Source organism: Crinia signifera, chromosome 11, assembly GCF_055691185.1.
Source record: "Crinia signifera chromosome 11, ASM5569118v1, whole genome shotgun sequence".
NCBI lineage: Eukaryota > Metazoa > Chordata > Amphibia > Anura > Myobatrachidae > Crinia > Crinia signifera.
Genome location: NC_139227.1, coordinates 99856477 through 99912742, shown reverse-complemented (window position 1 = coordinate 99912742; position 56266 = coordinate 99856477). Strand labels below are relative to the sequence as shown.

The window sequence follows — 56266 nt, the reverse complement described above, 5'->3', positions numbered from 1 at the left end:
GGACAGCAATTGCCGCCAAGTGGGCTTTGGACATTCCCCAGGTGGACTCCCACATAGTCATAGCAAAGAAACTGGAGCAAACATTAAAAACACTACACTCAGCCATGCTCCAGGAGGTGCATTTTTAAGACCCTACACAGGGCATACAGCTCACAGTCGCAATAAAAGTACTTTGTAGCGGGCGATTTAGGTCTGTGTTTAAAGTGCAAAAGCACACACTCAGCATTTTATCATAATATGTGGGACTGTGGGAGGATACAAAATTTTGGGACAAGGTGATGAGTATGATTAATGAGGTATGCCATTTAAGATTGCAGAAAGACCCACTGGCCATGCTGCTGGTGAACTTCACAAATTGGAATATGGAGGGGAGAAAAACAGTGTTGACCCCTTTCCTAACTGTCGTCGTCACGGTCGCCAAAAAGATTATATGGAGATGCTGGACATCGTCAACTCCGCCATTCTTGGCGGCTGTGAGGACGATATTAATGCAGCTCCTATACATGGACCGGAAACCTGCGCTTATAGATATAGAAAGGGAGGAGTGAAATTTTATAAAAAATGGGGTACCTACATCGATTATGTGGATGAAACTGTGCGCACGCAGATCTACAGAGTGTTTGAGGGTACAACATGGTATCATTAACAGTATAGAGTGTCCCACTGAGCTGACAGATCTTTGTTGGGAGGGGGGGAGGGAGGTTGGGATAGAATAGGTTTGGACAAATCATTCAGGTCCACGCAGTTTATCAAATTCAATAAGAAAGGGAGTAACATTTAGGAAACATAGGCGTTTTGAATGTCCTGGTATGTGGTCTGGTGTAGTACAAAATCAGATACATGGTAGAGGTTAGGTTTTGTTAGTTTATTTCAAGATACATGCCAGAATAATAATCGATCTGAGTATTACATTATTACATTGTAAAATGTCTGTCAAAACCATGATGTTCAAAATTACTTTCTCATATTTGATTTACCTTGCATATGTACCAATATGTGCTGACTGTATGTTCATAACAAAATTATGCACAAAATAAAATAAATTGTTTTGAAAAAAAAATAATAATATTGGTAATGGCAGAAGAGGAGGTTGAAGTCTCCCGTTTCCATGGAGATGAGCCACGTTGCATCACTTCCGCTTCCAGCGTCATCAGCGTCTCCTCCTGCTTTTGCCCGACCACCAAACTACTGGGAGCCGCCCGCACTGCCCTCAGACGTTAGGGATCATCTGACACTGGTGGAGGAAGCAGCGCCATTCATTTTTCAGGCGTCCGAGGGAACCCCGGACACAGTACACAGCCAGCGGCCAGCCACAGAGGGACCCAATTCCTGACCGCACACTACTCCGCCGCTAATCCTGAATATAAGGACACACATAGTGCTCACTTCCACTAGTAAAGGTGCCCGTACACTGTGCAATGCCATCTAGATCAAAGGTACGGGCAGCACATACTTTATGTACTGTTCGATGTAATGTGCGTGGGAGATATCGGATCTTAGCCAAATGAGGAGGCGCCCGCACATCGCTCCGTGTATGGGCAGCAAAAGTATTGGGATATTTCAAATTGAGAGGAGGGGTAGTCATAAATGAAAAGCCTGATCAAGGGGTACGGGAGAGAAAAAAGGATGGGAACCGCTGATTTGGAGGATAAGAGAATCCGATTGGTTGTTAGGGGCAACATTAGTAAATTTAGCCCAGAAGTTGATAACCCTAAACTGTATGGATCCTATGGCTGGTACCACCCGTTGCAATTCTGTAGAGAAAAAGCTCCACGCGCAGGACGCCACGTGTCCATTCAGTAATAATAGGAGGAGGAGAATCAGGCTCATTACTGAGGCACAGGATAGACCTAGGATCTGTCCTGCAAATAACCTAGCGGTCAGGAGCTGCAGGACACTGTACTGTCCAGCTCAGTCCATGCAGACAGCACAGAGGAAGAACAGAGGATTGTTTTTATTGTTGGGAAGCCCAGGATCTCTGCTCTCATCCCCGCCCAGTGCGCAGAAAGCATCAGGGGTTGGGGGGGAAGGGGGGATGGTAGGGCTGTGGGGGAGGGGCTACTGGGAATCACATGATCCTCTTAAGAGGAAGTCATATTAATGATGCCCTCACTAAATGAATAGGGACTGTAAATAACTATGGCCCATGGCCCCTGGCTGGATATTTGAGCATTGTTCTGCCCAGCCAGAGAGTCAGGTCAGTGCTGCCAAACGTCCTACCCAGCTCTATCAATGAGAGATAAGGAGGAAGTGAGGACACCTGTGCAACTATAAATTATCCCCCCCTCCAAATGACATTGGCCTAAAATATGCCCTCTCGGCTAAAAGGGGAGGGGGTGCACAGGCAATAGCAAGTTCTGCCCCAATCAAATTGTAATAAAAGAAGAAGCACGTGTCTCGGGAAGTCCCACGTGGTGCACCCACTGAAGACCCCAAGAGCCACCACAGTATCAGCCCAGGATCTGCACTGCACCCTGCCGCAGCGGCATTAATAGTCTTCCTCCATAACATGAACATTTCTGTACTTAAATCTGTTTTAATTCCAGTTATCTGACATCATTAAGACAAATGGTAACGCCGCCGGCACCCTCCTCCGCTGCTGGTCTGCTTCATTATCTGCCATCAGGTTTTCCCATTGTAGTGTAGGGACAGTGCTCCAACCACAGTGTGTGTCCTGGCTGCGCCCTTCCCAGAGAGCTGACACTGGGCAGCGGGAGAACCTGGCAGCGGGGTCCAGCCCACCGGTATGTTAGTGTTAGAGACGTGGGAGCTGTAGCGCTCCTGTGCTGGGCGGGATCTTGTGCTTAATGGTAGGAGCCAGAAATCCAGGACGGGAGCCCCCATTCTGCTCACTGCTTCCCCAGATACTTGCTGTAGACTTGGAAGACCTCGGGGTTCTGCTGGGCAAAGTTCTCCGCTGTGTTCCGCTGCAGCCAATCCGACGAGCGCATCTGGTCCTGGAGTTGAACTATGAGATCGCCCAGGTTGGAGCTGGAGGAGGGCTCGTGGTGGCTGGATACGTAGATGACCTCATCCGTGCTGTCCACTTTGCCGTCTTCCTCTGTGTGGTTACGCACCACCTGCAGTTCCTTCTCCCTCTGTTCCAGCACCTTGCGGATCCGCTGCATCCCTGAGAGAACAAAGCAACGGTTGTGGATTGGTAAATGGTCCTATTAAATCATAGCCCCCTTAACCCCCCCTCCCATATCTGAAAGGCAATCTCCACGGTAATCAGGTGGGTGTTCCACAGAATGGTTTTAAATTGCTCGAAAGAATAAAAAAGGACAATACTACTACATAAACAAGCAGGATATTACCCTGTAAAATCCAAACGTCCAACGGCTTTGAAAAGTAATCTTAATTAAATATAGACCCTAGCGATTGATAAGCCGCCATCAATTCTGAATAAAAGACATGAAACTTGTTCATCAAGAAAAACAAAGGTATAATCTGTGCAGGAGCCCAATGAATTTGGTGAAAAGGATTTCATGGATTATAAATGTGGACCCCCACAAAGCTGTCCCCTCAGGCAGGTAGAATCCCAGAGCCACCCCCATGGGTAGTAATGCTACCAGAACTGCTCCTCCGTAGGTACCCTCAAAGAGATGCCCCCTCCTGTAGGTATTCCCACAGAGCTGGCCCTTGAGTGGGTACACTGACAAGAGCTGCTCCTTGGATAGGTAACACTCCCAGATCTGCCATCCTTTTGCAGGAACACTCACAGAACTGCCCCCTCATTTGGGTAAGATCACAAAGTTGCCCCTCAGATAGGTACATTAATAAAGCGGTCTATTGTCTTTTGCAGGCAAACATTTTCCAGGTACCATAGATGACCAGAAGTTCATCTGTCTTCAGCTTACCGGTCCTACTGAAATACACCTGCCATACCCTAACACCAGCCAATAAGGGGCCACTCTTCCTCCAGAGACTGACTACGAAAATCCCAATGTACTGAATAAAGGGGAATACTCCAGCTGCCTTGGGCTGGAGAAGTGGTTTAACCTGAAGAACGGCCCAACCCTTATGAAATAACCCCCGCTCGGAGGCACCTCCAAGACGGAAGATGGTGAGCAGTGCCCATAGCTCGTCATCAGAGTATTTAACCCCCTCCCCTTCACTCGCCGTTTCCACCCTTGCTGTTTCCCTGAGGTAAGGTGGAAATGGCGAGTGTGGCCATTAAAACGGCGGGGCTCGCCACAAAATGCAGCGGATACTGCCCATAATAAGGACACACATCGGAAGAGGAAAGTCAACGGCTAAACCAATGGGAATATTCACCGCTATACAGTATTACCAGAATTGTCTTCAAATGATTAATATATGAGAATCTGAGTGGCATCACTGCGTCTACGCTGCTTGGAAGATGCAATATTGAAAGAGAAGTACATTTGGCTCTCCCTCTCTAGGAGCATCTCAGCCATACCTGGCATCTTGCACCCTATGACGTATAGACTCTACGTGTATGAGGGCGCATCTGTATGTTTTATTATGTTCATGGTATTTTATCACAGATCTTTTTTCCCATTATAAATCCTATATATATATATTTTTTACATTACACTGCTCGGCCTGGAACTCGCCTAACAGAAGCGAAGGAGAGACAGATCACCATCTTCTATCCCCTCGGCCATCTGACGGCTCTGCTAGGAAGAAGCGGAGCCAGGAAGGCTGTGGAACCCAGAGCTACTCACTTACCTAGCTGCAAGCGGTGGGTCTTGTCTGAGAATATAATCCGGAACCAGCCAGGCTCAGCACATTCAAAGGCTTTCCCACAGGAGAGCAGAACCTTATTATCCAGGAAATGTCTCCAGAGGATGATCTCCTCCTCAAAGGTGGGAGCCCTCAGGTACTGCAAGAGATGGCAGAGCGAGGGATGAGCAGGGGCATGACCACCACATGAGAGGAGGAGCAAGATAACAGAAACAGTAATAGCAGCCAACAGTCCGCCCTCTGTGGGTAAACTCTCAAGTCAAGACAGGACTTGTTGTAAGGCTCGAGAAAGGGGTACACAGGGACAGTGTCATCTAGCGTTACATTATAAGGATTTCACTTACAACCAGAAGGGTCTTTTATAGCAGCCAGTACTGTGGAAATGAATCTGGCAAGTTAAGCTCCAGCATTAGTGTAGTAGCCGTCCAGGTGCTGGTGCGGTCATGTAGTTGTGGTAATATACACGGTCAGTGTGATAGGTCCCTGATTATGACAGGCCTGCGTGTAACACATAGAAGGCATTACTGCCTCACAGCACTGAGGGTTCCATTCCCACCATGGCCCTAACTGTGTGGAGTTTATATATTCTCCTCATGCTTGCGTGGGTTTCCTCCGGGTACTCTGGGTTCCTCCCACAATCCAGACATATACTGGAAGGTTAATTGGCTCCCAACAAAATTAACCCTATGACGCGGGTGCCGGGGGTGGCAGCTGACATCAGCGGAAGTCAGCTGCCCGCCCGCTTCCCATACAGGGAGCTGCAGATCTAAGACACCAGAAAGTGTCAGCAACCATTGAATGATTTTACACCCGCACGCAAGCTGCGAATGGATGGTGCAATCTGTGTGCGGGCGGGCCTTCCTGTGGGTGGCGTTGCGAGTCAACCTGAATGACCTCCATAGAGTGTAAGCTCCATTGGGGCAGGGAATGATGTGAATGGATAAGTGTGCACTATACAAATAACTGGTAATAAATAATACATTAATGTAGTTCCATAGTTATATATAATAGAAGCTACTTTGAGTCGGTCACCTTGCGGAAGTCGATCCAGATGAAGAATCCTGCGCTGCACTTGAGGAAAGACACCCCGAGAGAGCGGAGCTCGCCCGCTACAAATGCCAGTGCTGCCCGCAAGCGAGAGTGGTTTACCCGCAGGTACACCTGGTTAATCCAGTCTAGGGAGGAAAGGGAGAAAAAAGTCAGAAACTCTGCAATAGGGAAATTACCGCATACAAACAAAAGGGCACAAGAACTAGGAAATGTAGGCGTTGATATGATTTATTTTACATTGTTCGATATAAATATTTTTACTGCTTTATACCTATTACATCTGTATATATGTAGATGGCTAAACATTATAAAACATACAAATACACTCAGAGACATCACAATAACACTGAAGGTTTTCAACTGAACTAAACACCAAGGAGAGTAAACCACAAGGGGTCTCTATAATGTGTTGCAGATGTTTACCCTTTATGATTGAGAATGTTAGTTGTGGTTTTCTACTGTCCTATAGGATTGTTAGTGGAGGAGTTTGTGGAGTCTCAGCTGATGCTAGGCAGAGTAGCTCTCTGATCTGGGTTCACCCTCCCACCCCCTCTACGAGGAGTTTGTGGAGTCTCAGCTGATGCTAGGTAGATATAGTAGCTCTCTGATCTGGGTTCACCCTCCCACCCCTCAGGGAGGAGTTTGTGGAGTCCCAGCTGATGCTAGGCAGATTTAGTAGCTCTCTGATCTGGGTTCACCCTCCCACCCCTCTGGGAGGAGTTTGTGGAGTCCTAGCTGATGCTAGGCAGATTTAGTAGCTCTCTGATATGGGTTCACCCTCCCACCCCTCTGGGAGGAGTTTGTGGAGTCTCAGCTGATGCTAGGCAGATTTAGTAGCTATGTGATCAGGATCACCTTCCCACCCCTCTGGGAGAAGTTTGTGCAGTCTCAGCTGATGCTAGGCAGATATAGTAGCTCTCGGATATGGTTCACCTTCCCACCCCTCTGGGAGGATTTGTGGAGTCTCAGCTGATGCTAGGCAGATTTAGTAGCTCTCGGATCTGGTTCACCCTCCCACCCCCTCTGGGAGGAGTTTGTGGAGTCTCAGCTGATGATAGGCAGATTTAGTAGCTATGTGATCAGGATCACCTTCCCACCCCTCTGGGAGGATTTGTGGAGTCTCAGCTGATGCTAGGCAGATTTAGTAGCTCTCGGATCTGGTTCACCCTCCCACCCCCTCTGGGAGGAGTTTGTGGAGTCTCAGCTGATGCTAGGCAGATTTAGTAGCTCTGTGATCTGGTTTCCCTCCCACCCCTCTAGGAGGATTTTGTGGAGTCTCAGCTGATGCTAGGCAGATTTAGTAGCTCTCGGATCTGGTTCACCCTCCCACCCCCTCTGGGAGGAGTTTGTGGAGTCTCAGCTGATGCTAGGCAGATTTAGTAGCTATGTGATCAGGATCACCTTCCCACCCCTCTGGGAGGATTTGTGGAGTCTCAGCTGATGCTAGGCAGATTTAGTAGCTCTCGTATCTGGTTCACCCTCCCACCCCCTCTGGGAGGAGTTTGTGGAGTCTCAGCTGATGCTAGGCAGATTTAGTAGCTCTGTGATCTGGTTCCCCTCCCACCCCTCTGGGAGGATTTTGTGGAGTCTCAGCTGATGCTAGGCAGATTTAGTAGCGATCTGATCTGGTTCACCCTCCCACCCCTCTGGGAGGAGTTTGTGGAGTCTCAGCTGATGCTAGGCAGATTCAGTAGCTTTCTGATCTGCAACAAAATGATGCTAGAACACAGAGGTCTCCAATATAAGTATGTTCCTATCCAGAAAATTTTTAACACTGATTACAGAACATACAGGGATAAATGTATAGAGGAATCTGACACCCCATCTTGTTACGGTGTCCCATGATCTCACCCCGGTCACGCAACAGTTGAGCAATCTTGTATTGAACAGGACCACAGACCCCGTGGAAGTAGCAGAGGGAGGCCACGCCATTGCAGACATCCTGGTTCTGAGAGTAGAGCGTCCCAAAACGAACTCCCGACACAGCAAAGTCCTGCAGGGTAGAAGGATTGTAGAGTGAGACCCTGTGGAGATGTATCTGGCACAGGAAGAGGAATAGGTACCTTTCGCCTCAATAGGTAATGTAATATGCATATAACGCACAAACCATGTGGCGGTTAGGGGTCCACGTGACGTAATAACAGCAGCCTAAACATTGCCCCATGTTTCCATATAGAAGTCCCCCACAGTAAAGCTGACCATATACTAGTACGATTTGGGCCCATTTCTCCCTGTAACAACGCTCGGGCTGAGAAATCGGGGGAAGTGTGTCAAATCGATCTGATTCGTGGCCACGTCGCGTCGCATCACAGCCGGAGATCTGACGCCCCAAGCATTTGACAGACCCCCCCATCACTTGCTGGGATCGAATATGATACATTGTATGGAAAAGGAGCGCATACGGTGTATTGTATGCAGTGCTGCCACCGGGACGCTACCGGGTGCATCTTCCCCCCTTGGGAAGTCTCAGCCATTTTGTGTCTGCATCCGGTCACTCACCTTACTGATTCCCCACATGATGTGAGTCCTCTGAGGGTCAGGAAGCCTAAGAACATTAATTTAACAGATTAGTGTAAATTGAACAGCAAAACTGCCCTATAATCTAGAATGAACAGACAACACAGACAGGGAGATAAATGAGGCACAAGTTGTCGTTGGGGGCAGCAGAGGGATGTGTTCATTTTGTAGATGACATGGGGGTCATTCATGCCTGATCGCTGTTGTGGGAATTTGCAAGCCAGATGATTATTGAATAAATGTGCATGCGTACGCATGTGCGATGCCAAATTTGAAATGTTATAACCGCAAGATGGCCGCTGTTTGAGTGACAGGAAGCCTGTGTTTGCGGTTGGTATATGGGAGTCAGGGGGAATACATAGGTGTGGTCATTTGTGTGAGGGGGAGTCATGTGACGTCAGCTCCGCCCCTGAACAGCCTGATTCTATGGCAGCACTGAGTAAGTCCTGGGCTACGCATACACTGCACACACTGGGGAATCATTACATGGTGAGCGGCTGTTATCTGGGAGTGTCAGGGATAATGCAGGTGTGATGACAGAACATATACTTACTTATCCAGGCTGAGAACACTGCTGAATGTTGCAGATTCATCAAATACAGACAGCATATAAATCTCATCTACTATGACGTGCAAGGAATGCCTGAAAAACAGAAGGTTAACGCGTCAGTGACAAAATGATTATTCTCTTTTATCTATCTGGCACCACCACGTGTCTATAGTACAGTCCAGGGGAAGAGAATAGCGGACACAGAGCGGAACACAGAGGGAACATAAGGGGGAAGACACAGGGGGGGGCAGAGGGGAACACAGAGGGGAAACCGGGGGGGGGGGGGGGGGGGGAGGAGACACACAGAGGGGGAACAGATCTTACAGTGAACTCTTCAGACTACAGAGTGTGAGCGACTAGACAGCTCCATGACGCTGACTGAGTGAGAGAGCCTTGGAGACAGGGAAAATACAAGGAGAGAACAAGAGTGCGGAGGGCCCTGCATGTCACAGGCTAGGATGATGTATTAGGGCAGATAACACAATCCAGGCAACATTGAACAATACAGAGTAACAACAAAACACAGACAGGCATACCCAACCTAGGCCCTGTAGTCATACTAACAGCCCAAGTGTTAGTGCTATCCATGCTTGAGCACAGGTAACTTAATTAGTACCTCAGTTATATTCATTTAACCATATGTGTTGAAGGCTGAATATGTCGCTTTGAAGATTTTACCTGCTGCAGTAAAGATTTGTCATCTATATTGGATTGGGTACCGGTCGTGTGCAGATTGTGTGCTCCAATCTAATCGTGTGACCATCCTACGATTTCAGAAAATTGCTTCACGACTGTTGCACGATCATGGTGGTTCTAGTGTGTACCCTACATACTGACACTGACAACTTGTGCTAATAAGAGCGACCTGTACACAGTGAAGGATAAATGATTGGCCGTTCCCGGTCCTCCGCTTCCCGTCTCCCGCACCTTGTAGGGGAGAACACAATGGCTTCTGTACATAGTCATCTCCGTACACACCTCAACATCCACCTTTGTCCACCCTTTAACACTGCCCAACCCAACCATTCCTCTTCTTCCCTCATTACTGGAGACACTTCCCTCTTCCTCCCACTGCAGCTGCCCCCTTAACCCCGTTCCCTGCCACCCCCTCTTTCCACTGCTTGCCCCCCACTGGTATCATCTCCTCCTCCCCTCTGCCTCCAAACTCTTGGAACAACATGTCTGCCACTGTCGCTCTCTCCGTCCTCCCCGTACTTTGTCCATGGTCCCCTTCTCTCCTCTCTCCACACATGCTCCCCATCTCATCTGCTCCTTCAGCCTCCAAATCCATCTTACTGCTGAATATACTCACACCTGCCTCCCATTCCCTGACCTCACCCCATCAGCCCGCTCTCCTATATCTCCATGGATGTCCCAGCATTTTGCCTATGCCTTTCATGGACCTTTTTTCCATTCTACCATTCTCTTGCCAACACTTTCCACGTCAATAGAACATGAGGTACTTGATACAAACTCATCAATAGATCACGTCAGTGAGGTACATGACACTAGAACACACTCCTAATGTCTAAGTACAGGTTTATACCGTTTGGCAAACTCCAGGAATTCCACCATCTCAGAAGCGGAGTACACGTCTCCCAGGGGGTTGTGGGGATTAATCAGGATGAGAGCCTTTACATTGGTGCCCTGGAAGAAACAAGACAGAATGCAGGATCAATGCAACCAGTAGAGGGCGCTGTAGCTGTGCTGATGGGATTGTTATACATTACATCCTCTCCACAGAGGCTCAGTAAGGAGTTTGGGCACTCATTCCCCTCTATATCCACAGGACTGCCATTAAGTCAGTAGTTTATCTAAGACTGCAGGATGCTGGACAAAGCGATTCAATTGTAGAAAATAAAAGCCTGTATTCTCTTCCATCCTGCCCCAAAACTGCCCCATACTCCGACCACCAATACTGGAATAATAGTCATGTCAGATCATCTATGTGATACATCTGAAATTATTCTGATCTAGGCCTAACCCCCCTGCAGGCATCATAAAGGAGCAAACGATCATTGGTATTCTGAAACTCAAACACCCGAGTGTTATCCAATGTTCTAGATAGATCCATCGGGATCAATCTGCCTCCAAGGACTGATAACTGCAGTTATAGGCAACATCCAGCAGACTCACCTCCTCTCTGGCTGTATGTAGGGCTGACTCCATCTTGGGTACAGTGAGCTGGAAAGGACGAGTTCCTGGGGCAGATATCTGAGGAGCAGAGAGATGAGACACGTTTACCCTCACAATCATCACTGTCATCGTACATAGACAGGCGGCACACATCTGAAGGCAGACTGACACAATGTAGTAATGTTGCACACCAAAGATCACTACACCATCCCACCTTACACACTCAGAATACCACTGTGCCATCACAGTGTACACACTCAGCGTACTACAGATCACTGTGCCATCCCACCTTACACACTCCGCATACTACAGATCACTGCACCATCCCACCTTACACACGCAGCATACCACTGTGCCATTCCACCTTACACACGCAGCATACCACTATGCCATCCCACCTTACACACGCAGTATACCGCTGTGCCATCCTACCTTGCACACTCAGTGTACTACAGATAACTGTGCCATCCCACCTTACACACTCAGCATACCACTGTGCCATCAGTGTACACACTCAGCGTACTGCAGATCACTATGCCATTCCACCTTACACACTCAGCATACAACAGATAACTGTGCCATCCCACCTTACACACTCAGCATACCACTGTGCCATCGCAGTGTACACACTCATCGTACTACAGATAATTGTGCCATCCCACCTTACACACTCATCGTACCACAGAACACTGTGCCATCCCACCTTACACACTCAGCATACCACTATGCCATCGCAGTGTACACACTCATCGTACTACAGATAATTGTGCTATCCCACTTTACACACTCAGCGTGCCGTGATCACTGCGCCACCCCACCTTACACACTCAGTGTACCCCATATCACTGTGCCATCGCACCTTACACACTCAGCGTACCACAGAACACTGTGCCATCCCACCTTACACACTCAGCATACCACTGTGCCATCGCAGCGTACACATTCAGCGTACCACAGACCACTGCAATATCCCACCTTACACACTCAGCATACCAGAGATCACTGTGCCATCCCACCTTTCCCACTCAGCGTGCCATGATCACTGTACCATCAAACCTTACACACTCAGTGTACCACAGATCACAGTGCCATCCCACCTTACACCTCAGTGTGCCACAGAACCCTGTGCCATCCCACCTTACACATTCTGGGGCAGATTTATTAAGCTCGGCGATAAAGTGTCTGGTTTTTATCACCGGCCAATCAGCTCCTAACTGTGAAGTTACAGGCTTGGTTTAAAAAATGACAGGTAGGAGCCAATTGGCCGGTGATAAAAAACAGACACTGTATCACTTCACCGAGCTTAATAACTCTACTCCTCAGTGTGCAGCAGACCAGAGCAACAGAATCGCAGAGCATTACTACTTACCTTGCTCCCTAGGTGCACATAGACCAACTTGATGCCACTGTACAGGAATATGCTCTGTGTGATTCCTCCATAGAATGGGGTGGCGATCAGAATGGCATCTGCAAAACAAAACATAGCAGGTGGATACATTGTAAAACAAGACAAATAATAATACATATGTCCTTATCATGTCATATAGAGTATACTGAATAAAACCCATGATATCCGGGAAATGCTGGTGGCACTCTAAGGACACCTCTGAGCTGATCCTCCTATATTATCAACTTCCAACAGATATAGAACCATAACTGTGAGGGCTGTGGGAAATGGCATGATGTTGCCAAGAGGTCTCCAAAAACTGGGTTAATATGAATGGACTAAGATATGACATGCATGGTCAGCTGCTGGAGCCAGAAGTCAGCTGTCATTGCTGCTGCAACCTCTGGTAAGATACAGGACACAATGAGATCAGCTCTTATTGCTGTTGCCCTCTCTGATCAGCTGCAGGACCCAGTGAGATCAGCTATCATTGCTGCTACAACCTCTGGTCAGATGCAGCAACCAGTGGGATCAACTATCATATTAGGTCAGCTGCTAGACCCAGTGAGATCAGCCGTTATTGCTGTTGCCCTCTCTGGTCAGCTACAGGACCCAGTGAGATCAGCTGTCATTGCTGCTACAATCTCCGGTCAGATGCAACAACCAATGGGATCTCAGGTCAGCTGCTGGACCCAGTGAGATCAGTTGTCATTACTCTCATCTCAGGTCAGCTGCTGGACCCAGTGAGATCAGTTGTCATTACTCTCATCTCAGGTCAGCTGCTGGACCCAGTGAGATCAGTTGTCATTACTCTCATCTCAGGTCAGCTACAGGACCCAGTGAGATCAGCTGTCATTGCTGCTACAATCTCCGGTCAGATGCAGCAACCAATGGGATCTCAGGTCAGCTGCTGGACCTAGTGAGATCAGTTGTCATTACTCTCATCTCAGGTCAGCTGCCGGACCCAGTGAGATCAGCTGTCATCACTCTGTCATCTCAGGTCAGCTACTGGACCCAGTGAGATCAGTTGTCATCACCCTGTCATCTCAGGTCAGCTGCTGGACCCAGTGAGATCAGTTGTCATCACTCTCATCTCAGGTCAGCTGCCGGACCCAGTGAGATCAGTTGTCATTACTCTCATCTCAGGTCAGCTGCTGGACCCAGTGAGATCAGTTGTCATCACTCTGTCATCTCAGGTCAGCTGCTGGACCCAGTGAGATCAGTTGTCATCTCATGTCAGCTACTGGACCCAGTGAGATCAGTTGTCATCTCAGGTCAGCTGCTGGACCCAGTGAGATCAGTTGTCATCACTCTGACATCTCAGGTCAGCTGCTGGACCCAGTGAGATCAGCTGTCATCACTCTGTCATCTCAGGTCAGCAGCTGTCAACACTCTGTCATCTCAGGTCAGCTACTGGACCCAGTGAGATCAGTTGTCATCACTCTGTCATCTCAGGTCAGCAGTTGTCATCACCCTGTCATCTCAGGTCAGCTGCTGGACCCAGTGAGATCAGTAATCATCACTCTGTCATCTCAGGTCAGCTGCTGGACCCAGTGAGATCAGTAATCATCACTCTGTCATCTCAGGTCAGCTGCTGGACCCAGTGAGATCAGTTGTCATCACTCTGTCATCTCAGGTCAGCTGCTGGACCCAGTGAGATCAGTAATCATCACTCTGTCATCTCAGGTCAGCAGTTGTCATCACCCTGTCATCTCAGGTCAGCTGCTGGACCCAGTGAGATCAGTTGTCATCACCCTGTCATCTCAGGTCAGCTGCTGGACCCAGTGAGATCAGTTGTCATTACTCTCATCTCAGGTCAGCTGCTGGACCAAGTGAGATCAGCTGTCATCACTCTGTCATCTCAGGTCAGCAGCTGTCATCACTCTGTCATCTCAGGTCAGCTGCTGGACCCAGTGAGATCAGTTGTTATCACTCTGTCATCTCAGGTCAGCAGCTGTCATCACTCTGTCATCTCAGGTCAGCTGCTGGACCCAGTGAGATCAGTAATCATCACTCTGTCATCTCAGGTCAGCTGCTGGACCCAGTGAGATCAGTAATCATCACTCTGTCATCTCAGGTCAGCTGCTGGACCCAGTGAGATCAGTTGTCATCACTCTGTCATCTCAGGTCAGCTGCTGGACCCAGTGAGATCAGTAATCATCACTCTGTCATCTCAGGTCAGCTGCTGGACCCAGTGAGATCAGTTGTCATCACTCTGTCATCTCAGGTCAGCTGCTGGACCCAGTGAGAGCAGCAATCCAGGAAGCAAGTTCAGGAAAAATCCATAGTGAATAGATGGCTGCCAGCAGATGACTTCTCTATTGTATAGGTCTCCAGGTGTCCCTTTTTTCTCTTATTCTAACTACACCAATGGCACCGAAACGCCAGTTACCAATGGAGGCAGGATTGCTATTCTTCTAACCTTATGTTTAACCATCAAATCTCTTTAGAAGCTCAATGGTGCAGGACCCTTCTTCCCTTGTGTCTCTCATCTTAGTATGTATGTGTCATGATACTCATTATACAGTGCTGAGTAACATGGCAGCACTTTATACAAATAGTAATAAAGGGTAGCAGTAATAATAATGATAATACAGTGTGATAACAATATGGTATTAGATGTAATAGAAAAACCAAAACACATTTCCAATGAGCCACCATATTAGCAGCAGCTTCCCCGGCGCAGGAAGTGGTCTTACCTCCTGGATCACACAGGACCGCAGCCAAACACGAGAACAGCGATCCGCAGCCATTCAGTATAACCACCTGGAAATAACGCACAATCAGCCGTTACACTGTATCAGTGCCAGATGTGGGGATGGCTTCCAACTATACAACGGCTACTTACATTTTCTGAATGTAACGGGGCTGGTGCCTTACAGTAATAAGTCAGGAAACGGGCAACTTCTTCTCTTAGACTGAAACAAAAAGAAGATTTAGCCAATCACTGCAGGTTTGGTCACAAAGTAACATAGAGTGCAGAGTAGGGGGAACTGTGGTGTGTAAGCAAACGTGACGGTCAGTGAACCTGGCAGAGAACCAGCAAGGAACCCCTGGCACTGGAGCAATTGGGAACAAGGAGTATTGCACATACTCAGTGTACACAAATTGGGGGCACAAGGCTGGCACCAACAATTATTGGTTGATGTGGAGCCTGTCTGAAGGAAGATAGCGCTCAGATAGCGGCCTAGGTGTTATAGCACCGTACCTCTGGGAGCACTGGACTTTTGACATTTGGGGACCTGGTCCTACAGACCCAATACCATCTGATCTCCCTTTGTGTACTGCCACTCCAGGGGACACTTCCACGGAACGCAAGTGCCAACAGCACATCATACCCTTCCAATCGTAAGTGTACAGTTTTCTCTAAGGACCTGTCACCATTTCAATACCTTGTGTCAAAGAGGACTTATTAGGAACAGGACTTCCTTTAACTACATAGTGGGTGCCTAAGTATAGCCATTGTTCTTCTGGCCAGAGAGAGGTGCTATATATATGTGTTAACGCAATATATTGTGACTCTGGGGATTATTCAGACTGGATCGCTAGACGGCTAATTTGCAGATCAGGTATACGCTGCCCAGCCAGAGTGAAATCCCTACTAGGAACAAGTGAGACTCTTACCTACCATTTAAATCCACATTCAGTTTTTTCCATAGGGGTGAATATTGCTAACACAATTTTATTGTTCTTTATTGCATGCAAATTATATATTTTATATATGCATGTTGTGATTTTTTATATTGTACTTATGTGCTAATGATATATTAAAACCGTTTATTATATGTAATACCCAATTACCCGGTGTGAGCTGCTCAGCATTAGATATTCATCTCTTTAGCGCCTTTCTATATTCTCTTCCATCTAGGTGGTAGAGCATATATAGCAGTCTGTGTGTAGCCAAGGACACAGACTGCACACCCTGGGGAGTCATTACATGGTGAGCGGCTGTTATCTGGGAGTGTAAGGGAATACGCAGGCGTGGCCAGGTGTGTGAGGGGAAGTCATGTGATGTCAGCTCTGCCCCCTGATCAGCCTGATTCTATCACAGCCGCTGAGTAGCTGCCCAGACACTTGTGAGATATTGCATGCAATCATTTGATTTCGACCATATCTGGCCGATAAATCGAATGATTGTATGCATTTTTAAGTTATAGATCCTATATCTATAATATCATAATATCTATAGAGTTTTTAACCACATGCGATCGCTCGAATGCAATCTGTGGGTGTGGTGTGGAGGGAACGCTTTCAGCGGCATGGGGTTTGGGGGCCGGAGGGACCGCTGGCGGCGTGGGAGAGGGCGGCATTGTAGTGTTTAAACTATTCTGCTGCCACCACTGACCCCTGCTGCCCACTAGCACTACTTCTAGCGCTGTGCTACAATGCCGCACCCTCTTCCCACCCTCTTCAAGATGGCATGCTACATCGGGTGCTGTAAGGGGGCACCTTCAGCCCAATCCAAAAGTACTGACTATCCCTTTTCCAACAGCTGCTGGGGGGTTAGAGCCCGGTGAAGCGCCTGTATTCAAATACTTGGTATTTTCTCTATATACAACATAATACTGTATGCATTATCTGTGCCTGTTATTAATTAGTTACATTTAGCCTATAAAATACAGATACAAACACAAAACTAAACTACTAATTAAATTCAATTAAACTTTTATTGTTTTTCCCATTAAGAATGGAGTAGGAATCCTCATCCCTGCCACGGACCAATGAGAATATAACACAGCAGGCATGCTAATAATGTATATAATGTGGGAGGGATCAAGAGACACTCAGCCAATGAAATGTGGCTGCCGCTTGTCATCAGCATCCATGCGGATTTTGGGGGCATATATAAGGCTGCAACGGTGATCCCGTACTCACCTGCATGGCCTCCAGCGTCTTACACTGCTGCCCAACCAAAGGGCTACCCAAGACTTGTATAATGAACCTATCTGCGATGGACTATTGAGTCATTGAAGGCAGCTTCTGGGATTTTTGCAATGTCAGGTGGCAGCGATTTTGTATATTTTTGCAATTGCTGCGTTTGTGTAATATAATAAACCAAACCCAGCAAGTTAACGAAGCTGCCAATCCGTCTCTGCTTACCTACAACCTGCTGCAGAGGATTTGTTTAGCCAAATACTTGTTACTTAAGGGGAGATTGAAATGCTGGAGAAGAGGACAGTTGCCGTTGGCGCGGCATTTAAAGGCCTGGTACATCATCTTTCGGCGGGTTGAACTGCTCCTCTACCTGCTCAGTAGTGCTCGATATCCCATGGGATAGCACAAACTTTTGAGCGTGATCTCACTGCTGTGAAGTGCAGCGGGTGTCATGCAGAATTAGCAGGGAGAATCCATCCAGCATCTATTAGACCCCCCCCCCCCCCCCATTGCATACAGTTTTCAACAACTAATCAGTGAGGAAGTGGTGCAATACTCACAAGCTGTGCCCTTTCCAGTCTGGGTACTGCAATAGCGGAGGCTCAATCACATTCATGTCGCTCTGCGTTAGCTGCACAAATGGAAACGTGAGAGGAGACGTGATCAAAAGACTACTCCATATTGAAATGCATCGAAAAGTTGTTTTAACAGAAAACATTTGGGTACTTGTTTCCTAGCACGGCGCCCAGATTTGCTACGTACGCAAACGTAGTCAAATCGCATCTCATAACGCATAGTACTAGCATGCGATGCGATGCCTGCTTATGAATGTTCTTAAATTATTTATGCTACATTAATTAAATTTGTTAGGTAAATTAGTTATTAGTTAACACATTACTGTGTCAGATGTATGAATGTGCAGGTGTGAATGTGTTCCTAAAACACCAGCACTATCCACGCCACCCCGAAGCGCGGCGTTACGCGTCCGCAGACCTTTTCATACCCCCACTATCCACGTTGGCGTGGAGTTAATCTTATATAGTGTAGCAAGCACAGCGAGCCCCGCAAGGGGGGGGGGGGCGAGGATTACTTTACATGTATTCCGCGTCCACTCGCCACGCTTCGGGCTCGGGGGCTCGCTGCGCTTGGCACACTATATAAAATCAACTCCACGCCTACGTGGATAGTGGGGGTATGAAAAGGTCGGAGTGGCTTCGGGGTGGCGTGGATACAGGGGGTCACATGTCATAGTAAGCACCCATCACATCTCATGGCATGGGTTCTTGTACAATGAAATATTGCATCGGCTCGCATCACATTTGGTGCCATGCCATCCTATGCGATATTTCATTGTATAAGCACTCCTGTGCACTTAATATGGACATCGCATCGCACAGCACTATTCACGGTAAGCGATGCGATTTTCCTACGCAGAATAGCCCACTAAGATATTTGCTTAGTGGGCGCCGTGCTAGGAAACAAGTTACTGGTGAATTTCTATAAACTGCCCCGGTGACGGGGAGGTGGGGACGCTGTGTAAGTCATCAAATATTCTGTCCCCCTTTATATACTCTCTTCTTCTTCTTGTCAGTGGCAGTAACTACTTTCAATGTATTATTTCTGCAGCGGCTCCATGTGGTGACACGCAACCACCACGGCTATCCACCAGAGCGGTCTGGACATGTCTGTGTTGTCTGGACCGTTCCCACAAAACACTGTGTATCCGCCCCCATCGCTTCTTAAACTGTGGTTGCGGTGAGACTGCAGTTAAAGTGCTCGCATGCACAGATCACCCAGTTGCGATACTTGGAGATCAGTGACCGGAGTCTCAAGCGAGTCCTCATTGAGTTTTTCCGCCACTATTGGAAGCACTTGGACAATTATGGCAGCAATAGATAAACATACAGTCTCACTATTCAGCTGGAGGAACCGCTGAGAAGGAACCATGAACTTACCCGCTTGGACATCAGGTCAAAACAAAGTTTATTTTCACTGGTGCCGAAGTTGATGATGCCCTGGAGATGAAAGCACACAGTGGTATAATAAGAAGACAATTAGACACAGGATAATACCCGAACGCTGCCAAGTGTGATAAGGACAAACCCAGGCACCAGGTGTCTACTGTATGTAGGAAAAGTACTTTAAAGTACAGCTCTGCCCACAAGAATATACCTCCAGGATCAGCGTTCTCCAAGACTGAGGAGATGCTTGTTCTCCCAACCCTTACCCAGGATTCAGCAACAGTGTACCGGCTGGTTGTGCAATCAAAAACATTACATGTCATGGTCAGTCCCTGTCTAACGCTGGTAGCAGCTGATTGGACAGCAGCTGCCGGGGATCCCGGGAGAAAACCAATGAGGATAGAGGTTTATAAAATTATAGTGTTCATTCTAGCACCCTGCTTCTTCCAAAACGGCTGCATTTCCTCTGCCCTGCCATGGGTGGTGCTTCTAGCACAGATCAGGTCTGCATATCAGTGCTGAAATACAGACCACGCTGTGCTAGATTCAGAACAGCAGAGGGTGACACCCCAGGCAGGGAAGAGGAACTGCAGGGGATTTGGAAGATGCAGGGTTCTAGAATAAGCATAAACCTAATCTATGTAAATGACATGCTGATGAGTGTAATGCTGGTGGACCTCTGGGGCTCATTCATCGCTATCTGCTGATAAGTTCTATTGTACAAACTTGAAAATCATATTAGACTAGTTCGGTTGGATAAGCTATGATAGATAAGGGGCTGGGAGAGAACACTCACATTGGGGTTCTTGTCCTCATCGTACTTGTCCTCATGATAAGCCCGGTACCCCTCCTCGGAGGATCCGCGGAAGCCGCACAGTATGTTCCCACGGTTGGAGAGATAGGGGCTGCTGTACTGGCTGCAATTGTACATCTCCCCCAGCTCCGGCTCCAGCGCTTTGCCTGCCCGCCCTCTCCCCAGAACGTCCCCATCCTGCTGAAAGCTGCTGTCAGACGAGGGTGCCTGCTCTCCTCCTTGGCGTATCATGCCCAGCATCTGGGCAAAGACCGTAAACATGCGCAGCTCGTGCTGGCGGTCAAGCTGCAGCCGGCGTTCCTCCAAGCGCAGCCTCCGGTCCTCCGCCTCCTGCTCCTGTTCCAGCCTCCGCTCTTCCAGCTGAAGGAATCGCTCTTCCGTGGACCGCTGTGCGACCAGTATCTGGGAGACCAGGTCCTCCAGCGGCTCGCGCACCTTCCTCTTCCTCCAAAACCTCTGATGCCCGCCCTGCCCCGAGGAACCGGCTAAGTTGGATTCACTGAAGCCTGGGAAAGGGGGAAGAGATGGGAGACACAGTGAGAACTCTGTGCTGTGGAACTAGAAATACCAGCATGCACAGCAGCTGTGCTCTTACACCTGGTCTACAATGATTACAGGAATAATGACAAAAGAGACAGGTTGTTTCCTCATAACCTGAGATTTATCAATATCTCTCTATGGGGCCTATTTATTATGTAATAATTGCGGCTAATTCCACAAAAACAAGTTTCAGGGATTAGCTGCAAATACTAAGTATTGCCAATGTATGTAGGAGGGACCACAGCTGGAATCTCTGCTCCCTGCTGCGATCCCTCCTGCACCGCCACAAGCCGCTTCCCCCAGAGGCTATTAGGGGTGCCTAGCTCAGAACATCACAGGGACAGGCTCCTTTCAGAGCCCTTGCGAGTGCAGGAAGGTAGATCTTGCCGAATGGATCACATATTACAATGCGATCCCGGGTGGTAGATCCCACACAGATCGCATTCTATATACGATGAAATAATGCCCCTTTCAGACCGCACTTTAAAAACGGTATATTGCCGTTTTTTTACCGTTTTAAAACGGTAATGTGTGCGGTCTGAAAGGTGCAGGACCACTTAACCGGTTAGAAAAAAACGTTTTTTCTAACCGGTTAAAATGCAGGGTCCTACCCGTTTCAGAACCGGTATTTTAGGCTCAAAATCGGTTCTGAAACGGTATTTAGGACCCAGCCAATGAGCTGGGTCCTAAATTCAGCACAGTGAATACTTAATGAGCGCTCATTAAGTATTCACAGCACTGGAGCCCCCCCCCCGCGCGTGTCGACACCCCCCGCTCGCGTGTCGACGCCCCCCCGCGTGTCGGCGCCCCCCGTGTCGACTTACCCCGTGCCGGTATCTCCGTTGTGGTTCCCGGCACTGCAGCTCAGTATGCTCGGAAAGCACTTATGAAAAAAGTGTCTTTCAGAAAATGGCTGCCCCCATACGAAAGACAGTTTTTTTAAACTGGGTTTCCTATGGGGCAGCCATTTTCTGGAAGACACTTTTTTCATAAGTGCTTTCCGAGCATACTGAGCTGCAGTCCACAACGGAGGTACCGGCACGGGGTAAGTCGACAGGGAGGGGCGCCGACACGTCGGGGGGCGTCGACACGTGCGGGGGCGTCGACATGCGCGGGGGCGTCGACATGCGCTCGGTCGACACGCGCGAGGGGGGGGGAGCTGCACGGAGGGGAGGGCTGAAGGCTGCACTGGCTTTGACCCTGTATTTGGAAAGTTTCCAAAAACGGGTCTGCCAGTGTCAAAAAATCGGCACTTAAACGGTAATATACCGTTTAAGTGCTGCGGTGTGAAAGGGGTTTTATCTGGCAGACCCGTTTTTGGAAACGTTTCCAAATACAGGGTCAAAGCCAGTTATGCGGTCTGAAAGCGGCATAATAAACAGGTCCCCGACAATAAACACATTGTACGTTTATTAATTGCTAACATGATCAGTGTTTTCTGTACGGTGCACATCCTGTCTAAGAAGTCTATGTATGTAGAAGGCAGATGTATTAAGCCCGGTGAAGTGCTAACGTGAAGGTGATTATGCAGTAGCCAACCAGCCCCAACTGCCATTTTTTTCAAACCCGGCCTGTAACTTCACAGTTAGGAGCTGATTGGCCAATTTAACACTTTACCAGGCTTAATACATCTGCCCCACAGTAACAGTGCCCCCTTTAGGCTACATGACAGTACTACACACCTCTATATCACTTTATTATTCCTTTTAACATTGAGTTCCGAACGGGTGTGGTATATCTCACACACAACGTCTAGTTGGACAGTCATTAAGACAACAACAAAACATCGACATATACAAGGTCGACACTGACAAAAAAGATCAACCACACCACAAAAGGGTCAACATTGAAAGCTTGACACATATAAGGGTCGATGTGGATTTCCTGCATTTTTTGATGTCATGGACACCAATAAGTGTAATGCGGCGCCTCAAATGGCTCACTCCACTCGCCATGTGGATCAGGCAGATGCTTCGCTCCAAAGAATCCCCCAAAAACCCCTGGACTTTTTCTTGTGTCAAAGTTTCCATGTTGACCTTCTGGTTCAAACTACTGTTGATGGTGACCTTGTGTATGATGGCCTTTGCTGTGCGAACGTATTATGAGGTTACAATGCGGTGCCGTAAATAAGCTAAACGTTAATGAATTATATGACATAAACCTGTACAATATCTTTGCCGGAAGTTACGACAATCTCATGAATGAACGGAGCTGATATATAACAGACAGAACTCGCCACAAAGCTCGGGGATGTTAAAGACTCTCATTTACCCTACGGGGTATATAAAAAGGTAGGGAGTCACCTGTATAGTGCCTGCATATACCATTGCGTTTTACACATGGGAACAAGTAGTGATAAACCTGGGAAATAACAGACATAGAGGGAAGAGGGCCCTGCTCGCAGGCTTGCACTCTATATGCGATATAAGAAACTGACCCTGTTCTGTGTTTCCATTGCTGTCCGGAATCCCCACTTACAGAACCGCAGACCGAGCGTCAGCGCCTGGTGACACACCGGTGCTTGTACTTCTGTGCTCTCCCTTCCCGGCTCAGTGTCTGCAACATTCCTCTAGCTAATATCGGGAGGTTATTCATTTACTGTGATACATTGCACCAGGGCCTGCCGGGGAGTTACATAAAGACTGATAATCCAGGCCCGAACGTAGCAGCCTGTGATTTGCTGGCTCCAAAGCTATTACAGCCTTGTAAATGCTAATTTTAAAGAGGCAATTACTTGTATTGCCCCTCAAGCTTTTATATGTCCTTGCTGGGCTTCCCCTAATCAGACGGCCACCCCTATACTGTATACAGGATGCCCTCCCTTGCACATTAAAGCCCCACCCACACTAGGCGACGCGCACCATGGCCGATATTGCTGGCATCGGTAACAAAATTGCGTGTACGCATTTAGACTTTTCAACATCACTTGGAACGCCCCTTTTGAGCCCTAACTTTTAAAAAGTCGTCTAGTGTATATGGGGCTTTAGACTTTCCTCTAGCCCCCAAACCTTCCAGCGTTCCCTGAAATCCCGCCTCTAAACCACTTGTCTGGCACAGTGCCATCAGATGCGACCATACCACACTGGGCATTCCCTGACATGGTCGTATCTGATGGGCACACTAGACCAGGCGTGTCCAAACTATGGCCCTCCAGCTGCTGTGAAACTACACGTCCCATCATGCCTTGCCATAGTTTTACTATTAAAGAATGCTACAACGATGGCAAGGCATGCTGGGATTTGTAGTTTCATAACAGCTGGAGGGCCGTAGTTTGCACATGTCTGCACTAGACGTTGTGTACTCAGCACGACCTCGATAGTGACGACAGGCCATGCTGGTGTCACTACGTCGCTGGCGTCATCCCCCAATTAAGCTGCATGTATAGATGAGGGGGAGCGTAGTGGAAACACAATGGGCGATTTTTAGAATTTGTCGTAATCAGCAAATTAATTTAAAATATTGTCTAGTGTGTACCTGGCTTATCTCAGCCCCGCTCCACTGTGCCTGGCCCTGGACCCCTTTGCTGTATATACAGGGGCCGATTCTGGACCACCGTTTGGATGGGCAGCGTCTCAGGAGCTCGGTAGGCTGCGAACTTTGCAGCTTACTGAATCGGCCCCATAGTGTATGTGTTAACACCAGTGGTTCCCAAACTGTGCACGGCTCCTAACCATCAGCCTAGCAGCGCTGTCAGCCTGACATTGGAGTAAGCCGGGTCCCCAGCACTGAGAGCAGACAGCGGAGACCCTGCTGAGTCTCCTCCCCTTTACACAGATCACACAAAACTTACATGTGTTCTCTGTCTTCACTCACACATCCCACTGACCACAGGCCAACACCACCGTGTGACCGGATCATACAGGCTCAGCAATCTGGCTGGACTAATTTACAATATGTAGCACTGGCCCTCAGGTATCACATTTCTATTTCCCTAGTCTGCAGGCAGGGCCCTCCTACCCCTCTGTCTGTATATTATTACTGTGTTTGTTATCACTTGTAAAGCACAACAGAATATACTGGTGCCGTATACAGTAAATGCTGATAGTGTTCATTGTAGGACATGTCCCAACCCATGCAGTTCCTCTTTCCTGCCTGGGGTGTCAATCACTGCTTTGGAGCATCTAGAACACTCCCGTCTGTATCTCAGTGCTAAGCTATAGAACAATTTGTGCTAGAAATTTTTTCAAATAGACCAATGGGACGATGATGCAAATTTGAATGTTCAGAGAGGGGGTGAGAGCGACACTTATTGGGACCACCAGACCCAATGGAGTACTTTTGGAAACCCCCTATTAATTGTTTAGTGTTGGGCAGAATTACCCTGTAAGACGCCATGTTCTCGCAGTAGCTCCCTACCTGAGGGAGACCCGCCCACATCACCAGTAACCTCCACCCTGGATATGGGCGAGTCTGCGGCTCCTCTGTCCATCATGCTATGCTCCTCTTCCTCCTCCTCTTGGTCAGCGCTGGAGTCGTGTATGTAGGTCATAGATCGCGGCTCGGGCGTCAGACACTGCTCATCGGACTGCACCTCTTCGCACTTGATCTCCATCAGCTCCGGGTGCTGCGGGTGACTGTACTGCGGGAAGTGAGCATGAAACCCGTCGGATATCGGGTTCTGCAGCACCGGCTGCCCCAGCACCCCACTTGGACCCATGGTCCCATAGGAGAGGGTGGGGCGGTGGGTCAGCACCCTGTCCATCACTTCGTAAAACTTCCATGCCCTGCCGCCGCGCAGCGTCTTGCTGTTGTCCTTCAGCCTCCGATACTCCAGCTTCATCTTCTTGATCTTCTCCCGGCACTGGTCCCCGGTCCGGTGGATCCCCTTTTCCCGCAGAACATCGGCGATCCGGTTGAAGACGTGCTGGTTCCGCAGGCAGCTCTCCAGCTCCATCTGCACCGACTCATTTCCCCACAGCTGGAGAAGTTCCACCACCTCCGGGTCCGACCAGTTGCTGCCGCGTTCATACTTCTTCCCGCGGAAATCCATCCTAGGCCGGGAAACCTGGAGGAGGCGGGTAACGCTGCCAGGAGGGGGTTGGACTATGGCGCAGAAGGGGTTATTCTATGCTACTCTATCGGAGAACATTACTACTGTGGCACGGGGGAGTGCGATACATCAGGGAGACTCCTAGACCACAAGGCTAACACTCATTAACGGCTATATTATTATCTGGCCAATGAAAATGCAATGACGTTCTTCTACACCCGCTAATGGGCACGTGAGCCGGCAGCGGTGAGCGTGGGCACCAGATTATACGGTGTGCAGGTATAATATAGACTTTCCAATGCGTAATACCTCATATGGGGCGACAATGACCCGGGATAGCCCAGCTATAGGGACCAGGGGGCTGCAGAACCCACCACCCCTATATAATGACCCTGGCTGGGTATAATATATAGGATCATTATTCTAATCACTATTATTATCACCACTGTTATTAGACTACATATACAAGGCTAGGAGGGGTGGCGATATCCGGGTGTATTTCCCTGACTGGCTGGCCCTGGCACGGGCGTGGCCCGGTTGGGGCGTCTCTCCCGCGTCTTCACCCCGATCTGGCCCGCTTCCGCCCGGCACGGTCCGGTCCCGCCCGGCTCGGCACAGCCCGGCACGGCTGCAGTATGAGGAGGCTCCTGGGCGAAGCCTTTCACATCCGGGTCCGTGCACATGCGTGCTGTCCTTATTCCGGGATAACTTTGGTCCGTGTCAGTCATGGCTGAGCCTCCCTCCCCCCCTTCTCCTCCTCCGGCTGCTGAGAGACGGGCACCACCGTGCGGCCAACGCAGGTACTGCAGCTCGGCCGGGACTAGCGCTGCTGCTGCTGCTGCTGCTGCTGCTGCTGCTGCTGCTGCGGAACATTAACCCCAGCTATCTGCAATATGGGGGACACAGCAACTCTCAGATTAATCCCCCTGCACATGACTATTACACGTGAGGTATAGAAGATTTACTGGATTTAGGTTGTCAAACAATAGGTCCACACCGAATGGTCAACGCATTGGGGAAAATTTACTAAAGGAAATTTGTAAAAAATAGGTGTATTTGTATCCAGAAATACACTTATTTTTGACATTTACTATCCCGAAAATACAGCCATTCGTATTCATATTGATAGCACATCAATACGACTACGAATTGCCGTATTTTCGGGATAGTAAATGTCAAAAATAAGTGTATTTCTGGATACAAATACACCTATTTTTTACAAATTTCCTTTAGTAAATTTCCCCCATTATGTCAACAGCTTCAAAAGGTCGACATAAAATTATTTTGGGTCAAATCTTGTATGGTTGGTAATATGTGACCACCATCAGTAAAAACATATACCACCTTGGAATACCCTCGTCACACTTGACTCCAGGCACGGTGGCGCACTCCCCACAGGTTACTTTTCCCAATCATAGTCTGCATGGATAGTAACTTATAAAATACCCCAAAAACATGTGTCCACCATTGTCATGTCGACTTTTGAAAATGTCGGCCTTAAGCGCTGCCAGTATTTAATCTGTCATCCTTTTGTACGCGTCGACCTAATGCATGGCTACTTATGCGGTGTCAACCTATTAACTGTCCGCCTAGCCCTAGACACTTTGGAGCCCATTTATCAGCAAGTGACAGAAACTGGTTGCATTAATTGTGTTCCAGCCAATCAGCTCCCAGCTGTCAGTTTTCAAACGCATGACTGTTAGGAGCGGAACACATGACAGGAGTGGAGCACATGATGGTTAGAAGCAGAACACATGACAGTTAGGAGTAGAACACATCATCGTAGGGAGCATATTACATAACAGTTGGCGGCATGATACATTACAGTTAGTTGCAGAACACATGACGGGAGTGGAACACATACTGTAACAGTTACAAAAGAACCAGGTGACAGTTAGGAGCAGAATAAATGCTAGGAGATGAACACATGCCAGTTAGGTGCATAACACAAGATAGGGTTGGAACACATGGCAGTAGGAAGCAGAAGACATGACAGTTGGGAGCAGAACACATGACATGCGTGGAATAAAGGACAGTTAGGGATAACATGCATGACATGTTAACACATGGCAGTTAGGAGCGGAACACTTGATAGTAGGGAACATAATGCATTACAGTTAGGAGCATAACACATGGCAGTTAGGAGTGGAACACTGGACCAGGAGCAAAATACATGATAGTTTGGAGAGAAGCACATGGCAGTTAGGGGTTGGTCACATGACAGTATGGAACATACAACATGGTAGTTGGGAGCAAAACATATGACATGATTGGGATACATGGCAGTTAGGAGCATAAGGCATGACAGAAGTAGAACATATGACAGTTTACACCTGTCCCATTTAAACACTCCAAACAAATATCCTGGTTGAGTCAGATCCATACAGCCTGGCACATATCAGGTGATGACGGGAGAGAGAGGATAAAATCTTCCTGATGAAGCCCTCACGGGGATGTCACCTGATAGAACACGCTCATTGTGCCTCGTGTCAAGAATGCCTCTGCATGAGGGACCGAGAAACTGATTCTCCAGTTAAATAAACGACTTTTTTTAACATCAAATGAATAATATTAAAATAATGTCCGTTTAGCACTATAGTTTAAATCAATGATGGCTAACCTTGACACTCCAGCTGTTGATGAACGTCCCAGCATGTCCTGCATCAGTTTTGGCATGGCCAAATAGTAAAACTGTAGCAGGGCATGCTGGGATGTATAGTTCAACAACAGCTGGGAGTGTCAAGGTTAGCCATCACTGGTTTAAATATAAATATCGGAATACAATTACTTTGCAGATGAGAGGTGGTGAAAGTGGAGCCTGCGGAAGCCAAAACATTGTTACTCTGTAAGGGGAAGAACATCACACTTAGTGGATTCTGGGTAAGAGGAGGCCAACAATGGTAACACTACCTCATGTAGAATTCTGCTAGCAGACAAACTAGTTCTGTGAAATAGCCATGTAACATGTCATCCCTCCGCTACACATCTGCAGCACATCCTGCACTGTACTTACATGTCCGGTGGGGGGTACGGTGCCTCCAGCTCCCCTCAGTCTTGCGAAATCTGACTTTAATGGCCGTCTCACTCGGGAGACTGAGCTCCACATACAGTGACGGTCCGTCTGGCCGTGACTCAATGCAGCCTATTTATTCTGATGCGCTGTCAGTCCGAGCCCACTGGTGAATGATCCGGTTTCACTGCAGCTGTGGAGAGGGACACTGGCTGAGACTCTACGCCACAGAGATGGGCAGATGTACTTAGCATTGAAGAGAGATAATGTGGAGCGGAGAGAGATAAACTGCCAACCAATCAGCTCCTAACTGTCATGTTACAGTCTGTGTTTATGAAGTTACAGCTAGGAGCAGATTGTTTGGTACTTTACCTCTCTCCAATGTGTCCCTCTCCACGGCTTAGTACATCTCACCCACAACATCCTGTGGCCCACAGAGAATGGCCTTATGGGGTGAGATATGCCATGGATTCTCTAAAGCATTACTAGAACTTATAGCAAATGTTATGGTGAATCACAGTATTAAACCTGCGAGCGGCGCTGGCAATTTTAGCGGATATTTTGAGGATCGCTCACAGCAATGTTGGCACTCAAAGGGTTAATAGCAACCCTAATGGGAACTGGTTACCATTCCAAAGAGTTGCCAGTAGAGGGCGCAGTCCTACCTGGATTTTGCCAGCTCTCAATGAACTGATTGCTCCTTGAGTCTCAGTGACGCATTTGTATATGTAAAAGTTTAACCAGTGGGACGTCAGGCTGAGGATTATACAAACAACAAATGGTTTAAGCTATCACCATGAGAAATGGCCTTCGCTCATTTATTTATTCTTCAGAAAGAAGGATTTTATTTACCACCACCCCACAATAGATGCCAGGGCTTTGCCTTACATGCAGGTATTGGGTAGGGTTATATGGCACGTACTACCCAGTTCATTAAAAGCAAGGTCTTTTCTAGAGAATTCGGTTCCCATTGCAAGCACTTAAAAATAATGCCTACTACCCTGTTTTCTGCCCGGCATCCGTGCTGTCTCTGACCCCTGAACTTCCAGTCGACCGTGGGTTGAGCCGCAGACACATGCACGCAAAGGATCGGCCTTCTAAGAGAGAACCGCGGGTGAAGACAGCATCACAGGAGCCCAGGATTCCAGACTGCATTGCAATATTAAGTGTACAGGAAATAATACTTAACAAACCTATATATCTCGGGTGGGGAATAGCTCACAGACAGTGGCGGTTTTTACCTATGGGCTGAAGGGCTGCAGCCCCCTCAGGTAGAATCCGCCACTGTGTGAAGCCAGATGTAAGGCCAGATGCACTAAGCTTCAAAAGTGATTACATGGAGAGTGATAAACAAACAGCCTATCAGCTCCTGCCTGACATTTTTCAAACACAGTCTGAGACATGACAGGTAGGAGCTGATTGGCTGGCTGTTTATCACTCTCCCTTTTATCACTTTTGAAGCTAAGTGCATCTGGCCCGTAGTATGTGAGACTGCACCATACTTGCCTACTTTTGAAAAATAGTTCCAGGGAGATTATAGTTGGTAGTAGAATTTTGCACACCGCCCCATTGAGGGGGCATGTCATGCTCCACTTAAAGGGCGTGTCTAGTTCCATATATGGAGAGATTGTGAACGTGGCACCTAGAAGCGTGGGTGTGTACTGCTACATCTGAGAGGAATCTTTTAAAATGACTTCTATCCAAATGTAGATGAGCCCCAAAGCAGTTAGTAAGAGCTACTTTACTTGCTAAAGTGCTGGGAAATGGTGCTGCTGATGGTTCAATGTAAATGTATCTGACTCTCATTCCTTTTTTCCCAAAAAAATGTAACAGTGTAATGTGGGCTAGGTGAAATGAGGGAGATTGCTATACTAATGAGGGAGAGAGGGAGATTGCTGCTATGTCAGGGAGTCTCCTGCAGAATGCAGAAGGGGACGCAACTATGGACTGCACTGGCTTCACTGTAACTGGCAGTGGCTTCTTATTGGAAGGCTGACCTGCCAGTTACCCAAGGCAGTCCCTATGGGAGGTGTTCCTTCCCTCTTGGATGCCCCCACGGCTGCTGCGGCGGCAGCCCATAAAAACAGGTTCTGCACATGTGCAGTACCAAGGATGATACTGCACGTGCGGTGGGACCATGAATATGCTTCTATGGACTGCTGTCGTAGCAGCCCATAGAGGTGGGGGGCCAGTGCGTGCACAGTACCTACTGCGCATGCACTGGTCACGTGACCGTGACCAAGGTCAGGACCGTCAGTGGAGACCAGCAGGCGCCTCCGGGGACTTGCTGGAAACCGGCAGTGGGGTCCAACAGTGGCGGCAGCCGAGGGGGGGCCCAGCACTGCAGCAGCCCCCCCATCTCCACAGAGGTAAGAGTCATCACTGCTCACAGACAGTGTGCACCTACTGCATATCAACCTTTTGTTAATGTCGACCAAGTTTATGTCGAACTTATGGTGTCAACATAATAACTGTCTACTGTGACATTGTCTGTGAGCCATCCAGATGCCATATATTTCATGGAACTGATTGGAAAAGTAACAATTCTCTATTGTTTTATACATGAACAGACCTCATTAACCCTCTGAGGCCGCTATCTCTGGGTGGCGGCCACAGAAAACGCTTGCGGCGGTTTAGGATTTGGAAAGACAATTCTTGCCGCTGACAATCACCAGGTCACCTGCAGGATTCACTGTCAGTAGGGGGATCTTCCCCTTAATAAACCAGCCAGAAAGTTCTGAGGCGAAGATGTATTAAGCTTGGTGAAGTGATAAAGTGAAAGGTTATAATGCAGCAGCCAATTTACCCCTAACTGTCATTTAAAAAATATACTGTATCATGACAGTTAGGGACTGATCGGTTGATACTTTATCTCTGTCCACTTTATCACTTCACCGGGCTTAAAAAATCTGCCCCTGAGTTATTATGATTAGCGGGTGTGAGAATGGCTGTGTGTAATGTTGCGGGGCCCCGCGGTGACATGAAAGTGAAGTTGGTTTTGAGCACGGAAGGCTGAGTCTCCTCAGTAGCAGCGGCTAGCTGTATTTGGTAATTAGATTTGCAGACGGCAGAAGATGGATGTGTGTGTGCGTCTGAGGCGCTGCCGGCTTGCCAATTTCCAAACCGACTCTTATTCTGCCAAGAACATGTTTACATGTCCCAGCAAGCACTCGGTGTACCTCATATTCCCGAAGGCTCCTCTTAACCCTTCACAGGACAGCACCCCGGGGATCAGCCCGGCACCCGGACCTGGGAAGAGAATTTCCAGATTAAGTTGGATAATGAGGACGACGTCCAACCTGTACAAGTCAGATTACGCAGCAGGTGTCTGTCTTTTTATAGCATGGGCATCATGTGTGGGTCACTGCACACAGACACTGGGTCCGGAATGCCAGCTGGTCAGCAGTAACACTACGGGAAGACACATTAGTAGGAGCTCTTTATTAGAATGAGGCAATATTCAGAAATAAAACCAAGTTTGGTGCATGAACTACACTTCTTGGTGCTGCTCAGGACCCTGATGAGTCTTCTATTATTAGGGCTTGTTAACATATTTATTGTGTTATCACATTGTGCCCCTGTCACATGCAGCCCTGTCCTCACTGACACATCACTCCTCTCCTGATATACTCTGTGCTGCTGGGGATCCTGCTCCTCCCACTATATAACTCTCAGTCTGTGGCTTCCTGCTGCCCCCATTCCCCTCCTCACATCATGTCACTGCAGGGCCGTATTTTCGTATGGGCTTAATGGGCACTCGCCCAGGGGCCCCAGGTGTATAAGGTCCTATGCTGATAGCTGAAGATCCCCTTTTTCCAGGGATACCAGAATTTTGAAAATCGGCCCTGGAGAACTGGAGATATCTAACTTCAAAGCAGCAGTCCACATCCGACCTGTTAATTGCAATTCCCAGTCATATTTCTCAGGTTCTCTCTGACTTAGGGCCATACACACTTGAAGATTTTCATTTCAAAAGACTTTGGCAAAATCTTTGATAGATATATCTTTCACCAAAGTGGTGCGTACACACTGAGCTATTTTCCCAAAGAGCAAAAGATTTTCAGGAGGTGAGAGTTTTTCTGAGAGTATATTCCAAAAGCTGGGACTCTCCCTTTCTGTCAACACTAGCGGCTTGTCTCTATTGTGCCCAGAACCAGAGATACCAGCCTTCCAGCAACCAGTCCCTGCTCCAGCTCCAAACGTCTGTGTACAGTTTTACATTTTTGTTAATGGATTGCTCTGGCTCCTGATCTCTGATCCCCAAGTTCCCAGCACCTCCTGAAAGTTGGGACTCTAGGTTTTTATACTATTGAAGGCTAAGAAATCTATTTCCAGATAATGGCGATATCTGCAGTCAAACAAGCTGCCCTTCCACTGAAAAATGACGAATATTAACCCCTTCCCGACATTTGACGTATATATTATTAGCAGAGTGTCTATAAATACGTGCAGTGTGGTTGTTAGACGACACACTTAGAAAATATAACCAACTTGAGGTTTATTCAAGTGACAGGCTTGCAAGGTATAACAGTACTTTGGTAGTTAACTTCAGACAGTATACAACTGATTGCATAGGAATCACAGTCTCGGGTGTTACTTAGCTGTAGCGTTTAGCTTGTGCAGGGTTAATGGCAATTAACTGGTTTACGCTGCAGTATCTCTCCCAGTCGTCGCTGCTGCCAATGATGATGGATCTCCCTGTGCAAAAGGTCACGCTTGTAACGGGATTACAGCGGGGCTTTGTCTTGTGCGCTCCGGTACACGTGGAGCTGCAAACAGCATGGAGGATGTCACACACGCTCCGAGGCACACTTTCACGCAGGGACTTCCTTACAGGAAAGGGAACGCTGCCAGCAGGGTCAGGGGTCTCTGCCCTGCTATACGCTTAAGCGAGCTGTCACTCAGGGTGACGTCTAGCTACCGTGGCCAGAAGGGGACAAGGCAGTCTGTTAGGCTGCACACTAATCAGTGTATGGAGACAGGCGCCGGGCGCTGCATTCTAACACTCCCCCTCGCTCAAGGCTGTCTTCGGCTACATAAAAGAACTCAATACAATACTTTGTCCTTTTGTAATACCTGTAACCGAAAATATGGTTAGAGAGAAAAGACATTCAGAACATCAAAACTTCAAATCAACATTTTGAACTTAGACAAGTCCACAGTCCTTCACGAACTTAATAAGCAAGTTTGTCGACAGTCCTTTTGTAAGCATGTCAGCGACATTCTGTTCACTTGCAATGTATTCAACATCGATGGACTTGTTCTCCACTAGTTCCCTGATGAAGTGGTGTCTTATTGCGATGTGTTTTGACCTTCCATGGTGCTTGGTAGTACAGGAAAGATCTATTGCTCCCCTGTTATCACATGCGATGCTGATAGTCTCTTCTTCAAAAAAGTAGACCTAACTCATACAAAGTCTCTTTGATCCAGAGTGCTTCTTTTGATGTCTCTGTAAGAGCCATGTATTCGGCCTCAGTTGTCGAAAGAGCAACGGTTGGTTGTTTTCTACTCGCCCAACTAACTGCTGCTCCGGCCAGTGTGAACAGGTAACCGGTGTGGGAACGACGATCATCTTCATCTGCTCCCCAGTCGGCATCGCAGAAGACTTCCAAATTTGAATTTCTTGTTGGCGAATCTTAATTTCAAGGAACTTGTACCTTTTAGGTATCTCAGGATCCTCTTCACTGCGATCCAGTGTTGTCTTCCAGGATTTATTGCAAATTGGCTCACCCGACTGACTGCATGAGTGATGTCTGGACGGGTCCCAATACTTGCATACATAAGACTTCCAACCACGTTCTTGTAAGGAACATCTTGCATTTCCTCTACTTCTTCTTGTGTGGTTGGTGACATACCTTTTGTAATCTTGATGCTTTTGTCAATTGGTGTATTTACTGACTTGGAGTCTGCCATCCCATACTTCAAGATTGTTGCCTCGATGTACATTTGTTGGTCGACCGTGACTGTTCCCTTTTGCAAGTTTTGAACAATTCTCATTCCCAACAAATGATTGGCTGGACCTAAGTCTTTCAACTTGAATCTCTGTTTTAGTTGATCTCTCACACTTGTGATGTGATCTTCGTGACCTGCTATAAGTATATCATCCACATAGACTGCTATGATGAACAACTTTTCTCCCAGAGTTTTGTGATAAAGGCAGTGGTCAGTCTCTGATCTAATAAAATTCATTTCAAGTAGTACTGTGTCCAATTTTATGTACCAGCAACGACCACTCTGCTTTAGGCCGTATATGGATTTCTTCAGAAGACACACCTTCTCTGTCTGAAGTTCATCCTCATTATAGTGATCTGGTGATTCCATATAGATTTCTTCAAGTAACTCTCCATTTAGGAACGCTGAGTCGAAGTCTAGTTGATATAGCAGTAATGGGCCCTACACACATGCCGATGTGTGCAGGGCTACCTAGCTGCGCTATGTCGGGCTGTGCTGCGCCGCTATCGCCTAGCACACAGAGCTGACAGCCCACACACAGAGCGAGCTGTCAGCTCTGTGTGCTAAGCGAGCGGACAGCACCAGTGTTCTCCGGTGGGAGAACACTGCCGATGCCGAGATTGATGGACACTGTCCGTCAATCTCGGCCACCGATAAAGACGCGCGGGGACGCGCGCCGATGCAGATACAGCCCCCACACATACACCGATGTGAGGGCATTTGCTAAGCGACTTTGCAAAACTAAGCAAAATCGCTTAGAAAATGCCTTAATATCGGCATGTGTGTAGGCCGTATTAGTCTTGTAAGGTGGCGACTGCAATTACTAATCTTAGAGTGTTGTACCTCGCAACAGGTGAGTATATCTTCCCATAGTCAATTCCGGATCTCTGTGTGTATCCCTTAGCAACAAGACGGGCTTTGTAACGGGCAACTTCTCCGTCTGAATTTAACTTCTTGCAGAAGACCCATTTGTTCTTGACTGTCTTGCGGTTGCTTGGCCTATCTACTATGGTCCAAGTATCGTTCTCTTTCAGTGCTGATAGCTCTGTATCTATTGCAGATTTCCATTTCGCCCAATCACTGCACGCTTTCGCTTCTCGAATACTCTGAGGTTCACTGAAGGCAATATTCGCGTATTCTTCCTCATATCTTCTGGCTGGTATGCCCTTGTTACTTCTTATGGAAGCTCTGTTTGTTGGTTCGCTTCCCTCTTCAGTATTTTCTGTTTCAGGTATGCTTTCTATTTCACACACCTCTACTAGTGCTTGCTTTTCTTGCTCTTTTGCTTTTGTGGGTTATGCTGTTTCTTGAAATATCACATCTCTTGATTTTAGAAGACGTCTGTTCTCTGCATCCCAGAGCCTGTACCCTTTGCTCTCCTCACAATAGCCTAGCAATATGCACTGTCTTGATTTCGGGTCAAGTTTCTTCCTTTTCTCCTTTGGTATATGCGCATAAGCTCTGCTCCCAAAGACACGGAGATGACTGATGTCTGGCTTCTTCCCAGACCAGGACTCTAAGGGGGGTTTTCCCTTCACGGCCACTGTGGGTGTTCTGTTTTTCAGGTATACTGCGGTAGATACAGCTTCTGCCCAAAAACTCTTCTCCAGGCCAGCATCGTTCACCATCGCTCGTGCTCTTTCAACGATTGTTCGGTTCGCCCTTTCATTTACGCCATTCTGTTCAGGCGTATAGGCCATCGTCAGCTGATGCTTTATGCCATGCCTTTTTAGAAAGTCGGTTAGCTCTTCATTTTCGTACTCTCCCCCATTGTCGGATCTCAGGACCTTTAGCTTTAGGCCCGTCTGAGTTTCCACTAGGTTCTTGTACTCCACAATTTTCTTGACCACCTCACTTTTCTTCCTTATGAAGTATACGTGTGTCATTCTTGTGGCGTCATCAATGAGAGTCATGAAGTACTTGTAACCACTGGTTGACTCCTCTTCCATTGGTCCGCACACATCTGTGTGCACCAGAGCTAACTGTGATTCTGCTCTGCTCGCTGACTTGGGAAATGGGTTGCGGGTCTGCTTGCCTTTTATGCAACTCTCGCACACAGGTCTTCCGGTGTCTTTCACTGTGATTCCTGTTGCCATCCCATCAGCTAATTTCTGGACATTATCATATCCTAAGTGTCCCAAACGCCTGTGCCAGAGTTCCATCGACTCATTTTCAGCAGAGGCTGCCAAAGCTACACATTCATCTGTGTCTAGGACGTATAGTTGGTTGCATCGGGTTGCTGAAGCAATTACAGTCCCTTTTTCATTATGCACCATACACCTGCCCTTTGCAAACTGGACTCTGTAGCCTTTTGCCTCGAGTACGCTGATAGCGATGAGGTTACTTCCCAATTCTGGTACATATAGGACGTCTTGGATATCTGTGACTACTGTCTGTCCCTCAATCCTTAGTCTCACTGTGATTGTCCCAACATTTGATGCAGTAAGGACCTTTTCACCAATCCCGGTAACTGTTGTGGGTGTACACGGTGTTAAAGAATTGAACCACTCCTTGTTGCAGCTGAAGTGTCTAGAGGCTCCCGAGTCCATGTACCAGAGATCCCTCCTTGGCTTGTCTGTTACATTCAGTGCTGACTCGTTCTTCTTGTCATGCCGCTTGTGCATGCCACTAGTGTTCTTCATCCTGCATTCTGAAGCCTTGTGCCCTACTTTATGGCACACATAACATTTGAATGTGCATTTCTTGGGTTTTGCACCCTTTGCTACTAAGGCAGAACCCTCAGCTATGGCATCCTTGTGGATTCTCTCTTGGAACTGTAGTAGCTTGGCTCTCACAACTTCAGTTGTAAGCTTGGTTTCATTTGACTCTAGTGTGACAACTAGGAAGTCAAATTCTTCTGTCAAGTTCTGCAGCATTACCATCGCCACTTCTTCCTCATCCACTTTTGCTCCTACACATGCCAATTGCTGAGCTATCGATAGTATCTTATCAATGTAATCGTTCATGTCCTTGCATGCATTCAACTTTGTTCCATACAGTGTGCGTCTCAGACTTATTCTTCTCATTAAGCCTTTATTTTCATAAGCACCTTGTAGAGTTGTCCACATGTCCTTAGCGGACTCCTTCCCACATATAGTAGAATAAACATGCTGCTCCACAGCCAGGCCTATTGTGCCAATGGCCTTGTCTACCTCTTCTGGGTTTGGACTATCTCCTGGGGCTATTGTGACTTTCCATAGCTTCTCCCTTTTAAGCTGCATTTCCATAGCGAACTTCCATGAAGTATAATTCTCTGAGCCTTTGAGTTTTGGAAAGTTCATGCTATGCCCTGTACTGTGCATTCTCGTTAACTCTTCCACAAATGACAATTTAGGAATATTTCTTTGTGTTCTTTTATGTACTGTGCTAGCACTTGGTCTTTAGGGGGTTAATCTTCGCGCACGTGACGTGCTGGGCCCATAACCTATTGGCAGAGTGTCTATAAATACATGCAGTGTGGTTGTTAGACGACACACTTAGAAGATATAACCAACTTGAGGTTTATTCAAGTGACAGGCTTGCAAGGTATAACAGTACTTTGGTAGTTAACTTCAGACAGTATACAACTGATTGCATAGGAATCACAGTCTCGGGTGTTACTTAGCTGTAGCGTTTAGCTTGTGCAGGGTTAATGGCAATTAACTGGTTTACGCTGCGGTATCTCTCCCAGTCGTCGCTGCTGCCAATGATGATGGATCTCCCTGTGCAAAAGGTCACGCTTGTAACGGGATTACAGCGGGGCTTTGTCTTGTGCGCTGCGGTACACGTGGAGCTGCAAACAGCATGGAGGATGTCACACACGCTCCGAGGCACACTATCACGCGGGGACTTCCTTACAGGAAAGGGAACGCTGCCAGCAGGGTCAGGGGTCTCTGCCCTGCTATACGCTTAAGCGAGCTGTCACTCAGGGTGACGTCTAGCTACCGTGGCCAGAAGGGGACAAGGCAGTCTGTTAGGCTGCACACTAAACAGTGTATGGAGACAGGCGCCGGGCGCTGCATTCTAACATATATACGTCATGGCCGGGATGTACTTCCCGACACATGACGTATATATACGTCATGACTTCAAAGTGCCACTGCGTCTCGAGACGCAGTGACAGAGGGACGATGTCTGCTGTCCCTGACAGCAGACATGTCCCTGCATGCCCAGGGGGGGCTGCGATGCCGCCCCCCCGTCGGCGATCGCTGTGATTGGCTGTTCAGTGTGAACAGCCATTCACAGCGTTTTCTTGTGTTACTGGCGAATCAGACGCTCGGTAACACAGGTGTCAATCACCGCCGGGCGTCAGGGGGCATGAGGGGGTCATCGGTGACGACGACACCTCACCCCACCTGCCCCCAAGGCTGTGATTGGTCCGTGGGACCCACGGACCAATCACAGCCAAGGCGCGTGATTTAAACTAACGGTGACTGCGCTGCAGACGCCATTCCGGTCTGGAATTGCGTGCAGAGCAGTCACCGTGCCAATCTGTCGTGATACATACCTGATCCTTGCCTGAAACTTACCTGATCACCGCTGATCACCGCTGGTAGCGTGCTGCCAGCAGCTGGATACTTCCTGGATCTTGTGACTTCTGTGTGTGCTGCTGCAGCAGTGTCATAGAGTCACAGATCGTGAGAGATAGGGACAGATAGTGACAGAGAGTGATAGAGAGTGATAGAGAGTGATAGAGAGTGATAGAGAGTGAGAGATAGAGAGAGATAGTGACAGAGAGTGATAGAGAGTGCTATATTTTGTGTCTGCTACCCCCCCTTTTGTGCTGATCAGTATATCTGTGCTGATCAGCAACTTTTTGGGGGTGCAGGGTTTTTTTTTTTTATATATACCTGTCAGTTGCTGCCAGTTGCACTGTCAGTTGCACCAAAGGTTGTGCACCTGCTGCCCCTCACTGGTAATCAGTGTCGCATCACTGATCACCTTTTTTTTTTTTTTTTGAGGGTGCTGTGGGGTCTTTTTTAAATTTTTTTTTTTACACACACTGTGATTTTGTGGGTGTCCTGTGGCCACTGTGCGCTGATCAGTGACGTACATCACTGATCAGCTTTTTCGGCACAGGGTTGATCTATTTTTTTTATTTTGATCAAATTCCTGTTGCCTTTGAGCGCTGTTCAGTGACGGACGTTACTGACCAACATCTGTGCTCAATTTTTGGCGCAGGACCTTTTTTTTTTTTTTTTTTTAACCCCTTCAATTTTTTTTTTTTTTTATTGGGATCAAATTCCTGTATAAAGTATTTTTTTTTTCTGCACTACATACACACTACACACTACATACCCCCCGTGTTGAAATAAAGTTTGTACCCCCCCTACACTATACACGTGTTGAAACATTACACTTACAGAAACACAAAAATAAAAATGGCATCCCAAATGTCATCCCAAATGTCATCCCAAATGTCATCCCAGTCATCCAGAAGAATGTATTCAGCGGAGGAGGCATATGCCATGCTTGCCTCTGAATCTGACTCTGACACAGCCAGTGATGCAAGCGGGGAATTTGAAGGATTCGCCTTAAGCTCCTCTTCCTCCTCTGCTGATGAGGGACCCCCTCAAAGACGCCCCCATAGAGCAGCTGAGACCCCCCCCCAAATGATTGATCCCGTATGGACCCCACCACCAGACAATTTTGAGCCCCAGGTTCCTGAGTTTTTGGCCATCCCAGGAATCCAATTTGATTCAGCAGGTCTCAGAGAAATTGACTTTTTCAAATTATTTTTCTCTGATGATTTTATAAATTTAATGGTGGACCAAACTAATTTATATGCCCAGCAGTTTATTGCTCAAAACCCCACGTCATCATTTGCTAGGTGGACCCCTGTAGATGCAGTAGAGATGATGACGTTTTGGGGTCTGGTGTTACATATGGGCATAGTAAAAAAGCCAGAAATTAGGCAATATTGGAGTACAGATGTTCTGTACAGCACCCCATTTTACCGTATGGCCATGACTCGGGCTCGTTTTGAGATAATCCTTAAATTTTTACATTACACCGATAATACACTGTGCCCACCCAGAGATGATCCCACCTTTGACCGGCTATTCAAAGTCAGGCCGGTCATTGATCATTTCAGTGCCAAATTTGCAGAGATGTACATCCCTGAAAAATTTATTTGTATTGACGAGTCCCTTATACATTTTAAAGGAAGGGTTAAATTCCGCCAGTACCTTCCCAGTAAGAGGGCAAGGTATGGCATAAAAATGTATAAGCTGTGTGAAAGCACCTCAGGGTACACCCACAGGTTTAGGGTATATGAAGGGAAGGATTCAAGAATTGAACCGCCAGAATGCCCCCCCTCCCTCGTAGGTGTTAGTGGAAAAATTGTCTGGGATTTAGTGCACCCCTTCCTGGATAAAGGTTATCACCTCTATGTGGATAACTTTTACACTAGCATCCCCCTGTTTAAGGCCCTTGGTTCAAGAGGTACAGCAGCTTGCGGTACTGTGCGTAAGAACCAAAGAGGCCTCCCAAAAACGCACATTGCCCAAGTAATGAGAAGGGGTGAAAGCAGGGGAATATGCACCGAAAATATGTTGTTGGTCAAATATAAGGACAAGAGGGATGTCCTTATACTGACAACAATTCATGGAGACAGTACCACCTCCATCCCTGTACGAGGTACCAGTACCCACACCTCAAAACCTAATTGTATCCTAGATTACAATAAGTACATGGGCGGAGTGGATCTTTCAGATCAGGTACTGAAGCCGTACAGTGCCCTGCGGAAAACAAAAATCTGGTACAAGAAGCTGGCCGTGTATATCATCCAGATGGCACTGTATAACGCTTACGTGCTATTCCGTTCTACCAGCCAGAGGGGGACATTTATGCACTTTCAAGAGGAAGTCATAAAGGGCCTAATATTTGGGAACCAGCAGGCAGAGGGCCCCAGTACTTCTAGTACTGGCCCCCGTATTGTACCAGGGCAGCATTTTCCTAACGAAATCCCCTCCACTGCAAGAAAGGGCAGGACACAAAAAAGGTGCAAAGTTTGCTATAAAAAGGGAATAAGAAAGGAAACTATTTTCCACTGTGAAACTTGCCCCGACAAACCCGGCCTATGTATAAAGGAGTGTTTTAAAATATACCACACATCTATGGATTATTAGGTTCATCATTTCACCGTGCTTCGGGGGTCTTGCTAATGCCACATAGCACCCACCATTCATTCCACCAGAATCTGAGCTGCAAAATCCAAAAATCACTCCTTCCCTTCTGAGTCCTGCCATGCACCCAAATGGTATTTTTTGGTCACATGTGAGGCATTGCCGTACTCGGGAGAAATTGGGGCACAGATTTTGGGGTGCTTTGTCTCCTTCATACCTTCTGAAAATGAAAAATTTTGAGCCAGAACTGCATTTTTGTGTAAAAAAATGTAATTTTTCATTTTCACTGCCCAGTTGTATCAAAATTGGTGAAACCCCTGGGGGTTTGAAATGTACACTATACCCCTAGATGAATTCCCTGAGGGGTGTAGTTTGCAAAATGGGGTCACTTGTGGGGGGGTTCCACTGTATTGGTGCTTGGGGGGTCTTGCTAATGCGACATAGCACCCACCAACATTCCACCAGAATCTGAGCTGCAAAATCCAAAAATCACTCCTTCCCTTCTGAGTCCTGCCATGCACCCAAATGGTATTTTTTGGTCACATGTGAGGCATTGCCGTACTCGGGAGAAATTGGGGCACAGATTTTGGGGTGCTTTTTCTCCTTCATACCTTCTGAAAATGAAAAATTTTGAGCCAGAACTGCATTTTTGTGTAAAAAAATGTAATTTTTCATTTTCACTGCCCAGTTGTATCAAAATTGGTGAAACCCCTGGGGGTTTGAAATGTACACTATACCCCTAGATGAATTCCCTGAGGGGTGTAGTTTGCAAAATGGGGTCACTTGTGGGGGGGTTCCACTGTATTGGTGCTTTGGGGGTCTTGCTAATGCGACATAGCACCCACCAACATTCCACCAGAATCTGTGCTGCAAAATCCAAATATCACTCCTTCCCTTCTGAGTCCTGCCACTTTTTGGTCACACATGAGGCATTGCCGTACTCGGGAGAAATTGGGGCACAGATTTTGGGGTGCTTTTTCTCCTTCATACCTTCTGAAAATGAAAAATTTTGAGCCAGAACTGCATTTTTGTGTAAAAAAATGTAATTTTTCATTTTCACTGCCCAGTTGTATCAACATTGGTGAAACCCCTGGGGGTTTGAAATGTACACTATACCCCTAGATGAATTCCCTGAGGGGTGTAGTTTGCAAAATGGGGTCACTTGTGGGGGGGTTCCACTGTATTGGTGCTTGGGGGGTCTTGCTAATGCGACATAGCACCCACCAACATTCCACCAGAATCTGAGCTGCAAAATCCAAAAATCACTCCTTCCCTTCTGAGTCCTGCCATGCACCCAAATGGTATTTTTTGGTCACATGTGAGGCATTGCCGTACTCGGGAGAAATTGGGGCACAGATTTTGGGGTGCTTTGTCTCCTTCATACCTTCTGAAAATGAAAAATTTTGAGCCAGAACTGCATTTTTGTGTAAAAAAATGTAATTTTTCATTTTCACTGCCCAGTTGTATCAAAATTGGTGAAACCCCTGGGGGTTTGAAATGTACACTATACCCCTAGATGAATTCCCTGAGGGGTGTAGTTTGCAAAATGGGGTCACTTGTGGGGGGGTTCCACTGTATTGGTGCTTGGGGGGTCTTGCTAATGCGACATAGCACCCACCAACATTCCACCAGAATCTGAGCTGCAAAATCCAAAAATCACTCCTTCCCTTCTGAGTCCTGCCATGCACCCAAATGGTATTTTTTGGTCACATGTGAGGCATTGCCGTACTCGGGAGAAATTGGGGCACAGATTTTGGGGTGCTTTTTCTCCTTCATACCTTCTGAAAATGAAAAATTTTGAGCCAGAACTGCATTTTTGTGTAAAAAAATGTAATTTTTCATTTTCACTGCCCAGTTGTATCAAAATTGGTGAAACCCCTGGGGGTTTGAAATGTACACTATACCCCTAGATGAATTCCCTGAGGGGTGTAGTTTGCAAAATGGGGTCACTTGTGGGGGGGTTCCACTGTATTGGTGCTTGGGGGGTCTTGCTAATGCGACATAGCACCCACCAACATTCCACCAGAATCTGAGCTGCAAAATCCAAAAATCACTCCTTCCCTTCTGAGTCCTGCCATGCACCCAAATGGTATTTTTTGGTCACATGTGAGGCATTGCCGTACTCGGGAGAAATTGGGGCACAGATTTTGGGGTGCTTTTTCTCCTTCATACCTTCTGAAAATGAAAAATTTTGAGCCAGAACTGCATTTTTGTGTAAAAAAATGTAATTTTTCATTTTCACTGCCCAGTTGTATCAAAATTGGTGAAACCCCTGGGGGTTTGAAATGTACACTATACCCCTAGATGAATTCCCTGAGGGGTGTAGTTTGCAAAATGGGGTCACTTGTGGGGGGGTTCCACTGTATTGGTGCTTTGGGGGTCTTGCTAATGCGACATAGCACCCACCAACATTCCACCAGAATCTGTGCTGCAAAATCCAAAAATCACTCCTTCCCTTCTGAGTCCTGCCACTTTTTGGTCACACATGAGGCATTGCCGTACTCGGGAGAAATTGGGGCACAGATTTTGGGGTGCTTTTTCTCCTTCATACCTTCTGAAAATGAAAAATTTTGAGCCAGAACTGCATTTTTGTGTAAAAAAATGTAATTTTTCATTTTCACTGCCCAGTTGTATCAACATTGGTGAAACCCCTGGGGGTTTGAAATGTACACTATACCCCTAGATGAATTCCCTGAGGGGTGTAGTTTGCAAAATGGGGTCACTTGTGGGGGGGTTCCACTGTATTGGTGCTTGGGGGGTCTTGCTAATGCGACATAGCACCCACCAACATTCCACCAGAATCTGAGCTGCAAAATCCAAAAATCACTCCTTCCCTTCTGAGTCCTGCCATGCACCCAAATGGTATTTTTTGGTCACATGTGAGGCATTGCCGTACTCGGGAGAAATTGGGGCACAGATTTTGGGGTGCTTTGTCTCCTTCATACCTTCTGAAAATGAAAAATTTTGAGCCAGAACTGCATTTTTGTGTAAAAAAATGTAATTTTTCATTTTCACTGCCCAGTTGTATCAAAATTGGTGAAACCCCTGGGGGTTTGAAATGTACACTATACCCCTAGATGAATTCCCTGAGGGGTGTAGTTTGCAAAATGGGGTCACTTGTGGGGGGGTTCCACTGTATTGGTGCTTGGGGGGTCTTGCTAATGCGACATAGCACCCACCAACATTCCACCAGAATCTGAGCTGCAAAATCCAAAAATCACTCCTTCCCTTCTGAGTCCTGCCATGCACCCAAATGGTATTTTTTGGTCACATGTGAGGCATTGCCGTACTCGGGAGAAATTGGGGCACAGATTTTGGGGTGCTTTTTCTCCTTCATACCTTCTGAAAATGAAAAATTTTGAGCCAGAACTGCATTTTTGTGTAAAAAAATGTAATTTTTCATTTTCACTGCCCAGTTGTATCAAAATTGGTGAAACCCCTGGGGGTTTGAAATGTACACTATACCCCTAGATGAATTCCCTGAGGGGTGTAGTTTGCAAAATGGGGTCACTTGTGGGGGGGTTCCACTGTATTGGTGCTTTGGGGGTCTTGCTAATGCGACATAGCACCCACCAACATTCCACCAGAATCTGTGCTGCAAAATCCAAAAATCACTCCTTCCCTTCTGAGTCCTGCCATGCACCCAAATGGTATTTTTTGGTCACATGTGAGACATTGCCGTACTCGGGAGAAATTGGGGCACAGATTTTGGGGTGCTTTTTCTCCTTCATTCCTTGTGAAAATGAAAAATTTTGAGCCAGAACTGCATTTTTGTGTAAAAAATGTAATTTTTCATTTGCACAGCCCAGTTGTATCAAAATTGGTGAAACCCCTGGGGGTTTGAAATGTACACTATACCCCTAGATGAATTCCCTGAGGGGTGTAGTTTGCAAAATGGGGTCACTTGTGGGGGGGTTCCACTGTATTGGTGCTTGGGGGGTCTTGCTAATGCGACATAGCACCCACCAACATTCCACCAGAATCTGAGCTGCAAAATCCCAAAATCACTCCTTCCCTTCTGAGTCCTGCCATGCACCCAAATGATATTTTTTGGTCACATGTGAGGCATTGCCGTACTCGGGAGAAATTGGGGCACAGATTTTGGGGTGCTTTGTCTCCTTCATTCCTTGTGAAAATGAAAAATTTTGAGCCAGAACTGCATTTTTGTGTAAAAAATGTAATTTTTCATTTGCACAGCCCAGTTGTATCAAAATTGGTGAAACCCCTGGGGGTTTGAAATGTACACTATACCCCTAGATGAATTCCCTGAGGGGTGTAGTTTGCAAAATGGGGTCACTTGTGGGGGGGTTCCACTGTATTGGTGCTTGGGGGGTCTTGCTAATGCGACATAGCACCCACCAACATTCCACCAGAATCTGAGCTGCAAAATCCAAAAATCACTCCTTCCCTTCTGAGTCCTGCCATGCACCCAAATGGTATTTTTTGGTCACATGTGAGGCATTGCCGTACTCGGGAGAAATTGGGGCACAGATTTTGGGGTGCTTTGTCTCCTTCATTCCTTGTGAAAATGAAAAATTTTGAGCCAGAACTGCATTTTTGTGTAAAAAATTTAATTTTTCATTTTCACTGCCCAGTTGTACCACAATTGGTGAAACCCCTGGGGGTTTGAAATGTACACTATACCCCTAGATGAATTTTCTGAGGGGTGTAGTTTGCAAAATGGGGTCACTTGAGGGGGGGTTCCTAAATTTTAGCATCTTATGGTGCCTAGAAACCTACATGGTGCCTAAAAAATAATCTCATAAAAAGGAGGCTCCAAAATCAAGTAGGTGCTCCTTCTATTATGAAGCCTGTGGTTTGGTCAACGTGCACACTAGGGCCACATATAGGATATTTATGAAAACAAAAGAATTGGGGGAATCAATTTTTAGTCACATTTCTCTAGTAAAATCTACTGTGTTCCTTAGAAAAATGTATTAAAATTGCAAATCTGCAAAAAAAATGAAATTTTGAAATTTCACCTATACTTTGTTTTAATTCCTGTGAAACACCTAAAGGGTTAACAAACTTCCAAAATGCTGTTTTGAATACTGTGAGGGGTGCAGTTTTTGAAATGGCATCATTTATGGGGGTGTCTCACATACAAGTCCCTCAAAGTCACATCAGAACTGAACTGGTCCCTAAAAAAATCAGTGTTTGAAATTTTCTTGAAAATTTGAGAATTTGCTATTCATATTGTAAGCCTCCTAGTGTCCAAAAAAATTAAAAGGAAGTTGAAATAATGATGGAAACATAAAGTAGACATATGGTCTATGTTAGTTATTAACTATTTTGAGTGGTATGATTATTTGTCTCACAAGCAGAAAATTTAACATTTTGCAAATTGCTAAATTTTCCATTTTTTTACGACATTTTGGTATTTTTCACAAAAAAACACAGACTGTATCGACCCAAATTTACCACTGATTTGAAGTACAATGTGTCACGAGAAAACAATCTCAAAATCACTGGGATAAGTAAAAGCAAAAAAAAGTTATCCCCACTTAAGTGATACATGTCAGATTTGAAAAAAAGGGCTCTGTCAGGAAGGCAAAAACTGGCTGTGTCAGGAAGGGGTTAAGCATACTCTATTATCCAACCCTCCCCTGCGTATAAAACACCCCTTACCTCCCTGGAAGTCATTTACGAGGGACCCTTCATTCAGCTCAGTGCCCCCTTCCACACATTTATTTATTTATTTATTTACAGTTTATGATATAGCGCAGCAGATTCCGTTGCACTTTACAATAGTATAAAATGATAAAACAAACTGGGTAACAACAGACAGACTTGGAGGTAGGAGGGCCCTGCTGCAAGCTTACAATCTTTAGGGACATAGGAGGGAAACACAAGGACAGGCACCAGTAATAGCATAGCAGTCCCACCAAGTTACAAGTCCAGAAGAAAAGCTATATAATACATAAGTGCCTCAGAGGGTTATGCTTGTGGTACTTAAACATGATAGGCTTGCCTGAAGAGGTGAGTTTTCAGGGATCGCTTGAAAGTTAGTGTTCTCCCTCCCACCACCTGTGTAGTAAAGGAGTAATTAGCAGAAGTTACTGCTCCAGGTCCTACATGTTGAGTGGAAGATAGAGCACCCGCTGCCACCCGTGGGACATCAAAGCTGCTGCTGATAGCACCCCCCACCCCTAGGAGGGGAGAATGGGTAAGGGCCCCAGTGCATTGCTTTGCCCAGGGGCCCACACTGCTGTTAAGACGGCCCTGTGTCACTGCCCCAGTCACATGCTGCCCTGTCCTTACTGACACCTCACTCATCTTCTGATATACTCTGTGCTGCTGGGACCCTGCTCCTCCCACTATATAACTCTCAGTCTGTGGCATACCACAAATCCTTACTGTTTGCAGGTACTCCCTGAAATTGTCACCAATTATGATGGCACCATTGTTAAAATGTCAGCATGTTCACAATGCTCTAGACAATGTGAAATGCTGACATGGAAAATGTCATCATTTTGTCACTTATTATCACTTGTCATCATTTTGTTACTTATGAAGTGCGCAGTATGGGGAGAAAGCAGTGCAATTGCAGTGCTGGGGGCGGGGCTAAGTGAGGCGGCTCATGACATTTAGCCCTGAATCATTGCCGTTTTTTCCAGGTTTGGGGACAATGCTGGCTGACTGCCAGGAAAGCACACTACAGTGTATAAACTGTATATAGGCCAGTATACAGGTGCTAGTGTGTCTGTGCTGGAAACCATGAAATACAGAGAGATACAAAGTGGTCCTCAGTACAAAAACATCCAAAAAATGAGGGGCTACAATGAGCCATTTGTTCCAGCAGCGTGCACACAACGGCCAGTACACAGCTCAGTGCAGCAGCTGCAGCGAGAATGGTAATAAAATGCACAGAAGCTAATTAGGTAGAACAGGACAAACAGCTCAGCTGTGCTCAGTCACTGTGGCTTCTACAGCCAGCCAGCAACATTCCTACAGCTGACACTGCGCCTACTACAGCCGACACTGCACCTAGTACAGCCAGCAACATTCCTACAGCCGACACTGCACCTAGTACGAGCAACATTCCTACAGCTGACACTGCGTCTACTACAGCCAGCTAGCAACATTCCTACAGCTGACACAGCGCCTGCTACATTCGACACTGCATCTAGTACAGCCAGCCAGGAACATTCCTACAGCCGACACAGCACCCACTACAGCCAACACTGCACCTGGTACAACCAGCCAGCAACATTCCTACAGCCGACACTGCGCCTACTACAGCCAGCCAGCAACATTACTACAGCCGACACAGCGCCTTCTACAGCCGACACTGCACCTGGTACAGCCAGCCAGCAACATTGCTACAGCCGACAATGCACCTACTACAGCCGACACTGCACCTAGTAAGCCAGCCAACAACATTCTTACAGCCGACACAGCGCCTACTACAGCCGACACTGCACCAGGTACAGCCAGCAACATTCCTACAGCCAACCCTGCGCACGCTACAGCCGACACTGTGCCTACTACAGCCGACACTGCGCCTACTACAGCTGACACTCTGCCTACTACAGCCAACCAGCAACATTCCTACAGCCAACTCTGCACCTAGTAAAGCCAGCCAGCAACATTCCTACTGCCGACACTGTGCCTACTACAGCCGGCACTGCACCTTCTACAGCCAGCAACATTCCTACAGCTGACACTGCGCCTACTACAGCCAGCACTGCACATACTACAGCAGACACTGCACCTACTGTACTACTGCAGCCAGCCAGCAACATTCCTACAGCCAACACTGCACCTAGTACAGCCAGCCAGCAACATTCCTACAGCGGACACTGCACCTACTACAGCGGACACTACACCTACTACAGCCGACACTGCACCTACTACAGCCAGCAACATTTCTACAGCCGACACTGCACCTACTACAGCCGACACGGCACCTACTATAGCCAGCCATCAACATTCCTACAGCCGACACTGCACCTAGTACAGCTGACACTGCACCTACTACAGCCAGCCAGCAACATTCCTACAGCCGACACTGCACCTACTACAGCTGACACTACACCTACTACAAGCAGCCAGCAAGATTCCTACAGCCGACGCAGCGCCTGCTACAGCCGACACTGCACCTGGTACAGCCAGCCAGCAAGATTCCTACAGCCGACACTGCACCTACTACAGCTGACACTGCACATAGTAAGCCAGCCAGCAAGATTCCTACAGCTGACACTGCACCTACTACAGCTGACACTGCACATAGTAAGCCAGCCAACAACATTCTTACAGCCGACACAGCGCCTACTACAGCCGACACTGCACCAGGTACAGCCAGCAACATTCCTACAGCCAACCCTGCGCACGCTACAGCCGACACTGTGCCTACTACAGCCGACACTGCGCCTACTACAGCTGACACTCTGCCTACTACAGCCGACACTCTGCCTACTACAGCCAACCAGCAACATTCCTACAGCCAACTCTGCACCTAGTAAAGCCAGCCAGCAACATTCCTACTGCCGACACTGTGCCTACTACAGCCGGCACTGCACCTTCTACAGCCAGCAACATTCCTACAGCTGACACTGCGCCTACTACAGCCAGCACTGCACATACTACAGCAGACACTGCACCTACTGTACTACTGCAGCCAGCCAGCAACATTCCTACAGCCAACACTGCACCTAGTACAGCCAGCCAGCAACATTCCTACAGCGGACACTGCACCTACTACAGCGGACACTACACCTACTACAGCCGACACTGCACCTACTACAGCCAGCAACATTTCTACAGCCGACACTGCACCTACTACAGCCGACACGGCACCTACTATAGCCAGCCATCAACATTCCTACAGCCGACACTGCACCTAGTACAGCTGACACTGCACCTACTACAGCCAGCCAGCAACATTCCTACAGCCGACACTGCACCTACTACAGCTGACACTGCACCTACTACAAGCAGCCAGCAAGATTCCTACAGCCGACGCAGCGCCTGCTACAGCCGACACTGCACCTGGTACAGCCAGCCAGCAAGATTCCTACAGCCGACACTGCACCTACTACAGCTGACACTGCACATAGTAAGCCAGCCAGCAAGATTCCTACAGCTGACACTGCACCTACTACAGCTGACACTGCACATAGTAAGCCAGCCAACAACATTCTTACAGCCGACACAGCGCCTACTACAGCCGACACTGCACCAGGTACAGCCAGCAACATTCCTACAGCCAACCCTGCGCACGCTACAGCCGACACTGTGCCTACTACAGCCGACACTGCGCCTACTACAGCTGACACTCTGCCTACTACAGCCGACACTCTGCCTACTACAGCCAACCAGCAACATTCCTACAGCCAACTCTGCACCTAGTAAAGCCAGCCAGCAACATTCCTACTGCCGACACTGTGCCTACTACAGCCGGCACTGCACCTTCTACAGCCAGCAACATTCCTACAGCTGACACTGCGCCTACTACAGCCAGCACTGCACATACTACAGCAGACACTGCACCTACTGTACTACTGCAGCCAGCCAGCAACATTCCTACAGCCAACACTGCACCTAGTACAGCCAGCCAGCAACATTCCTACAGCGGACACTGCACCTACTACAGCGGACACTACACCTACTACAGCCGACACTGCACCTACTACAGCCAGCAACATTTCTACAGCCGACACTGCACCTACTACAGCCGACACGGCACCTACTATAGCCAGCCATCAACATTCCTACAGCCGACACTGCACCTAGTACAGCTGACACTGCACCTACTACAGCCAGCCAGCAACATTCCTACAGCCGACACTGCACCTACTACAGCTGACACTGCACCTACTACAAGCAGCCAGCAAGATTCCTACAGCCGACGCAGCGCCTGCTACAGCCGACACTGCACCTGGTACAGCCAGCCAGCAAGATTCCTACAGCCGACACTGCACCTACTACAGCTGACACTGCACATAGTAAGCCAGCCAGCAAGATTCCTACAGCTGACACTGCACCTACTACAGCTGACACTGCACATAGTAAGCCAGCCAGCAACATTCCTACAGCTGACACTGCACCTACTAATACAGCCAGCCAGCAACATTCCTACAGCTGACACTGCGCATACTACAGTGGACACTGCACCTTCTACACCTGCCAGCAACATTCCTACAGTCGACACTGCACCTTCTACAGCCAGCCAGCAACATTCCTACAGTCGACACTGCACCTTCTACAGCCAGCTAGCAACATTCCTACAGCCAACACTGCACCTAGTACAGCCAGCCAGCAACATTCCTACAGCCAACACTGCACCTAGTACAGCCAGCCAGCAACATTCCTACAGCTGACACTGCACCTACTACTACAGCCAGCCAGCAACATTCCTACAGCCAACAATGCACCTAGTACAGCCAGCCAGCAACATTCCTACAGCCGACACTGCACCTACTACAGCCGACTCTGCACCTACTACAGCCGACACTGCACCTACTACAGTAAGCAACATTTCTACAGCTGACAATGCACCTACTACAGCCGATACTGCACCTACTACAGCCAACACTGCGCCTAGTACAGCCAGCAACATTTCTACAGCCAACACTGCACCTACTACAGCCGAGACTGCACCTAGTATAGCCAGCCATCAACATTCCTACTGCCGACACTGCACCTAGTACAGCCGACAATGCACCTACTACAGCCAGCCAGCAACATTCCTACAGCCGACACTGCACCTACTACAGCTGACACTGCACCTACTACAACCAGCCAGCAACATTCCTACAAGATACACTGCACCTACTACAGCCAACACTGCACCTACTGTACTACAGCCAGTGGTACTGCAATGGGTACAAATTTTGCCCCCATCTATGCCAATTTAAAATAATAACTTTTATAGGTAGTATATAATGCTATATAAGTACAATATTGATGACATACTCATAGATTAAGAGCAGGATTTGAAGGTGTTTGTGTCCTTACCTGATCAAAATTAATAGAACCATCTGACAATCATGAAATTAAAAAGCTCGTAATTTGGATAAAAGTAAATGTAAATGATTGCAGAGGGTTGATACTTTATGGAACCAATACGGAATACCATGATTATCAGCTGCCTATTAAGCATCATAAATTCGCTATTCCAAGTTCACCAGCATTGAATGGAAATGTAGCAGTAGAGAGAGATTTCAGAAAGAAATAATGATTTAAAGAATTAGGATTGAGCAACCCAGGTTCCCAAAAATAGCCTTTATGGCTTTTAGAGTCTAAAATATAACTTGTTGCTATATAGAGATAACAGAATTCCCCTACTTTGGTCTAAACAAACATTTATTCGTTTTAATCCCTCATAACATATTATGGGAAAGCACGAGAACATCATTACATGTGACCAGTAACCAGTGTATCCCCAGAGACCAGCACAGGTTTTAAAAAGGAAAATGTTCTTATAAAGGGGCAGATGTATTAAGCCTTAACAAGAGATACATGGAAGGGTGATAAGGAGAGATAAACGTCCAGCCAATCAGCTCCTTACTGACTTTTTTCAAACACAGCCTGTAACTTGGCAGTTAGCAGGTGATTGGCTGCACGTTTATCTCTCTTTGTGGTGCATTTATCATTACAGAGTGATGCCGGCGCGGTGACATCGCCGGACATCACATTGCGGTATTGTGCAATACCGCCGGTATTTATCAATGTAAGGGCGCAGGGACAGATATCCGAAAGGAGCCCGTCCCTGCGAAGCAATGACCCAGAAGCCGGGGGGTCTGCGCATGCGTGGTTATGCGCTGACCCCCCCCCCCCCCGCGACCCTGCTGACCGCACTGCCGCTCGGGCAGTGCGATGTGTAGCCATAGGCTACAATGGGCTATCGCCATATCAGAATGGCGATAGCCCAGGGGTGCGATGCCGGGCTGCCCGATGTTGATACATCGGGCAGCTTCGCATTCCCATAGAAACTATGGAGGATGCGGCCGGCGGCGCTGCAGGGGGGATCGCAGCAGGGATCGGAGATTCCTGCTGCGGTCCCCCTTTAATACATTTGGGGATACTTAATATTTGCGGTTAACCCCCGAAACGGGTGTTTTAGCCGCAAATATTACTTGATAAATGCGGCCCTTTATCACCCTTGCATTTATCTCTTGTTAAGTCTTAATACATCTGCCCCATAGTTTTCACTCCAAGCCACTTATATAGTGAGACGTCTGCAGAAAAGTAACTGGAATATTCGGGTATGGTGACTCACTGATACAAGGCATCGCTATAGGGATGATAAATGATCAGGTGACAGACCTGAATGATAAAGTGGGACTCATTCAGGTCTGTCACCTGTGCTGATCTCTACCTGGGTGCAGGGTTGCCATCAGAAATTGTGGTTCCTGGGACTTGGCCCCCTTGCCTGGAATCCCTGGGGAGACCTCCGGTGTATGCAGCACTGGCTGCACTTCTCAACCTCCAAATTGCGTCATGGGAAATGTGAACCTTATAACAAACTACTCTTTAGAAACTCCAGTCCTGGGCCCCCTTTCTGTCTGGGCCTCGGGACTGGAGTCCCTGCAGCCCCTCCACTGATGGCTGCCCTGCCTGTGTACATTCACTATCAGCGCACATGTTCTCCAGCCAGGGCCGGCGTCACCACTGGAGGGCGGCAGTTTGCCCCTCGCATGGAGTAACCCTCCAGCGCACTGTGTATAAAGCTGGCGGCGTCGGCGTCCCTGCAGTGATTAAGGTGCTGAAGCGGGCAGGGGTGTCCGTGCCGCGGGGGTACCTGTGGCGCGTGTGGCCAGTGTTTTCCAAATCAGAAGCGCTTCTTGCGCCGCCGCATAGTGCTAGTTATTTTGTATTCACTGCAGGGCCCCTCCACCGCCAGCTTTATACACCGCGCTGCCGGTACCCCCGTGGCATGGACACCCCTGCCAGCTCCAGCACCTTAATCACTGCAGGGACGCCGACGGCGCCAGCTTTATACACAGTGCCGCAGGTACCCCCTGCGCGCTCCTGTCAGACGCCGGCAGGGACCCCCCTGCCCGCTCCCTAGATGGCACAGCAGGTACCCCCCCGGCACCAGGGCGCCCCCACCCCGACTCTCCAGCCCTGTTCTTGGTGCAGGAGATCCACCTGAGATCAAATGGATCGCTCACTGCTTACATATGCATTACTCTGAGTGTATGTATAAACAAGTGTATCAATAAAAATATATTAAATAGCAATTAGTGTTAATCAATATAGTCACCAGTTTGAAATTCGTGAAACCTGCGCTGATCCAGTGGTAATTCAATTGGAGTCCTTAGAGCCACTAATGGTATCCTGGTTGTCACTTATGTCCTTTTTCCGATGGCAGAAGATGCAGTTTTTAGCCATCTCGGGTAGCCTCACAGCTATGCGTGATCAGGTATCCATGATGGAATGGGCATGGACTTCCAAAAAGTTTGTAGCTGGAACCAGATGAGTAAGCATGTAGATAGAGTCTCTTGGTGAGGGGAAACGAGTCCTATCCACACTGGGTCCAAATAGCACCAACAAGTTTCACAGTCCCAACTGACTGCTTTATCAAGGTGTCTATCAAGGTTGGTGGAATCCATTTTATACCCTACTTCCTCTACGGGTCATTTGCATAATTAATTGATGCACTCATATTTATTCAATAAAAAATCATAAAACTTACTCAGAGACAGTATTGTAAACAATCATAAATACCATATTTAAATACCCAACTTAATATTACTAGAAAATACCAATGAATTATGAAGTAAAAGGTCTGTTTGACCTATTGGGTCCGGATTACTTCCGGGTAGCATGTTTAATAAACTCATATATGGTTAAACAACCTCATTTTAATGGATGAATATAATCTGGATTAGTGGAATACATTCTCACTGGGTTGAATATATGGGGGAATCGTTATCTTATTTACCGATCAGCCGCGATCGGCAGGAGGTTATGTTAACTCGGATCTGTTTACACCAGAAGTAATAATAATAATAATAATAATATCTTTATTAGTCATAAAATGCCCACATGCAATGAACATTAAACGAAAAACAGTACAGAATAAAGACAATTAAAAAAAGTAGCATTGGAGTACAAGATTGTGCGTATTCAGAATTAACACAAAGTATTTAAAGTACGGATTGCCACCGGGAAGAAACTCTCTCTGTATCATTTAGTTTTGCCTAAAACTGAACGGTATCGCTTTTTTAGAGGAAGTAAAGAAAACAAATCGCCACTCGGATGAGAAGGGTCCCTCAAGATGCTTTTTGTCTTTGAGAGAAGCCGCTTTTCAAATATGTGTTGTATGCTTGGTAAGGCAACTCCGATTATTTTGCTTGCTACTGATACTACCCTCTGAAGGGATTTGCGATCAGCAGCAGAGCAGGGGCCGAACCACGCCACAACACCATAGGTAAGAACACTCTCGATGACACATGTAGAAGTTCACCAAGGTTCTCCTACACTTACCAGCCGAGCGTAGTTTCCTTAGAAAAAACATACGCTGGTGGGCCTTTTTTATAACAATGTTTATGTGGGTACTCCAGAGAAGGTCTTTAGACATAGTTACACCCAAGACTTTAAAAGAATCAACCGTCTCCACTTGTTGACCATTTAAAACCAGAGGGCGATATGAATTTTTGTGCGACGTTACGCTCACGAGCACCAATTGTATTTATCATAGTGCGTCTCGGTCACTTCC

The 56266-nt window shown here is 47.5% G+C and overlaps 1 protein-coding gene across 3 annotated transcripts; it reads right to left on the bottom strand.

Moving 5' to 3' along the window:
* Positions 1 to 788: 788 nt before the first annotated feature.
* ACCS (1-aminocyclopropane-1-carboxylate synthase homolog (inactive)) lies at positions 789 to 28676 on the bottom strand. 3 transcript variants are annotated; one of them, XM_083163921.1, is made up of 15 exons: positions 28544 to 28676; positions 19983 to 20506; positions 19181 to 19240; positions 17786 to 17856; positions 15199 to 15268; positions 15050 to 15116; positions 12333 to 12430; positions 10964 to 11041; positions 10374 to 10474; positions 8831 to 8920; positions 8260 to 8305; positions 7612 to 7753; positions 5743 to 5885; positions 4696 to 4849; positions 789 to 3130 (listed from the first exon to the last, which is right to left on the bottom strand). In XM_083163921.1, the coding sequence occupies exons 2-15, from the start codon at positions 20259 to 20261 to the stop codon at positions 2850 to 2852; spliced, it is 1680 nt and encodes a 559-aa protein (XP_083020047.1). In that variant the 5' UTR covers positions 20262 to 20506; positions 28544 to 28676; the 3' UTR covers positions 789 to 2849. The 3 variants fall into 3 exon arrangements, with proteins under 3 accessions (XP_083020047.1, XP_083020045.1, XP_083020046.1); XM_083163919.1 differs by lacking the exon at positions 28544 to 28676 and adding an exon at positions 24897 to 26280; XM_083163920.1 differs by lacking the exon at positions 28544 to 28676 and adding an exon at positions 22978 to 23627 and having other exon boundaries at positions 791 to 3130.
* Between the last annotated feature and the right edge of the window lie 27590 nt (positions 28677 to 56266).

Bases quoted from the DNA above. Each gene is read 5' to 3' on its own strand.
- ACCS (XM_083163919.1), bottom strand. From the start codon at position 25,530: ATGGATTTCCGCGGGAAGAAGTATGAACGCGGCAGCAACTGGTCGGAC. The intron at 15,269-17,785 runs GTGAGTATTGCA...TTTTTGTTTCAG, and splicing joins GACTGGAAAGGGCACAGCTT to TCTAAGAGAAGAAGTTGCCC. The intron at 8,921-10,373 runs GTATAAACCTGT...TCTGTTTTTCAG, and splicing joins TTCCTGGAGTTTGCCAAACG to GCATTCCTTGCACGTCATAG.